Below are 68,768 nucleotides of genomic sequence, written 5' to 3' on the forward strand. Positions count from 1 at the left end.
CATTACTCCTCATCACAGCTAGTAATCCGCTCAGATACTGATTCCTGGCAGATACAATTTTGTCCAATTGCTGTCCTATTGCAGTCAGTGTAGTACAAGACAAAGGCTCATCCTCTGACTTACCTAAATACCTAAAGAAGAAAACAGATTGCCAAGGGATTCTTCTTCAAGCATTTATTGGTTTTCCTCCCCAAGCTGAGGTCGACTGTCTAAGGTACCTTATCAAAAACTATCCAATTTTATTTAAACTATTTTTTAAACAAACTAGTAAATGGGTATCGTGCATAGGATTAAAAAAAACTATATTTGTATAACTGCTTAATTATTAGCAAGTTCAAAAAACAATGGAAAAATTATAAAAGGTTGAAAGATCTAAACTGGGTTATGTCAGAAAATGAAAGCTTAGTTATGATGTGTGTTTTGCCTACTCCTAGCAGAGAAGAATCATACCTCCATCTCGTTATCACAATGCTGTTGTCCAGCCAGCAAGAAAGTATCATTTATTGCCTTGTGGTGTATCAACAAGGACTCATTTTACTGGCTGATTTTATCTGGTGCTGTCAGAAGACATGCTACAGCTCTCATTGGAGAAGTACACATCTCCCACTGGTGGAAATCATGAAGGAGCATACATGAAGCAGGCACTGTTTTTAAATTTGGTTTTGGATTTTGGCGAACAAGACTTACAGCACCAGAAACCTTAGTTCAATCCGGACTCTGGGTGCTGCCTGTATGGAATTTGTACATTCTCCATGTGAACGTGTGGGTTTTCTACAGGTGCACTAGTTTTCTCCCACATTCCAAAGATGTGTAGGTTTGTTGATTAATTTGTTTCTGTCAATTGTCCTTAGTGTGTAGGGAACTAGTGTACGGGGATCGCTGGTCAGAGAGGACTCGATAGGTCAAAGTCATTCATTCACTGTTGTGCAAGCCAGTTGCCAGATCGTGTAAATGGCTGTAAAGCTGTATCTCTAAAAAAGATGTAAATGAGGAGAGATATCCACTAACTGCAGTGGTCCAGGATGTCCTCCATATAGGGGATTAATTTGCAGTGGAAAGAATTGTGAGGTGAACATCAAGATTGTAGCAGCAGGAAACTGGTTGCAGTGCGGCAAAATAAGTTTAAAAGACCTAACACGTGTAGTTAAGGTCAATTGCATCTCTACCTCAGCTCCCAATATCTGTTCTACCAGTTTGCACACTGTGCCATGGAATGCTGACTTTTTACTGATGTAAACACAATCTCCATCATCCATTACTGTTCCCTAACATTCATATATATCCACCTCATATTTTTTCCTGTCCTTTAGAATTTTCATGACAATATTCTAAGCTTCATACTCACATCTCACAACATGGTTAAAGGGCTTTTGCTCATGAATCATTAACATGTAGTATCAGCGGGAATACGATGTCTTATTTAGCAGATCCAGTGTCAATCATAATTGTACAATGAATGATCTCACCAATGAAATCTCCTGTCTGTGTACCAGATGAAATGTCTTTTAAATGTTGTTGATGGAGTAAATCAAGAACCAGAGACTGTAAGTTTAAGGTGAGTTGGGCAAGATTTAATACTAACTTGAGGGGCAACTTTTTCACCCAGAGGGTGATGTGTATATGGGATGAGCTGTCAGAGGAGGCAGTTGAAGCAGGTACTATAACAATACTTAGAAGACACTCGGACGGGTTTACAGATTGGCAAGATTTAGAAGGCTATTTGGTAAACATGTGAAAATGGGACTAGCTCAGATGGGACCATATAACCATATAACAATTTCAGCACGGAAACAGGCCATCTCGGCCCTACAAGTCCGTGCCAAACAATTATTTTCCCTTAGTCCCACCTGCCTGCACTCATACCATAACCCTCCATTCCCTTCTCATCCATATGCCTATCCAATTTATTTTTAAATGATACCATCGAACCTGCCTCCACCACTTCCACTGGAAGCTCATTCCACACCGCTACCACTCTCTGAGTAAAGAAGTTCCCCTTCAAGTTACCCCTGAACTTCTGTCCCTTAATTCTGAAGTCATGTCCTCTTGTTTGAATCTTCCCTATTCTCAAAGGGAAAAGCTTGTCCACATCAACTCTGTCTATCCCTCTCATCATTTTAAAGACCTCTATCAAGTCCCCCCTTAACCTTCTGCGCTCCAGAGAATAAAGACCTAACTTATTCAACCTTTCTCTGTAACTTAATTGTTGAAACCCAGGCAACATTCTAGTAAATCTCCTCTGTACTCTCTCTATTTTGTTGACATCCTTCCTATAATTGGGCGACCAAAATTGTACATCATACTCCAGATTTGGTCTCACCAATGCCTTGTACAATTTTAACATTACATCCCAGCTTCTATACTCAATGCTCTGATTTATAAAGGCTAGCATACCAAAAGCTTTCTTTACCACCCTATATATATGAGATTCCACCTTCAAGGAACTATGCATGGTTATTCCCAGATCCCTCTGTTCAACTGTATTCTTCAATTCCCTACCATTTACCATGTACGTCCTATTTTGATTTGTCCTGCCAAGGTCTAGCACCTCACATTTATCAGCATTAAACTCCATCTGCCATCTTTCAGCCCATTCTTCCAAATGGCCTAAATCACTCTGTAGACTTTGGAAATCCTCTTCATTATCCACAGTACCCCCTATCTTGGTATCATCTGCATACTTACTAATCCAATTTACCACACCTTCGTCCAGATCATTGATGCACATGACAAACAACAAAGGACCCAACACAAATCCCTGAGGCACCCCACTAGTCACCTGCCTCCAACCCGACAAACAGCCATCCACCATTACCCTATTTCTACACTAACTTCCCTCAATGTCCTAGGGAATATCCTGTCAGGACCTGGAGACGTATCCACTTTTATATTTTTCAAAAGAGTCAGTACTTCTTTTGCTTTGAAACTCATAGTATCCATAGCTACTCTACTAGTTTCCCTTACCTCACATAATTCAATATCCTTCTCCTTGGTGAATACCGAAGAAAATAAATTGTTCAATATCTCCCCCATCTCTTTTGGCTCTGCAGATAGCTGTCCACTCTGTCTCTCCAATGGACCAATTTTATCCCTCGTTATCCTTTTGCTATTAATATAGCTGTAGAAACCCTTTGGATTTACTTTTACTTTACTTGCCAAAGCAACCTCATATCTTCTTTTAGCTTTTCTAATTTCTTTCTTAAAATTCTTTTTACATTCCTTATACTCATCAAGCACCTCATTTACTTCATGCTACCTATAATTATTGTAGATCTCCCTCTTTTTCCGAACAAGATGTCCAATTTCCCTTGAAAACCAGGGCTCTTTCCAAGTTTTACTGTTTCCTTTCAACCGAACAGGAACATAAAGATTCTGTACTCTTAAAATTTCCCCTTTAAATGTCCTCCATTTCTCTTCTACATCCTTCCCATAAAACAAAATGTCCCAATTCACTCCTTTTAAATCATTTCGCATCTCATCAAAGTTAGCCTTTCTCCAATCAAAAATCTCAACCCTAGGTCCAGTTCTAACCCTCTCCATAATTATATTGAAACTAATGGTATTGTGATCACTGGACCGGATACATCTTGGTTGGCATGAACACGTTCGGTTTCCATGCTTTATTACTCTATGACTCTAGGCAAGTCAAAGAAAACTGCAAATCCAAGTGGCCACATATTCTGACAGGCCTGATTGGTACCAAAGTTGACATGGTAGACGGTTGTGGAAGGCAAGCTGGCCTTGTAACAAATTACAAGATTATCCAGCTGCCTGGTAGAATATTGGAAGGATCCAAAACAATTACAACATGTGGTGGTGGGAAGGCGTGTTTGAAAAATGTTGTACTGCTATGTTAAGCTTTGAGCAAAGTTTGTGAACTTCACTTATCAATGTTTTACAATTTTTGCTCTTCAGCCTCTTTACATAATATCACACCAGGAAGGATGAGCAATCCCGAGCCTCAGAAGAACCCCGCTCCCAGTGTGGTTGTCGCAAAAATGATGCCCCCACCTCCTGGCCCCAAAAACATCGTCTTCAAGAAGACGACCCGTGATAACGCGGTGCGTGACATCCCTTACCTTCCGAGGGTTTTACTTGTTTTTATCTCTTCCTCACAGATGTCATAAGACATTGTCGCATCAATGTCCTGGTTGTGTGGAAGATTTGGGTTGGCTGAAATTAGAGAATAGGTCTATCCGTGAAAGATAAATAGCAGTGTCGGGCCAGTGAATGTGGGGCGTAACTGATAGGGTTGTACCCTCATAGCTCCGGCCACCCAGGTCCAATCTTGACCTCTGGCACGCTGAGTTTGAAGTTTGCTTCTTCTTCCTGTGATCGCATGAGTTTTTCCCATGTTCTCTATTTCTCACTAATATTCTGAGCACATGCAGGTTGGTAGGTTAATTGGTGTTTATGAATTGCCACTATTATGGAAGTGGGTGGTAGAATCATGTTGTGAGTCTTGAGTTCAAAATCTCATGATTATTTAATAGGAGAATATTAAACAACCTCATTTGCTGCACTGAGACTCATTGACAACTATAGGGAGCTACAGTAGGTTAAAGCAATCTGTGTACCTTAACCAACACTGACCCAACAGATTACCCGGTTGTTTTGCTTTGATCAAAGTGGTTGCCAAAATTCTCTACATTACAATGAAGATTATAATACTGAAAAGGAACATACTTCATTATAGTACAGCATTTTGGTTATTCAAGGCACCATATAAGCATAATAAAAACAGGAAATGCTAGAAACACTCAGATACCAGCTGGTAGAGGTGCTGCCTCACAGCGCCGCAAACCCAGGTTTGATCCTGAACTCTGGCGCTGTCCGTGTGGTATTTGCTACGTTCTCCTTGTGGCCATGTGGGTTTCAGTGGTCCAATTGTGCTTATTGTCACATGAGCACTTCACAGAAATAATTTTTGGGCAGCATGGTGGCGCAAGTTTGATCTACACTATCACTGCAATTCCCTCTGTTTGTTTCACCCCTCTCCCTCTCTTGAACTTTCCACATGTTTCCAGGTCTGATGCAAACCGCTTGACCAGAAATGTCAACTCTGTCTAGTTCTCAGGGTTACTGGCCAACCTCTGTATATCGCCAGCCTTTGATTTTTTTACATGTAGTTACGGCTGGGAGATATAATTGGCAGTGCCCATCTCCATCATTCAGCATCATACTTCTGTTTTTACAGATTGCAGTCTACTTGGGCAAGAGAGACTTTGTGGATCACGTCAGCCATACAGACCCAGTAGGTACAGTATGTATGCTCTGTGAGGGATAACAGAGGAGGATTCTATTCTCTGGCTCTTTTACTGCAAGAGGGAGAATGTTTCCAGCTGTTTAGCAACCATTAAACTGGAGCAATCATGCTAACAAATTGTAGTCCCACATAAAATTTCTTTACATTTGATCAATTGCTTTACATTTAATCAATACCTGATATTAGCATGCACACTTACACTGATTTTTCCAAAGTTAGCTTTTATTTTGGGATAGGACATAAATGGCTAGAGTAACTCAATTGGCCAGACAACATTAAAGGTGACATTCCGGGTTGGGACCCATCTTCAGACTAATTAATGGGAATTGGGATATTGAATTCCGATAAAGTACCGAGGAACAGACAGCTCCGGAAAGCATAAACTGCCTTGCTGGAGGCTGTGTGGATTTAAAACCCTTTAGATTGATCGCTATGACCTGGAAATTTCTTCATTCAGTACAAGTGGAGGTAATTTGATTGTGATCACTGAACAGGATTAGGGACTTTATATACTGGCAACACACCTCTGAATCCTGAATCTGAGTCCTTCTGAGAATGCTACATCTCTGCAAGGATGTGCAAGGTTCTCGCATTTCTCATATTTCCTCATGACATAAAAAAAAGCCTTTCAGCCCATTGAGTCAATGCTGGTTCTCAGAGCAATCCCATTGCCTCGCATATTCCCCTGTAACATTTTTGCTGTTCTATGCCCATCAACTCCCCTCTGTCAATTCCCCTGACATCCACCTGTAACGGGGGGCTCAGTTGCAGTAATAATTAACCCAACAACCAGCAGGTCTTTGGGATGTGGGTGGAAGCCGGAGCACCCAGAGTTGCACACGCAGTCACAGGGAGAACATGCAATCTCTACAGATTGAACCTGTTTCATCTGCTGCCTCCTGCCCACCTGTTTAGCACAAGCACTGTTGCCAAATAGTGTAAGATGCTCATTCCATCATCCCTTTAGTGATACTCTAAACCACCCAGAGAGTTGTGAATCTGTGGAATTCTCTGCCACAGAAGGCGGTGGAGGCCAATTCACTGGATGTTTTCAAGAGAGAGTTAGATTTAGCTCTTAGGACTAAGGGAATCAAGTGATATGGGGAAAAAGCCAGAACGGGTTACTGATTTTGGATGATCAGCCATGATCATATTGAATGGCGGTGCTGGCTCAAAGGGCCAAATGACCTACTCCTGCACCTATTTTCTGTGTTTCTATGAAGGCCTTCAAACATTAGGAGTCTTGAAGACTTGTGGAAAGTAACAAGATACCAAGCCTATTTTGGGATTAATTATAGGGACCAATCTTAACTGGTTCATGCCACTGCCTTGGGGTTTGAGGCACTATTCTTTCTTGGTAGGATCCTTCTTTCATTTATAATTACTGATTCCAATGCCCATACCTAGCTATTGCCCTTGAGTCTCGTAATCATCTCCTTGAACCCTATCGAGCATCTTCTCACACTCCCTAATCACCCCCGAAAAAACAGTTTTTCGATTCCCTGCTGCAAGATCCTTTGTGCTGAATAAGTAAATAATTAGAGATAGAACTTTTAACAGAGCACCCTTTACTGAAGGCAGTGTATCTCAGCAGAACCTTTAGATTGTTCAGGAGGTCGGCATGTCCACGCAGCAGCTCAGGCCTGGTGGATGGCAGGATTGACATTGATTGCAGTCCAACCTACCCAGAGCTAATACAAAGCTGGATGAACCCCACAGTGTCCTGAAGCTAGATGATGGGAAATCCAGGGCCTCTAATAATGTTGGATGAACACTATAATTTCCTGGGGTTTAGTTGATGGGAGATTTGGGGTTGATGTTGCTGCTGAATAAACTACACAGTGTTCCTGCAATGGACCATTAACGTTCTCGGCTGTTACAGGGGATGAATGATACCACAGTATCCATGAACTTCTTAATTAGAAGCACAGTGATGGACATATCATGCAAGGCAGCCAGAGCTGATTTCAATGACTGATTTTATCTGATTACATTTCAGACGGTGTGCTTGTATTGGACACAGGCTACATAAAGGATAGAAAAGGTGAGAAATCCAGCACAGTTATTAAACGTTACACATAAGCAAACTGCCTACTTACTTTCTGGTACAGTGCCTTAAGAAGTTTGTTCTGCCTAGAGGTGAGATGAATCGGTTTTATTTAGTACAGACATTCTCAGCCTCCCAAACACAGCCTCACACATGGTCTAGCTTACACACATGCAGTTTGACATGCAGTGCATACAGTGGCCTACTTACAGTATTACAATGCATCGTTGCAAATCTAGCCACAGGTGCACAATCTTCCACACTCAGCACCACACACACTCAGCTAGCACATTCAGTCTCTTTCAGCCCCAGCACCAACTCCACATTCACTCAGCCTCATACCTTTAGCCCTACCCCTATTGTCACCTACATCCTGAGGATGAAAATAAGAACTGAAATCATTAACTCAGTGCACAGGAGACCACAGATGTATTGACTTGATATGTTGAGTCACCAAGCCCACCAAAGAAACCCTGATTTGTTTTGAATTCAGATCTGGTCACGTGCAAAGCCAAGCAGGTGATCGAGCCCAAGTTTCTTGAGCAGAAGTTCCAGAATAGAAACTCCCAATGATTATTTGTGATCTTCATTTCAGTTTTTTGCAGACTGCTCTCATCATTCCGTTACGGACGGGAGGACATTGATGTTTGTGGGTTGACGTTCAGAAGGGATCTGTATATGGCCACAATCCAAGTATATCCACCCCCTTCAGGCCAAAAGCCTAAACCACTGACCAAGTTGCAAGAACGTTTAGCAATAAAATTTGGAGACAATGCTTATCCTTTCTGCTTTCAGGTATCTCTCTCTCTCTATCTCTCTCTTGGTGTTATGGAGTAATTCATGTACTTGTCACCAGGATGAGCTAAGGAATCATTCAACCATTTTCATACCTTGTTTCAACCAGGCACCGTTGCTTTTCAGCATTGCACCAATCTTTAGTTGGCTGCCTCTGAATGCAATTTAAACCTGTGGTCCATTTAAAATAGAAGTGTTATTAGAGCCTAATCACTCTTGCCTGCCTGTGATATTGCTAAGCTGGCTTGAAAGTGAAGGGTACAAAAATGTAATTCATTTTGGTAAGACAATACAGGCAAAATATCTAATTCCTGCCAGTGAATGCCTTACTACAAAGCTCCTTCATTTCATGATGACTCCTCAGGAGGCACTTTTCTGGTGTTCATTTAAGTGGAAATCAATTGGACACTGTGAAAAATTAGAGTTATTATTATATCAAAGGCAATTTATGGGTAGCAAAGCAGAGGATTTAATATGCCCTTATCACATCTTGAAACGCAACTAACTAGTTTGGTGGGGCACAATGATAAACTTATTTGAGTGCAGATCTTATTTGATATGGGTTTAAATCCAACCACAGGAGCGGGGAAATTTAAAATCATGTTATTAAATGAGTTTGGAATAAGAAAAATATTATTGTCAGTCATAATAACCACAAAGTCACTGAATTCCTATTTTAACCGATCCAATTGTCTTCAGGGAAAGGAATCTGCCATCCTCACCCAATCTAGCCTATATGTGACTCTGGGCTGCACAAGGCTAAATCTTATGGGTGTCAGCATTCGCCATTCCCTTGACCTCCATCCCAATTCTTCTAGATCTTGTTGTAACCTTAGACAATTTTCTTCACTCTCCATTACACCAAGAATGTTGGTATCATCTGCAAACTTGCTAATCATGCCACCTACATTCTCTTGCAAAGCATTAGTATATATGATAAACATCAAAGGACCCAGCATTGAAGCCTGTGTTGAAAACCATGGAAATAACGAGTCTTCTCAATGTATTAACATTCCTTTTTTCACCCTTGACAGTTCCCAGACTATCTACCCTGCTCTATAACCTTGCAACTGGGTCCCAAGGAAGTCGACAAGGTGAGATATTTTACGTGTTGTTATAGGAATCAGGTCTTCAATTGCTGCAGACATTGCACTTGTTTCCATCTTTTTAATGAATAATTCCATTAGTTATAATGGTAACGCTGAATACTGCTGGAAAGCCTTGTAAAGATATAATGCAGGAATGGAGGCCATAAGGCACTGGATGCTGGCCAAGGGCAGCACATTGTGTATTGTATTCAAATAGAACACAATGCACCATCTGTCCATATGGTTTCAGCTGGAAAACACTATGGATCATGATGACCTTTTGGCAGCAACATAACCTGTCATTGCAGTAGGACTTGGAGTTAATTCTGCTTCAATGCTAACAGGTGCCCCCCACAGTGGAAGAACTAAGGGGCAAAATCAGATCTGGACTTCTCCTAAGCTGCTTGATGGGAAGGCTTTTTGTCAGGGCATTCGCGATAGACTTCTGGTCATCCATCAGCAGTCTCTCATTTTAGGGCTTGGTCATGAATTATTCCAGTGGGTGTTTCCAGAGTGTGCTGACCTTTCTTCCGTTATGTGTACGATTGAGGAAAGATTTTCTGCTTTCTCCGTAGTGTTGCGGCGTGGACTTCCAGATCAGTGCGTTCTGTGCAAAATCTTCCCGCTTTGACGCAAAAATCCCCAAAAGGTACATTTAGCTTCGTCCAAACGCGGAAAATGATCGACATTGCTTTCTTTCTCTGCAGAGCAATAAACACAACACGTACAAAAATACAGGAAGTAACAGTTCTCAGGGTTTGATTAGCAAGCCAAGCTGGTTCACAGTGCTGGCAGTGGATCAGTGTTGAGCATTAGTTCTGTTAATGCAGACACAGCTAATCCCTTGTCCTTTTAAAAATGGATTTGCTTATGCAGGCACTCTCTGGATCCAAACAATTGAATCATATGCAGGTGGCAAAATATTTTGGCTTTCAATACACATTGATGTAAGATTATTATGTACTTTTAGCATGTTAAATTTCTCAGCATTGTTTTGTGAATGAGACAGTTAAAAATTGTTGATGCGCAGAAATCTTTTGTGGGCAAAACAATTGTGTGGTATAAGTTGGATAATGTAGGTACGGGCAGAACGTGTAGGGCTCGTGTCTTTTGGCTTGATTTCATAGGCACATTGTGAAATAGTTGACCAAATTCAGATCAAAGAGTGAATCTCTGTTGGCCTGAAAGGACGAATTTTTCACAATTAGATTTGTTTTTATTTATCTAGGGAAGTGTCAGTCACTGAACAAGGTCAACATTTATTGTCCATTCCCCTTTGAAAAAGTGATGGAAAATCACCTTCTGGACTGTTGCATTGCCTTCATGATGGTACTCCCATCACATGATGTTCTGTAGGCTGCATCTTCATCAACCAAACTAGATAATTCCACTGTCTTTCCTATTGTCACCTATCCATGTTCTCCAGAGATGCTGCCTGACCCGCTGAGTTACTCCAGCATTTTGTGCCTTGCTTGGTTTGGTGTAAAGCAGCATCATCAGATCATTATTATTAGATAATCTGGTTATTATCTGGTTAGTCAGTTCATGGATTATTTGTGGGATCTTGCTGCAGGCAACTTGGAAAACACATATATGTGCATAAAAACATCTTGAAAAGTAAGAATTTTAGTTTAGTTTAGTTTAGTGTAGAGATATAGCGCAGAAGTAGGCCGCGGTTGGAGCGTCTATCCCAGGCAAGGGATCGACCCCAATGGTGTCCACGCCCTGCGATGGAGCTCAAAGTCAGTCTCCAGCTCCATGATGTTAGGCCGCTGAGATACAACTTGGAAAAAAATCGCTTCTCCGGCAAGGTAAGAGATTGAAAAAAAGTTTCCCAGACCCCATCCCTCACACCCCCACATAAAACTAACCAGAGGACATTAACACAAACTTTTAAAACACACAAAAAATAACAAAATAAAAATGAAAGGACAGACAGACTGTTGGCGAGGCTGCCATCATGGTGCCACCTGGTGGTAAGATGGCTGCTTTATCCTGGATGGTGTTGAGGTGTTTGAGTAGTGTCATGTGGTAATTAATGACAGAGTTTATGAGGAGCAGATTATAGCGTTCCTAAGTTTTCTTGGAGAGTGTGTCAAAGATTTTCTATGACCAAAGGAAGGCCACACAGATCAAAGATAATGCAAGCATCGGGATTTGTTCTATTACAAATAAATGTTCTACTCTATTTGGTGATAGAAACAAAAATGATACAAAATGACACATGAAGCACAAAGTTAAACTTTTTATCCAAATGTTCAATATATTCACTCATACATACATACATACATAGTGGATTGACATGTACACTCAATGCTTTTTTTAAAAAATATAATGCAAATAATGGTTGTCTAGTTTCAACACCATTGAACTACCAACATTCCTCCACTTGCAATTGGTTGTTCTGGATGGTCCATTTACTGAATCATTTTTTCTCCCAGGAGTTCCGTGTCCATGGTTATCCGTAAGGTGCAGTTTGCTCCTGATAAACCGATTTTCCAGCCAGTGGCGAAAACATGCAGACTGTTCCTCATGTCAGACAAATGTCTTCAGCTGGAAGCATCACTCAACAAAGAGGTGAGAGTTTGGTCAGTCATAAATCATCCTGGCAATGCGAGAGAGGAGGCTGAGATCAGAGTTGCCAAACAGGCTTTGCCAACTTTTTAACAGGTTCTTTCTTCCTGCTCAGGTGGAGGTAAAACATTTGCTATAATAGCAGGAAACCTCCCAGTGTTCTGCCCACCACTGGATAAAAGTATACTCAGGAAAGAAAGAATAGCTATTTGGATTTAATAGCTCCCCTGAGTTGAAACAAAGTCGCCCTTTTGATTTTGAAACATCAAGAATTGAAATACCATTCTAAAATCCTAGCATTCAATTCGAGAAGTATAATGCGGATAAATGTGAGGTTATCCACTTTGGTGGCAAAAACAGGAAACAGGATTATCTGAATGGTGGCCGATTAGGAAAGGGGGAGATGCAACGAGACCTGGGTGTCATGGTACACCAGTCATTAAAAGTAGGCATGCAGGTGCAGCAGGCAGTGAAGAAGGCGAATGGTATGTTAGCATTCATAGCAAAAGGATTTGAGTATAGGAGCAGGGAGGTTCTACTGCAGTTGTACAGGGTCTTGGTGAGACCACACCTGGAGTATTACGTACAGTTTTGGTCTCCTAATCTGAGGAAAGACATTCTTGCCATAGAGGGAGTACAGAGAAGGTTCACCAGACTGATTCTTGGGATGTCAGGACTTTCATATGAAGAAAGACTGGATAAACTCGGTTTGTACTCACTAGAATTTAGAAGATTGAGGAGGACCGTGTAGAAACTTACAAAATTCTTAAGGGGTTGGACAGGCTAGATGCAGGAAGATTGTTCCCGATGTTGGCGAAGTCCAGAACAATGGGTCACAGTTTAAGGATAAGGGGGAAATCTTTTAGGACCGAGATGAGGAAAACATTTTTCACACAGAGAGTGGTGAATCTGTGGAATTCTCTGCCACAGAAGGTAGTTGAGGCCAGTTCGTTGGCTATATGTAAGAGGGAGTTAGATGTGGCCCTTGTGGCTAAAGGGATCAGGGCGTATGGAGAGAAGACAGGTACAGGATACTGAGTTGGATGATCAGCCATGATCATATTGAATGGCGGTGCAGGCTCGAAGGGCCGAATGGCCTACTCCTGCACCTATTTTCTATGTTTCTATGTTTCTAAGAAGAGAATAGCATTTATTTCCAATGAAATTCGCATCACAAGGTTCAAACCTGGAGATCCTGGATTTTCTGCAGATGCTCCTGTTTTCTCCCACTTCCCCAAAATACAGCATTGTTCGACCTGGAGTGTTTCCTGGAATGTACGTGAGTGGCAGAATTTAGGGGAGAGTTTTATGCAAAATGGGGCGAATAAAATGGGCACAAAATGCTGGAGTAACTCAGCGGCTCAGGCATCATCTCTGGAGAAAATGGATGGGTGATGTTTTGGATTGGGACACTTCTTCAGACTAAATAAATAAACAGAGAGTAAAATGGGTTGGAGTAGGTTCGGTATAATTATGGAAAGTATTTGAAATGCTGATTTGAAATGCACTTTTTGATAGATTTATTACCATGGTGAACCAGTTGAAGTGAGTGTTGAGGTGATCAACCATTCCAACAAGACAGTGAAGAAGGTCAAAGTAACAGGTATGGTGACAAATTCAGACTTTGGAACCCAGATTTATATCAAAGCAAACTCTGTTTGTAAATTAAAAAAATGCAAAATGCTTCCGGTGTATTGGAATTTGAATCCAAAAGGGATTAGATAAAGACACATTACAATGGGATCACTGGCCTAGGCTGGCTTCCAACTAACTCTGTGGTCCTGAGTCCCACAGGGCATTGCTATGTGGTAGGAGACTTAGGCAAAATGTAGAAACAAAGAACTGCGGCTGCTGGTTAGTACCAAAGGTGCTGGAGTTTCTTAGCGGGTCAGGGAGCATCTCTGGAGGAAAATGCTGGGTGACGTTTCTGGTCGGTACCGGTTCTCACATTTAACTACATCTGCCATGCATCTGTCCACTCACCCAACCTGCCCAAGTCACCCTGCATTCGCATAGCATCCTCCTCACAGTTTTCACACTGCCACTCAGCTTTGTGCCATCTGCAAATTTGCTAATGTTACTTTGAATCCCTTCATCTAAATCATTGATGTATGTTGTAATTAGCTGAGGTCCCAGCACCGAGCCTTGCGGTACCCCACTAGTCACTGCCTGCCATTCTGAAAGGGACCTGTTAATCCCTACTCTTTATTTCCTATCTGCCAACCAATTCTCTATCCATGTCAGCACTCTACCCCCAATACCCCCAATTAACGGGACGGAGGTGGAACGTGTTTCTAGCTTCAGGTTCCTGGGAGTCAACATCTCCGATGACCTCTCTTGGACCCACAATACCTCTACTCTGATCAAGAAGGCTCATCAGCGTCTCTTCTTCCTGAGGAGACTGAAGAAGGTCCATCTGTCTCCTCAGATCCTGGTGAACTTCTACCGCTGCACCATCGAGAGCATCCTTACCAACTGCATCACAGTATGGTATGGCAACTGCTCTGTCTCCGACCGGAAGGCATTGCAGAGGGTGGTGAAAATTGCCCAACGCATCACCGGTTCCACGCTCCCCTCCATTGAGTCTGTCCAAAGCAAGCGCTGTCTGCGGAGGGCGCTCAGCATCGCCAAGGACTGCTCTCACCCCAACCATGGACTGTTTACCCTCCTACCATCCGGGAGGCGCTATAGGTCTCTCCGTTGCCGAACCAGCAGGTCGAGGAACAGCTTCTTTCCGGCGGCTGTCACTCTACTCAACAACGTACCTCGGTGACTGCCAATCACCACACCCCCCCCCCCGGACACTTATTATTTTTTTTAATTCAAATCGTTTGCTATGTCGCTCTTCAAGGGAGATGCTAAATGCATTTCGTTGTCTCTGTACTGTACACTGACAATGACAATTAAAATTGAATCTGAATCTGAATCTGAATCTGATACCATGTGCCTTAGTTTTGCCCACTAATCTCCTACGTGGGACCTTATCAAATGCTTTCTGAAAGTCCAGGTACACTAAATCCACTGGCTCTCCCTTGTCCATTTTCCTAGTTACATCCACAAACAATTGCAGAAGATTAGTCAAGAGTGATTTCTCCGTCGTAAATCCATGCTGACTCGGACCGATCCTGTTACTGCTATCAAAATATGCCACTATTTCATAATTTATAAATGACTCCAGCATCTTCCCCACCACTGATGTGTCAGGCTAACTGGTCTATAATTCCCTGTTTTCTCTCTCCCTCCATTCTCAAAAAGTGGGATAACATTAGCTACCCTCCAATCCACATTAACTGATCCTGTATCTATAGAATGTGGGAAAATGATCACCAATGCGTCCACAATTTCTAGAGCCACTTCTTTAAGTACCCTGGGATGCAGACCATCAGGCCCTGGGGATTTATCAGCTTTCAGTCGCATCAGTCTACCCAACACCATTTCCTGCCTAATGTGGATTTCCTTCAGTTCCTCCCTCACCCCAGATCCTCTGGCCACTAATATATCAGGAAGATTGTTTGTGTCCTCATTAGTGAAGACGGATCCAAAGTACCTGTTCAACTCATCTGCCATTTCCTTGTTCTCCATAATAAATTCACCTTTTTCAGTCTTCAAGGGTCCAACTTTGGACTTAACAATTTTTTTCCTTTTCGTAAACCTAAAGAAGCTTTTACTATCCTTCTTTCTATTCATGGCTAGCTTATCTTCGGACCTCATCTTTTCTCCCGGTATTGCCTTTTTAGTTACCTTCTGTTGCTCTTTAAACATTACCCAATCCTCTGGCTACCCGCTCATCTTTGCTACGTTGTACTTCTTCTCTTTTATTTTTATACTGTCCCTGACGTCCCTTGTCAGCCACGGTCGCCCCTTACTCCCCTTAGAATCTTTTTTCCTCTTTGGAATGAACTGATCCTGCACCTTCTGTATTATTCCCAGAAATATCTGCAATTGTCGACCCACTGTCATCCCTGCTAGGGTATCTTTCCAGTCAACTTTGGCCAGCTCCTCGCTCATGGCAGATTCAGCAGGTTCTACATGCAGGTTCAGCAGGCAGTGAAGAAAGCAAATGGCATGTTGGCTGTCATAGCAAGTAGATTTGAGTTTAGGAGCAAGGATTGCAGTTGTACAGAGCCCTGGTGAGACCACACCTAGAGTATTGTGTGCAATTTTGGTCTAATTTGAGGAAGGACATTATTGCTATTGAGGGAGTGCAGCGTAGATTCACCTGGTTAATTCCCAGGATGGTGGGACGGAAATATGATGAAAGAATGGATCAACTGGGCTTGTATTTGCCGTAATTTAGAGGGATGAGAGAGGATCTTATAGAAACATATACAACTCTTAAGGGATTGGACAGACTAGATGCAGGAAACATGGTCCCTATGTTGGGGGGATCCAGAACCAGAGGTCACAGTTTATGAATAAGGGGTAGGCCATTTAGAACTGAGATTTTAAAAAAAATCAATCAGAGTGTTGTGAATTTGTGGTGTTTGCCACAAAAGGCAGTGGAGGCCAATTCACTGGATGCTTTGAAGAGAGAGTTAGATATAACTCTTGGGGCTAACGGAATCAAGAGTTATGGGGAGAAAACAGGAACGGGGTACTGATTTTGGATGATCATCCATGATCATATTGAATGGCGGTGCTGGCTCGAAGGGGCGCATGGCCTCCACCTGCACCTATTTTCTATGTTTCTGTGTCAATGAAAGTTTTCCTGCTGTTCCAGCACTTTGCTCGTGTCTTTCTGCACCTAATTGTTATGTTTGGAAGTTCAAGGCTGCAGCTATATTGGTGACACAAAAATGCATTAAAAGGCATTTTCTTCTTTGGCAGTCCTATGGAATCAAGGATGACTTTTTCTAGTTCATGCTCGTGTTTTGTGTGTTTTGAGATGGCCAATGGAACAACTGTGGGATCTTCCACAGATGGGGCAGATGAGAGCCACTGTGGTAGGACAGATGGATAGTTTGTGACGTACTGAACTCTTCCCACTATGAAGCTTCTGTGCGCTCCTGATGGATGGACCCCAGCTTTTAAATATTCATCCCAAAGCTGCTTCCCATGTTACGTGGCCATAGGTCAGCGATTCCCAGGCATCTGTGAGAATGTTGTAATTATTCAAGATTGCTTTGAGAACATCCATTAATGTTTTACTCTTTCTATCCAGTAGTGATGTTGAGAATGTGTGGACCTCTTTGTGGAAATGTTACAAATTAATTACAAGAACAAATGAACACCAATGCTTTCCATATTCATCAGTAACTAACTACACTTGTGACTTCAGTAGCCTCAGACAACTTTGTAGAGTCATGGAGTCATCGAGTCATAGAAGTGAAACAGTGTGGAAACAGGCCCTTCAGCCCAACTTGCCCACACTGGCCAACATATCCCAGCTACACCAGTCCCACCTGAATGCACTTGGTCCATATCCCTCCAAACCTGTCCTATCCATGCACCTGTCCAACTGTTTCTTAAATGTTGGGATAGTCCCAGCCTCAACTACCTCATCTGGCAGCTTGTTCCATACACCCACCACCCTTTGTGCAAATTTCCCTTCTTTTGGGAAGAGACTGTACCTCTACCCAATCTATTCCTCTTATGATTTTGTACACCTCTATAAGATCACCCCTCATCCTCCTGCACTCCAAGGAATAGAGACCCAGCCTACTCAACCTCCCCCTATATCTCACACCCTCTAGTCCTGGCAACATCCTCGTAAATCTTTTCTGAACCCTTTCAAGCTTGACAACATATTTCCTATAACATGATGCCCAGAACTGAACACAATATTCTAAATGCATTGTCACCAACGTCTTATACAACTGCAACATGACCTCCCAACGTCTATACTCTATATTCTGACTGATGAAGGCCAAAGTGCCAAAAGTCTTTTTGACCACTTTATCTACCTGCGACTCGACCTTCAAGGAACCATGCACCTGCACTCCTCAATCGCCTCTGCTCTACAACACTCCCCAGAGGCCTACCATTCACTGTGTAGGTCCTGCCCTTGTTCGACGTCCAAAAATGCAACATCTCACACCTCTCTGGATTAAATTCCATCAACCATTCCTCAGCCCACCTGGCCAATCGATCCAGATTCTGCTGCAAACTTTCACAACCACCTTGTAATGATGTGAATCTGTGATTGTTTGTCTGTCGTTGTTCATCCATAAAGTGAACCACGTCTGCCTTTGACCACGATGAAGACTAACTGCATTGTCTATGTCCCCAGCTGATCAGATTTCGACCATGTTCCTGTATTCACATGACACATACAGCCACAGAGTGGCCGAGCAGGAGGTGATGTAAGTGATCGTCTTTCCGGTCGGTTCAGTTTTTAGTACAGCTACCTGACGTAGCAGGCAGTCCGATGCAAAGTTGTGGCTTCATCCCCTTTCTTTAACGTTGATAACTGATAAAGAATTTTCAAGGTCCAGACCAGAACTTCTTCACTTCCAAAAAAGAAAAATTCACATGCTGGAGAGTGAAGTGGTTCGATATCCATCCATGTCATAGGCTTTTGGTCTGGGTATATTTCCTTGACATTTTATTAACCAATCCTTTGCAAAATTTTAGTTGGTCTGTTCATATTTCATAGCCAGTATGTGGCAAATTTAGGTTCAAATATCTTTCTGAATTGTATTTTTTTGCACTTTAAATTGCAATGAGCTTTAGATGTTTCAAAAATCGCGACAGAAGCCACTCAGTTTAAGTGTTACTTGGAGTATTGACATGCAGAGCTTGCAGGAAACATTTGCAATGTTTATTATTTGTTTGCTATTTTAATGGGTTGGCACTGTGCATGTTGGTTGCAGGGCTGCAGGCGATGTCTGCTGGGATATGCACCCTTGGATAATGGTTTGCTCTTCTTTGCATTTCACTCGTATTGATATGTGCATTCTTGTTTAGTGAACAAATCAATCCAGGTTCTACTCTGAAGAAGGTCTACTCACTCTATCCCATAGTTGCCAACAACCGTGAGAAGCATGGCTTGGCGTTGGATGGAAAAATCAGAGATAAGGACACAAATTTAGCTTCTACTACCATGTAAGATGTGCAGGCTTTACAAGAGAAGTGGTTACTTCATGGCCAATGGCTTAATATTTTCAAAGATTAATTTCTTTATAAATAAAATTGTCTTGTGTTTAGTTTTAATTTAGTTTAGAGATACAGTGCGGAAACAGACTCTTCGGCCCACCAAGTCCACACCAACCAACATTCCCTGCACATTAACACTATCCTACACATACTAGGGATAATTTACATTGATACCAGGCCAATTCACCTACAACCCTGTATGTTTTTGGAGAGTGGGAGGAAACCGAAGATCTCGGTTCTGCCACCTGCCACCACAGAAACCCATGCCACCCCCAGAAATCTATGGATTTCACCTTTGAATAAAATTAAGGATTAATGTTCGACGACCTTCCAGGGCAGAGAATTACAACAATTTTCTATTCTCCGAGTGAAGAAATTTCTCCTCATCTCAATCCTGAATGGTCTGCCCCTGTAGACCATGATCCCTGACTCTTCCACCAAGGCAAACATCCTCCTGGCATTCACCTTGATGAGCCTTGTAAGAATTTTGTGAGCTTCAGTGAGATTGCCTCTCAATTCCAGAGAATACAGACCTGGTACATTCAATATTTCCTCAAAGACAAACCTGCCACCACAGAAATCAGTCTACTCAGTCTTCATAGCACTCTCCCTATGGAAATTTTCCTTTTACTCTGTGAGGATACCAAAAGTGTCTAGAAGTGTTCGGCTTTTCAAGTTGATAACAGCCAAAACACTACTGTGAAATGTCCATGCTTGATACAGGTATTCTGCCTTCTATATCTCTGGTAGAAGTCCAAGATTTGCTTGGTATTTCTATTGTTTGTTGATTTGATATTAATATTTTTTTAATTATTGTGCTGTTTGTACCAAAATGTATGAAAAGCTTTGTTTGTGTGCTATTCAGTCAAATCGTGCCATACATGAATACAGTCAAACCACACACAAGTACAACATGTGGTGCAAAGAGAAAATTACCAAAGTGTAGAATATATTGTAACAGTATTATAGTGTTTTGGTTACAGAGAAAGTGCAGGGTCTGCAATGAGATGGGCTGGAAGATTGGGGCTACACTTTAGCTTATGGTGGGAGGACCTTTCAGTAACCTGTTAACAGTGGGGAAGAAGCTGTTCCTGAATTTGGTTGTATGTACTTTCAAGCATTTTATCTTCTGCTCAATGGGAGAGGGATTGAACGAGCTACTTTGCCGAGGCACCATGAAGTGTAGATCGCGTCAATTATGGAGGCTGGTTTGTATGATGGACTGGGCTACATCCACAACCATCTGTAATTTGGGACAAGGTCCTCTCTGCAATTCAGGCTAACAAGTGGTACTCAGTATAAATAGATCTGTACAGCTGTAATATTCCTGTACATACGTAATCTTTTTTCTACAGATATTGCTGTGATATTCATGTTTAAGAGGAGTGGTGGGGAAAATCTAATTTAAAGTGTGTGAGCTTGTGATTGTGCCAGGGGCGTGTGATGCGAGATGTATTTTCAGTTGCCTGTGAAATGAAATCTTACAGCATTCTAGTACGCAGGCTAAACCCAGAGTGATGATGGCCAACTCTGATATCCCTCACCTTTTAAGGCTCTCTGATTCAGTAACTTTTTTACACAAAGGATGGTGGGTGTATGGAACAATCTGCCGGAGGAGGTAGTTGAGGCAGATACTATCGCAATGTTTAAGGAAAAATTTAGACAGGTACATGGATAGGATAGGTTTAGAATGAAATGGGTCAAATGCTGGCAGGATGGACTAGTGTAGATGGCACATGTTGGTCGGTGTGGGTAGGTTGAGCCAACGGCCCTGTTTCCATGCTGTATGACTCTATAACTATGACTTACTTAAATTGATGATTTATTTGTGTTTTCTACTGTCATGTCTTATGGGATAATGGCATTGCCTTACAGTAATTCAAAGCTCAAAGTGTAGACTAGATACGGCCTTGATCAGGGACATGCCCATGCATCAACTGTCACAATGCCTATTTCACTGGAAGTAGATGCTTTGACCTGCCATGGCTCATTCTTTGATAACCTCATAGAACAGTATAGCACAAGAACAGGCCCTTTGCCTGACAATGTCTGTGCCAAACATGATGCCAAGATAAACCAATCTCACTTGCCTGTACATGATCCCATATTCCTCCATTCCATGCATATCCATGTGCCTGTTTAAAAGCTTCAGTCATATCTGTCTCCACCAACACATCTGGCAGCGTTCCAGGTACTCATCACTATTTGTGAAAACAACTTGCCCCGCGTATCTCCTTTAAACTTTGCCTCTTGTTACAAACACTCGGTTATTCTTCACAGGTTCTGACAACTGGTTGGAAAATCAGTACTATCAGATCCTTTTTCCTTCCCCTTGTCCTTTCCCTGTTGCTGTAGTTACATTCTAATTATGGTTATCGACCTGAAACTTTAACCCACTCTCCTTCAATCACTTCAGTTTTTCCAATATGTTATATTTTCACTTATGATAGTCGTTTCCCACGTAAATAAATGTCTGGTTTTAATATCTCCATTCCTCTAATCAGCTAACACAGTCATTTTCTGTTTCCAGCATAAAGGAAGGAATACATCGGGTTTGGGGAATTCTTGTCTCCTATAAAGTTCAAGTGCAGTTGTTTGTTTCTGGGTAAGTGTTACACACCAGTTGTGATTTCCTCTCTTGATCTAACTGCCATAAGGTTTTCAGATAAGGGGAGGATGAAGGGGGGGGTGTTGGTTTCATAGTGTTAAGTCTAGCCTTCCCATTCAGTGGTGAAGGTCCGGAGGTTGGAACAGCTGAAGCCAAAGTCCAAAGCGGGGAAATACTTTAATAAGAAATTCTCTTCCAGTGCCTTGGTGGGTGAGTGCTCTACCTTGGGTGAAACTGAGCCATGCAGACTCTTATATTTTGATGACCTTCAGTAAAAGAAAATTTCTCCCCAGTTGTAGAATAGGTAACCATCAGACAAACTGTCTGCAAATTCAGTGCCCAGGGTGCAACCAGGAGAGTGTGCCTTGCTCTTCAAGTCATTGGTTTGGCTGATGGCCAGCACTGTACTGTTACAGGAAAGCACAGATCCAGCCCTTAGGTTGCAGGAAGAATGCCAAACACAAGTTTGCATTGCGGGAAGAACGCCAAACACGTTTGCCCAGGAAAAATAGTAAGAAGTGGTGATCTCAGTTAGATCTAGCACGGCTTTGGCTCCTATTTCTGCTTTGCATTGATTTCTTCCTAACTGAAGGTCCCATTACAAAGGAGAGGCAGTATCAGAGTACACTTAGCTTGAATTTGATCTTCATCCTCAGGGTAGTGTGTTGGTAGAGACATGTGTGACTACCTGATGGAAGATGCACTAACATTATTTTACAGCAGTCATTCAGTAATGTCACAATCACTATTACTATTTATATTTACCTTTTTTTAACTTTCAGATTGCTGGGAGTTGTTTTGTTCAGGTAATAACATATTAAATAATTGAAGTTTGAGATAGATTGTCTACTTCACTGTAGACAATGAGTCTGGTCATGCTGCAGTTTTTTGAAGGTCACATTCATAAGTCTGATTTTCATCTGTTGCTTGGGCATAAAATAAGAATGGTGACTATCATAGAAACCATTAAATCCCAATTTAATTGTTGGAAAATCTGCCAGTCCTGTTACTATAGTGACTGGTAACATTAAAAACAATCCTCAATACCTCAAACCCACATAGACTAGAGTCATGTTCCTGTGTTCAATTCATTAACAAGGAATTTGATTGGATTTACATAAATACATACACAATTCAGATGAAAAAACTGAATTGTGATGCTTTTCTTAGCCGATTAGAATGTTGCTGTCTCCTGCGTTATCTAACTCATGAAGAAAGATTAGCAGTTTAGTGAATATTATCACTGTATACGCCAGAGATAATCCTCCCCTCAGGGGGAGATTTAGAACAAGTGGCACATCATTGCAGCAATGTAAAGCAACACCAGCATCTTCCCAGGGTCACAATGACACGGTGGTAGAACAATCCTGAACCAGGATTAAACCTGGGTCTCCGCTGCTGCAGTGAGGCAGTAGCTGTACCAGCCGCTATTCTTGTATACCCCTCACACCCACTCAGCCATTCCCCCATTCCCCAGCCCGCATTTCCCATTCCCATAGCCCCCATTTCCCAACAACTCGTCATTAACCCATTTCTCCAGCCCCTGGCTCTTGAATCCTGGACCTCAACCTCTATTCCCCTATGTCCCCATTACCCTGTTACACCAGCATCTATTCCCCAGCCCCATTCTGCCATTCCACTGACGCCCAGCATCTGGCCCGCATTCAACCAGACCCCCTGGAGCTGCTTATTCTCCTGACCCTGTTCCTGAACATTTAACTTTCACCAATTAAAATGATTCCCTTTGATCCTATTTTCCTTGTTATGAAGTTAACACTTATTCTTCTCAGCATTTTGTGCTTTTTTCAAGTCTGGATGTGGATCACAGTATCTACTTCAGAGATTGGAGAAGCTAGGTTAAAGGTTTAAGGGAGGCGATAGATAATTTTTTTGAAGATCAGAGAATTGAGGGCAAGAGGTGGAGTTAATCACATTGAAGTCTAAAGTCGGAAGAAGGGTCTTGGCCTGGAACATCACTCATTCCTTCTCTCCAGAGTTGCTGCCTGTCCCACTGAGTTGTTTTGTGTCTAATCAGATTGAACATGGGAGTGGCTTGAAGACCCAGGTGCCCACACCGGCTCCTACTTCTATCTGATCTTTTCTTGACCTGGTGTAGATTCTCAAACATTTCTGGGACATTTGTGATCTGTTTACTTTGTTTTTCCTTTACAGTGATGCCGCTGTGGAGTTGCCTTTCTTGCTCATGAATCCCCCAATAGAGGTCGCAGCTGGTGAGCACCAAATATATCCTGAATTAACATAAAGACCAGCTGACTGAATGACACAGGGGTCCTGATAGATTTATGTTTTATCTAATAAGTGAGAATAAAAAGTGGTTAGGATCGAGAGCAAAGTGATACAATACAGTACTTCATAATAAGTTCATGTGATAGGAGCAGAATTACATCATTTGGCCCATCAAGTCTACTCTACCATTCAATCATGGCTGATCTATCTCTCCTTTCTAATCCAATTCTCCTGCCTTCTCCTCATAACCCCTGGCACCATACTAATTTAAAATCTTTCTACCTCTGCCTTAAAAATATCCATTGACTTGGTTTCCATGGCCTTCTGTGGCAAAGAATTCCACAGAGTCACCACCCTCTGACTAAAGAAATTCCTCCTCATCTTCTTCCTAAAGGAATGTCTTTCAATTCGGCTATGACTTCTGGTCCTAGACTCTCCCACTAGTGGAAACATGCTCAGTAAAGAATGGATAGGAGTTCAGACCACATTACGAGTGAATCATTTAAATGTGCAAAGAAGATGGAGTTTGGGCCATTGAAAATCGCTGCAATTGAACTTCTGCAAAATAATTTAGTCTATGGAATTGAATTGGAGAGAGGTAAACTATTACAAATCAGCATTGTGAAATTAAATTTCCGGCCAATTAAAATTTATTTTAATTCTGGTCTTGTCCTAGGTTATGATGTAAGAATACAAGGAATGGAAGTAGGAGAAGGACTACTGGCTGCTTGCACCAGTTCCACCATTCACTGTGAGCATCACAGCTGATTCCTCAGCACCACTTTCCTGTATTCACCCCATATCCTATGATCACATGAATATTCAAAGTCTATCAATTCCTGCCCTGAACATATCCAGCAGCTGAGCTTCCCTATGCGAGTAGTGATTTCCAAAGATTCCCCACTGGGAGACACCATTCCTGTATTTACCCTGTCAAGATCCCTTATGACTGTCAAGAGTCAAGAGTGTTTTATTGTCATATGTCCTGGACGGGGCAATGAAATTCTTACTTGCTGCAGCACAACAGAATATGTGAATATGCAAACATTGTACATAATGGAGGGAAAAAAAAGAAAAAGTTCAATAAATATCAAATATAGTGCAAATAACAAATAATAATATAGTCCGGCACCAGTCATAGTCGCAGCAGGTAGATGGAAATTTTCAAATTTTTGAAAATCCAGCAGTGACCAGAAAAAGGTGCAACTCTTTGGGCGACTACTCACGACCAAACAAGTATCACCCCGCGACATGTCATCTGTTTGGTCGTGAGAAGTCGCCCAAAGAGTCGTACCTTTTTCTGGTCGCCGCTGAATTTTCAACATTTTGAAAATTTTCGGCCACCTGCTGCGACTATGACGGGTGCCAGCAAGTTGCCGAAAAAATTGAGTAAGTGGGACTGGCCCTTAAAAGGATAGCAAATTTGGGGAAGCAGAGAGAAAATATGTCTATCGCTTGACGCAGACTCGGTGGGCCAAGTCAAGAGCAGACCATCCTAATATAGACATTACCTTTCAAGTCTTTCAAGAGTGAAGTGAGGTTGGAAAACACTTCCAAAAGGTGGGAGAAGTTTAGAACTCACTCCTAAAAAATTGATTAACCTTAATCAATTGTTATTTTAAATCCGTGATTGGTGGGTTTTCGTTAACAAAATGCATCAGGAACATTGGGAAAAGGCAGTGTTGGTCAAAGATCAGCCATGATCTCATAGAATGGACGAACAGCATTTATGGGCCACATTCAACAGAATGGATGCAGAAAGAGATTCCAGTCAATCGGTTTGAATGTATTTCACCTTTTGGAATTCGGTAGAACACAAACAATGAGAAGCTTTTGAAGTCCTGTACAATGGAAGTGAATAGGAAAATAGGTAGATCATTGTTATTCTGTGCAAATGAAATGATTTAGAGAGCTAGGATTCCACAATGGAGTTGAGTGAGATGGAGTTTAGCCTATTGAATTTTTTATGATTATTGTGAGACAAAATAATAGAATTCTATATAAACATATCGTAAAAGATTTAGGACCATTAGAATTCAAAAAGGGGCAAATAAGATGGGATTCTTGTATTTTAAAATTGTGGTCTGATTATTTGTGCAAGGAATTGTTAGTTATCATATTACTTTGTTCTGTGGGAATGTGTAAGATGAAAGGTGTGGAGATTTAAATGCCATTTCTGTGGTTGGGCAGCTAACAGATCTGTAACAATGATCTATTCAACATTTTCCTTGATCACCATTCTCTTTGTCCCGCTTTCACACCTTTACCTTCCTTATCTATGTATCTCCCTCTCCCCTGACGTCAGTCTGAAGAAGGGTCTTGACCCGAAATGTCACCCATTCCTTCTGCCCAGAGATGGACTTTACCTTCACATGGCGCCAAGCTAGGGTTTTCCATGTATATCTTAATAGTTTAATTGAATTTTAATAATGAATCATACGCCTTTCCATATTTTCTTTCCTTCTGCTTCCTGGCATCTGCAACTCAGAAAACATGTAAGTACCCATGTTTATACTTTGCATTGTTAGTTAATGAGCAATCTTGAAATGTAACACTTTTGCTGTGTTTATTTTATTCCAGACACAGAATTCAAAAATTAAAAATGCACATAAAACAATGACATTCTTTTCTAAAAAGACACAACGGAAGAACAAAGAACTTACATTAGACTTGGATAGGACTATGCTTTGTATTACCTCTTAAATAAAATTAATTGCAGTTGGTGTCCTATAAACAGTGCTGGTCATGGCACTATATAAAGAGACTAATGGCCCTGGAGAAGCTGTGAAAGCACTTTAGTTTAGTTTAGTCCAATTTGCCCTGGACCTCACTTTGACAACGGAGGAGGCCCAGGACAGAAAGGTCAGTGTGGGAATTGGAGGGGGCCTCCTCCATTGTCAGAGTGAGGCCCTGAATGAGGCCCAGCGCAAATTGGAGGAAAAGCACTTTCACTCCCCATCCCATTCCCACACTGACCGTTCTGTCCTGGGCCTCCTCCAATGTCAGTGAGGCCCAGCACTAATTGGATGAACAACACCTCATATTTTGCTCGGGGCAGCTTACACTCCAGCAGTATGAACATTGACTTCTCAAACTTCAAGTAACCCTTGCTTTCCCTCTCTCTCCATCCCTCCCCCTTCCTAGTTCTCTGGTCAGTCCTCCATCTACTGTTTCCATCTACTGTTTCCATCTACATTTTATCTCTGTTTGCTTTGTTGTCACCTTCTCCTAGCTAACAATGATCTATTCTACATTTTCCTTGATCAGCATTCCCTTTTCCATGCTTTCACACCTTCACCTTCCTTATTTATGTATCTCCCACTCCCCTGACATCAGTCTGAAGAATGGTCTCGACCCGAAATGTCACCCATTCCTTCTGTCCAGAGATGTTGCCTGTCCCGCTGAGTTACTCCAGCTTTCTGTGTCCATCTTCGGTTTAAACCAAGATCTGCAGTTCCTTCATATACATATGATGCTCAAAGTGCTTGTTAGGGTTGATGTCGCTGTTTGCACGAGTGAAAACATTTCTAATGAGGGGACATGGTTTCAAGGTCAAGGTACAGTCATTGAAAGGTGAGTTGTGTAGGAACTTCTCACATAGGTTGGTGAATCTCTGGAATTCTCTATCCCAGAGGGCTGTGGAGGTGGAGGTGGGTTTTAACAAGGAACTAGCGCAATTATATAAAGATCAGTGCAGGGCAATGGAGAACTGGCAAAGAAGAGGAGATGAAGCCTGGGAAGATCAGTCATGAATGGTGAAGCAAGTAAGGAGCCAAGTGGTCCACCCTTTCTCCCAGTTCCTTACGTTCAAACATATTGCACTCTGCTGAAGAAGCCTTATCTGGGATGTTATCTGTTCTTTGCACTGCACCAGTGCAGACATTACAAAGAAACAGGTAAATACAGGCCCATTATTGGGGTAGTTGGGGTAGAAGATTGTGGATTAGAAAATGGAGGTCAGGTCAAGGGTCAGCCAGTAAAAAGCAGATAGGCAAGAGGCACAAGCTTGGAAGGTGGGTGAAAGCGCAAAGTTACCAGGAAATTAAAAAAAAAAGTTACATAAAGGGAGCATACCTGAGTGGAATACCCAAATGGGCTCAGAACCTCATAATGGAAGTTCACCTTAAGTAGCGTTAACAGGTTGAGATTTAATTAATGCATCATGAGTCTGTTTCTGGCGGGGTGACTAACAAGCTACATGCTCATTGAGAATCCCAGAGTGGCATCGTGGCATGCTGTGTGGCGTTGAAACCCACCGTATTGCCCAAGGTTCCCTGTGGATTTAGTGGCAGACACAATGGGGAACCTAGAATATGATTTATTTAATCTGCTTGGATAGCATGCAGAGCAAAGGCTTTCACTGTACCTCTGTACATGTGACAATAATATCCATAAACCTAAAAACCTGAAGAAGGGTTTCGGCCCGAAACGTTGCCTATTTCCTTCGCTCCATAGATGCTGCTGCACCCGCTGAGTTTCTCCAGCTTTTCTGTGTAACCTAAAAACCCTGTTCCACATGAATTTATACTCTAAAGCCCCAAATTTATTAATAATTGATTATTTGCCCAAAATGGATTATGTGATACCAGAACGTGTGGCACTGCACATATTTTGGCCACCAGAAGCTTCTGACAAACAGTTTATCAGACCTTTACCTGTCATTTTGGCAGCAAATCTTTGCCCATTTTACTCTAAGTCCCCACATTCATCATGACCCCGAAATGTCACCCATCCTTTTTCTCCAAATATGCTGCTTGTCCCACTGAGTTACTCCAGCACTTTGTGTTTAGTATGGATTATATCATGTTCATCATCAGTAGTTATGCTGCTGTTTATGACACGACCAATGAATTTCCATTACATTCCTCATACTAACGTGATTAAACTTATTTTGTATTTTTCTCCTGCATTGTCCTCAGTGCTAATGATGATGACATTGAATTTGAAGACTTTGATCATGGTGGCCCAATGGCAGTAACTGAAGATCTCAAGGATGAGAAGGAATTAAACTCTTGATGTGATTTTCAACCCCCACTAGAATCCAGCTATTTGTGTGTTGATGTAAGAAATGCATGCAAATTATCTCAATATTTAATGTAATTGCTTTAGTTCTTATGTTTTTAATAAGCTTGTAGGTTATCTCAGCACTCTTGGGAGAAATTGGGCAGCTTAAGACTTTATTACTTGGAGTGTAGAAGACTGAAGGGTGATCTTGTAGAGGCTTTTAAAATCATGAAAGGCACATATACGGTGAATGCTCAGTCTTTTATCCATTTGGGAATCACAAACTAGAGGGTAGAGGTTTAAGGTGAGCGGGGAAAGATTTAATTGGAACCTGAGTTGTAATTTTTAACAAAGGGTGGTATGAATATGGAAACAAATTGCTGGAGCAATTGATTGTGGTAGGTATGATAACATTTAAAAGAATTTGGACAGGTACATTAATGGAAAAAGGTCTAGTATGGATCAAATCTTTATATCACTGGTTTTGGACCTGCTCTGATTATTGATTCCTAACTATTAGATGTCCACAATGTACTGACTGGAATGTGCATTAAATGTTGAATATAACATTGCTATTCGATTGTTTTAATAAAATAAGATAGATTACAATCTAATTAAGAACTATGGATTTTTAAAAATTATTTGTGACAATGAAAGGCTGCAAATTTAAATGAAAACCCACAGAAATTGGCATCTTATAAAATAAATGCTTTATATGTGTACATACAGGTTGTCACTAGGTACAAACATCTGACTTGTTGGTGAGATTATATCTATCTAACTATTATTATATAAAACTCTGTGGCTGCCGCCTGCCATCCGGCTGCCTTTCTGCCTTTTGATTTGTTCCATCATGTGATGTCACAATGCCCAATACTCGCAGATGTCCAATCGGAATGCCCAATGCTCGCAGATGTCCAATCGGAATGGATCCATTTACATGTACGGCTGCCGGCTGCCTTTCTTCCTTTGATTCCTGGCAATGCCCAATCCAGACGCACAATCGCCGAGATCTTTTCCATTTCGGTAGAGATTTCACTTTTCTTTCTAAGTATCCGCTCCTCATTACATTTCGTCGTGTTTAAGTACACGTTTTTAATCAAATGCTCCTTCTACCCCCACCCCCCAATATTTCAAAAATAAACTGGCTTCTCACCCATAGAAGCAGCCATTTCGGTAGACATTTCACTTTTCATTCCAACTATCCACTCCTCATTAGATTTCGTTATGTTTATGTCCACATTTTTCATTAAATCCTTCTCCCCCCCACTCACTTATTTTGTCGCCTCCTGCTGGCCAGCGACCATAACGGCTGCTGGTGCCCGCATCTCGCCTCAAAGACGCTATTTAAAACCAGCCGCACTGCTCATTCCTGAGCCGCTTGAGTTGGAGGACCACATCTCCCGTGGGGGCTATGGGTAGGGAACGGCTGCGTTGGGGGAGCAGACCCAATGGGTCTGCCCTTGGTCTAGTTATATATTAAAACTCTGTGGCTGCTGCCATCCGACCGTCCGGCTGCCTTTCTGCTTTTTGATTCGTTTCCATCGTGTGATGTCACAATGCCCAATGCTCGCAGATGTCCAATCGTGATAGGTCCATTTACATATGCCTTTGCACCAGCCCCAGCCCCTGAACTTTCCATCGTGTGATGTCACAATGCCCAATGCAGAAAGACATTCTTGCCATAAAGGGAGTACAGAGAAGGTTAACCAGACTGATTCCTGGGATGTCAGGACTTTCATATGAATAAAGACTGGATAGACTCGGTTTGTACTCGCTAGAATTTAGAAGATTGGGGGGTGATCTTATAGAATCTTATGTTTCTATGTTTCCCTCTCCTAACCCCTCTCCCTCTCCCACCCATCCCTCTCTCCCCCACCCCCATCACGCTCTACCCCACCCCCATCACTCTCTACCCCCCCCCCCTTACCCCTCTGTCCCTCTTCCACCACTCCCCCTACCCCTCCCTCCCCACTCTTCCACTTCTCTCCCCCCTTCCCCCTCCAATCACCCTCCCCACTCTTTTCTCCCCCCCCCCCATCTCCCCCCCTCCCTCCCCCATCCCTCCCCTCCCACACATCTCTCTCCCCATCCCCCCTCTCACCCCCTACCCCGCTCTCCTTTCCTTCCCAAATCTGTCCCGTTTCCTCCTCCTCCTCGCCCCCCTCTTCTCACCCCCACTCCCCCCACCTGTGTGTTTCGGGGGTGGCTCCTGTGCGTGTGATGCCTCCGCCCCCCCTGCCCCCCCCCCCCCCCCCCCCCCCCCCGCAAACGCCGTTGGGGAAACAGACCCAACGGGTCTTCACTTGGTCTAGTATATATATAAATGAGAACCCGTAATAATAAATTCAAAAATTCAACATCCGTACTTATGCGCTTTCCCACAAATGACAAAACAAATTTCTTCTCCCTCCACTTTCGGTAATTTGTCATTTATATTCTTCTGATGTGCTTTTGATGCCACTCGTTACAATACTGACGGTATATTTATCAGTATATTGAGTGATTTAATGTATTTTTCGACTTATAGACAAAATCAAACTTATGAATGTCCATAACAGAAACATGTTCGTTACCTGACGACACTCTGTGTATGCATGCACAGGCCACTTTGAGTTAAACCAAGGAAGTGATGTTGAACTGCTGAACCTACCGCTTTGATTTTTTTCTGTAGTTGTGAGCATCCTGTGGTATAAAAGGATATCCTGCCATGGATAGGATACATATAGGATTTATAGAGTTATACCTGTGATGAGATGACACAAGCCTGAAATATACAGAAGGCTGAGCAGACATTAATTCAGTTCAGAACCAGATACTGAGAGGATTATGTAAACCTCCGCATGTTTATAAATATTCTGTGAGGCCTGCAGTTGACGTTACTGAATGAGGGCACACTGGTGCAGCTGTAAAATTACTGTCTTACACTGCAAGAAACCCAGGTTCGACCCTGACTACGGTATGGAATTTGTACATTCTCCCAGTGACCATGTGGGTTTTCTCTGGGTGCTCCCGTTCACTCCAACACTCCAAAAATGTACAGGCTTAAGGTTAATTGGCTTTGATAGCATTGTAAAATTATCCCACATCTGTTCGATATTGTTAGTGTAGGGGATCGCTGGTCCGCAGACTCGGTGGGCTGAAGGGCCTGTTTCCGTGCTGTATCTCTAAACTAAAGTGCTTTCACCGCTTCTCCAGGGCCATAACCTCCACTGATTGCAAATAGGATTAGTGTAGATAGGTCATTGATAGCTACCATGGACATTATATGCTAAAAGCACTGTTTCTGTGCTGTATGACTATGACTTGAGGCAGACAATATCATTAAGTTAGCCAGCACCATACTCCCAAAACAGACAAACTCTTCTGAGCTGTCAAGGGAAGAGATTACTAGGTGGATTAACGAAGAGATTCCAGAATATGCTCAAAACTTTCCTGCAGAAATGTAATCACCCCAACTCCTCCCTCATCCTCCTTCACCCCCACTGACTCCTGGGTCATGACCACTCCAAGTAGAATAGGAACATTTGGACAGCATTGAGCATTTCAAGCACTCAGAGGCCCTGTGTAAATGGCAGAAGCAACACACGACACCGGTAGCATTACTGCCTTACAGCGCCAGATTCCCGTTTCGATCCTGAGTACGGGTGCTGTCCGTACAGAGTTTGTTCGTTCTCCATGTGACCGCGTGGGTTTTCTCCAGGAGCTCTGGTTTCCTCCCACCCGCCAAAGATATAGTGATAGTGTTTGGGGATCGCTGGTCGGCATGGACTCAGTAGGCTGAAGGGACTGTTTCCATGCTGTACGTAGAAACTAAACTAAAGTCAAAGATACCCAGCTGCTTTTGCCCCATCAGCCACCTCCATCCTAACTATGGAAACACTATAGTTCCCCTTTTAATAATTTTAGAGGCTCAGAACTCAGAAAACAGAGAGCAGAAGGAAATAATTCTTAATCCTGACAAGCTTCCTAAGAACAATAAGGAAGCACACGTTTCAGTCCTCCTGTTGTAAGTGTTGGTGCACTTTTCCCAGATTGGCAATCATGAAGTAATTTGCATTATTCAGAAAATTTACATGTTAAAAGATTACAAAAAGAGTGAACAATTATCTTGAATGCATTTTATTTTAGACTACTTGTTGCAAATATGAAATAATGCCTCTACCATACTATTCATCCCATTCATAAATCAGAATGGTTAATATATGCCCCATTCACAACAATGCCCAAAGACACCCAAGAATTAGTTGGAGAAATAGTATCATAGTTTCTTCAAGAGGATGTCATATTTCTGAGCGTTATTCTCTCTGAAGGAAGGGCAGGCTGGAATCTGAGTGTCCGGGTAATTTATCTAATGCATAACCGACATCCCAGCGCAAGCTGGTGGAAAGAACATTGTATGTACTGCATGTATGGTTTATATCTGTTGCACTATGTATCTTTGATTGAGTTACAAAATGGAACATATTCTAAGACGTCAAGTGGCTTTAGGAAGCAAATACAGAACTCAAATGATATTATTGGCTGAGTTAATGGTTTGCAAATAATTCACTGAATCTCAAAATATATTTCAGATTTTGACATGGACACATTCTATTTTTTTTTTAAATGCGCTTCATTACTTTGTGGGAGTGCTTTTACTCCATTATATCATCATTTGTTTCACTGTGGCTGATTTCATGGCCTGTGCACTTTGCCTTTTATATCTACTACTATACCTGATAGGACAGGTTTGGAGGGAAATGGAACAAGCGCAGGCAAATGGGACTAGTGTAGCTGGGACATTGTTGGCTGGTGTGGGCGTGTTGGGCTGAAGGGCCTGTTTCCACACAGTATCACTTTAACTCCACTATCCATTTCTCTGAAAGTGTTTTGATCCCAGTATAATCAATGCTAATTTATCTAGTGATAATTCACAGTTCAAAACCATGAAATAACAATAAAGTTCTATCACCACCAATCCAGGTCAATGAACTCCCTTACAAAAGGTTTAATCAATCTTTCTGTGCACTGTCTTCCCATAAACATTTTCTTTCCATACACAATCTATACAACACTGAAACTGAAGTAGGGTTTCATAGGATATAATCTTCCCATGATCTAGCTGCCCCACAATCTGAACTTTTCTCACTCCTTCCCGGGTCTGCGGAAGAAATCAGAATCCTACCCACTAACAGGTAAACAATTCTCAGTCATATTATATTGAGCTACAAGCAACAGTCTACATGGCTCTTCAGGGTGTGGTCGATGTCACTCATCATCCTCCACGTCCACTGTCCCCTGAGGTGACAGTCCTCCAGCTTCTTCAATGGCAATGTCATCATCTTCTGGATTTCTGAAGGTAAAATCAGCAGAGTTTAATATTACGTTCACAGCCTAACGCCACACGTCCAACAAACAACATGTAGCCTATCCCAATTATCCAACAAATTCTATTCCATGCTGGAATAATCATGATGAGGGGTCAGTCAATGTTTATTTATGAGTTTATTACAACTGTAATAAATACCGGGATCATTTTACTTGTCCAGCCGAGTAACTTTTCAATCAATACCTTGCTGTCAGAAGTAATTTGCTCCAGTACATTCTTGCTAACAGCTTACCAGCATTGGCAAATACATATTAAAAATGAGAAATATAAATACGTGCCCCACAGCTTTCCATTGCTATAACATATCAGGCTGAAAGCAAACTTCCTCAAACCATGTTTTTTTAATATAGCCTGTCAAAAAAAGATATTAAAAAAATTAAAATAAATATTCTTACTTGTTACATTCTGTGGAAAGGAATTCCATGGTGAGTGATCCAGAGGCAAAATGCAAAGAAAAATAAAATTAGCCCAGTTATCACTTCAAATGTGAGTAATTCACATGTATATACAGAAATGTATAGATAGAGATAAATAGAAAGATGGCAAACATAAATTTACAAAATCACACAGATAAGCATATTTCATGTACAGAACCAAAGGCACTCTTATGAACACAGACACTCAGATGCACAAGTGTATAGATACAAAGCAAATAATGTTATTTATATAGTATCTTTAATTATCAAAATGTTGCAGGAATCAGTTGAGGAGATATTAGAGCAAGTGGCCAAATGACTGACAGTTTATTAAAGCTGTATGATGAATGAAATATAAGGTTGCAAGACAAGAAGCTTTAGGAATTCCAAAGGGCTTTCACTGGACAAGGTAGTGTTACCATCGGGAGAAGATTAGATCTGGAGATAGCTCTAATAATTTGTGTTGAACTAATAATGTCCATGGATAAAGCAGTTTGTGTAATTTTAAAGGCTTGCTGATTCAATTCCTGACATTAGCAAAGTCAAAATAATGCTTTCCCCTAACTTGGGTCTTGGATTCTTTCTGACAATTCCTTCCTGAAAATAATTACTACAGCTAGGACCTGAACTAAATGTTCCCCAGCTTGTCCACCCAGCCAAGGGTGACAGATTTAACCATCCATCACTAATAACTCTACCTTTATTAACTAAAACCTAAACACTGGAATTGCGTTCCTAGAACTGTCTCTCTCAATTTTTCTTTCTTCCCTTCAGATAATTCATAGTATCTACCTCTTTGATCACTCTTTCCCAGAGTTGATCCTGTATCTATTCTATAAATGCCTCCATCATGGACATCCAATCGCACCTTTATGAGCAATCAGAACATTCAACTCCACCAGGTATCAATTCTTGTCTATGTTTTTATTAGTTATCCCCTCGCACACCTTCCTTTCCATTCTTCAGACAACCTTTAAATGTTGAGGCATCCGACAAGGACCTCCTTTTAATACTTTTGCATAGCAGTCTAACCTCCCAGTCCGAAGAAGGGTCTTGACCCGAAAGATCACCCACTCCTTCTCTCCAGAGATGCTGCCTGTCCCACGGAGTTGCTCCAGCATTTTGTGTCGCAGTCGGGAGAGACTAGACGGGAGCTCCGATGAACGCAGAGGCTCGACCAGCCCCGACGCGGGGTTTGATCGTCCGGCGTGGGGGTCTGACATCCCCCCGATTCAGGAGCTGGATGGCCCCAATGCGGATTGCTCAAAACGCTGCCGACTATGGGAGTCAAAATCATCCAGTCAATGGAGGGCTTGACGCTCCAGACCGTAGGAGAGCAAAGGGAAGAGATTGGACTATTTTTCACCTTCCATCACAGTGAGGAATGTGGAGGATTCCCTGTGCTGGATGTTTATGTTAAAACGTATTTTGTGTGTTCTGTTGCTTTTTATTTGTATGACTGACTTGGCAAATGAAATTCCTTGTATGTTGCAAAACATACTTGGCTAATAAAGTAATATTGTGATTGCGATTGATGGGTATTTGATGGTTAGTATGGTTAGGGTGTTTCTGTGTTTTAAGACTATGACCAAATGAAGCCTTTAAACTGCTGACTATTGTCTTGGGGTTTATAGGCACCTTAGAGCCAGATTTATTGATCTGTTAAATAGGCCCAGTCATTACAATTCTTAGGCCCCCTTTGGTCATGGCTGACCATGGGTGTCTCCAGGGTTGGAGGTCGCCAGTGAGTGACTTTGTTTAACGTGGGGAGACTGGTGCACAGACAGCCACCACACAGTCCTTGACTGATCTGGGTCAGGATCCAGTGGCATGGAGTCCAAGACGACCGGAGACCCTTTCCTGCTGCAGCCTTCATCCGCCTTCCCAGTCGTTGTGACGCTCCACTATGGTCAGCCATCATCCTCTGCCTGTCCCACCGTTGAGGCCTTGGTCATTGCAACAGGGTGGAAGAATGCCCTGTTTCGACGAATGCAATCAACCCAGCATGCACAATCAAATGAGATCAAATAGAACAAGTTGTCCTACAACTTTAGACTGTGCACGCCATACGCAAGAAGAAGAAGGTCATTACAACAACAGACGGATAATCCCCACGGAAAGTTTCAAGGTTAATTCACATACATTTCTGATTCAATCCCAGCGGTTCAAGAGTAAATTTTCAAGCAATTCCATCATTGTGTTTAGGACTAGACTCAGATGATTGTGTTAGGCTTTGGGGAAAAGAGGTGGCTGTGGGTATTGAGGTGTCAAACCAGATAGCAAACGAAGTTGTTGGCAGCAGGTAAGTGTTGCTTCCCCACTCCTAAAGCTCACCGCAGCTCTTTACTATCACCAAACTCGAGGGATATTAGGCTAATGCAGCACAGTATTTATTGAGTGGGGGGGCGGTATCATGAGGCCGTCACTCGTGCTACATTTGTGGCGCTATTCCCTGTGAAAGTTCTCGCCAAATATGAAGTTGCACACCATGGTTACAAATCACAAATACATCAGCCTAAAGAAGATTCCACAATAATCTTATTCATAATTGATACCCACCAGGTTTGGCATGCATGAGCAGAAAGGGTATTTCCACAGTGGCATCACTGCAAACAAAGAAAAGGCATCAGCAGTTGAGACTTAAACATTTCATGGTGTAAGAATGCTGCCATTGAGTCAGCAGTACACTGCATCAAATCCAAACAGATTTCCTGATCTCTAGTTATTAAAAGTAAAAATTTGCATAGATATGAAACCTTTCATTCCCTTTAAGGGAATGCCTGCTGCCATTTTTTAAAACAGAGCTCTAACAATGGGAATGAAATAGAAGACCAAATTATCTGCATTTGTGATGGAGAGAAGGAAAATCTGTTGGCCAGGACATTGAGTAATCTCCCTGATCTACAGATAATGTCTTGGGATTTTTGGTGCTTACATGGAAGTGCAGCATTCTTTCTGCCAACCAAATTTCTATTCTCGAGGGTAAATGTTTAGATTCACTGCCTGGATAGCACAGATGACAATGGGGGTGAAAATCAGGCATGTCCAGCAAGTGATGCATAATCCTGGGAGATTAAAGTGCAAATTACTCTGTGTGTTGAATGGAGTTTTAACCCATAGTCTTTTGATTCAGAGAAAAGAAAGCATTCACTGCCTCACATGGCTTGGTCATTTACTATACAAGGCATCTGATGATGATGCATGCAATGTATTATGTAATACACCTTGGAGACTGAACAACACATAATACAATTGGTGCATACCTTATACATTCTGCCCATTTTCTGTTCTTTCTCAGCTGCATCGTGCTAACTCACAGCACACAATTTGTCAGATACTTTAAATGGTAAGCCTGCAGACTTTGGGACTGTTTTATGTGCAGTATAAGAGAGGATACTCGTTCTGCATTTATCACCGATTCAGAAAGATGTTAAAAGCTTAGCGACAGGCTTTAATTAAGGAAGGATACTAGCAATTTCATATAACATTACTCACCTGGAAGAAATGTCACCCAACATGCTGCAAGAGTGAACAGATGAAATGTCAAGGTTAATATCATGCATGATTGATGAATGTATTGCAATTCCTTCCAGACAGCTTACATTTAAATATCTTCCCAGAAAGAATATGTAGTATACACTGGGTAGCGACACACCACAATCATCTGAGTCTAACTGTATCTAATTAATATACAGCAAGTTACCAGCAACTACAATGACCAGCTAATACGCTATCAGTGATGTTGATTGAAGTCTTGTTAAATCTTGATACTTTTATATCCACCTGAAAGGGCCGACAGAGCCCTTTAACATCATCCTGCATTACACTGTGAACCAAAGTGGAGCTTAAAGCCACGAGTTTCTGACCCAGATTTAACAGTGCAACCATCAAGTCAAGCCTGACTGTAATGAAGCAGAGACCATAATTTAAATAGATTTATGCTTCAACTTTAAGGTTCCGGGACTGCCTGCAGGAGAGATTCAGACTACCCGTGTTTCAGATGTTATGCTTAGATGAATACCGAGAATCCCTGGCTTAGAAAGTCAATCATACAGCTCATATACGACTAAATGGTGATATAAAAATTGATCACTAAAGTTAGCATTTTCAAACATGCAAGGTGCAGATTAGGAGATTGAACTGGGTGATTCCATGTGCATGATGCTTCATTGCATTGGCAGCTAATTCATTGCATTGGCATCAACATCATCGATGTCAATTTGCATGCAAGGCATGCCTGATGTTGCTGCTGCAATACTTGAGTGTCCATGGGCAAGTGAACATGACAGTGTGCCTTAACAGCAGGAGGACAGGCCAGCTACATGCCATTGAAAGGGATAGTGAGCATTTTGGGGAAGTGTGAGTTTCAGACCCCACACTAGACAGGGATAGATTATTTTCCAATGTACCTCACAACTGATTCTGCAGGAAGGGGCTAAATCATGTAATGGTCATGTTACCCAATTCCTAACTGCCAGAAAGTGTGAGTGAGAATTGGAAGTCTAAGTGTTCAGTTCTATGACCACACCAACCTTCCTATCATTAGGTGAACCACATTCACCTTATAATAATATAATAATAATAATCTTATTTATATAGCACATTTTTAGTCAACTTGCATTGACCCCAAAGTGCTTCACATAATTACATTACATTTACACACAGGCAAAGGTGGGTGAAGTGTCTTGCCCCAAGGACACAACGACAGTATGCACTCCAAGCAGGATTCGAACCGGCTACCTTCCGGTCGCCAGCCAAACACTTAGCCCATTGCGCCATCTGTCGTCACTTGTAGTGGTGGTTCTAAAGAAAATACGACTCCCCCACTGTCTCAGAGGAAATGTGGGAGTTATTCAGCTAGTCCACTGAACAGTGCCTGTACATCATTTTTTTGAGAGTTAGATGTGTGAATTTGTTACTAGTTAAACCCAATTTGTGCACCACTCACCCTGGGATCAGCAAACTGACTTTCATGGAGTAAGACACCAACATCCCTTGAACTTCTCGATCACTTCCTTCCTTTAAGCTGCAATGAAGGAATGAATGGCATTACACTGCACAGACCAAGTCATAGAGGTCCTCAAACATATTTGATCACGTAATTGCCTCCAGTCTCCCCTTTCTGCTCCAGTCTATTTAAAACAAGCTCCCTATCACCTCTCTTTAAATCAAAGCTGAGACAACAACCTTGCTGCTCAACACCCGGCTTGAGATCTAACTATTCCTTTGTTTTATTTTTGTTTAATTCGCAAGAAGAAGAAGATAAAATTTTGGTCATTCAATCAAGAATCTACACCCAGACTTCCAACCTAGGGAAACTGCTCGTTCAGGCTTGTAGTACTGATAGAAACAAAATGCTGGAGTAACTCAGCATGTCAGGCAGCATCTCTGTAGAAATAGTTGATGTTTCGGGTCGAGACTCTTCTTCAGACTGAGAGTCCTTCCCTTGCTTCACTAGTTTTAGCATGTTATTAATGAACTCTCAGGTGCCTACGACTCCCACACTCAGCACACATCTCTGAACCAGAGATATACACCTGCAAGATCCATGACTTTATTCTGTAGATGTACGCCCTTCCTTCCTTGTTGTTGATCTTCCTAGAACAAGACTCACCTTGGTTCCCATGCACATCTACCTCACCCTTACATCAGGCCAACATATGGCAGTTATTTACTTCCATTTTTCTTGATTTCATTGCCTTCTGTAGCACATTTCCATCTGCTATCCAAAAGGACTGATACTAAAAATTTTCTCAGTTCAGGCAAGTCTAAAACTGAAAAAGTGAATAATAGCAGTGAAAATGAATTTAATCCCCCAAGCATTAGAAAGATTTATTAATAATTTGGATACAGTTCCAAATAATTAATGAAAAGCCAAGGTGATACAGACACACATCGCGATGAACAGGAAGGTTAGCACTGTAATTAAGACGGCTAGCACAGTGTACGGTAAGTTCTTTAACTTAAGAGGGGGGAGGGGAGAAGGGGGGAGAAGGGAGGGGAGAGGGAGGGGAGAGGGAGGGGGAGGGAGGGAGAGGGGAGGGGAGGGGGGGAGAGGGAGGGGGAGGGGAGAGGGAGGGGGAGGGAGAAGGAGTGGAGACAACTGTTACGAAGCCAGACAACATTTAATAAGCCAGAGATACACAGCTGTGAAACTCGGTGGACATTTAACATTACTGGTCGGTTATCCTTGTTTCTGAAAACTACTGATTACGTTTTTTTTCCCCAATGAGCCAATGAAATTCACCGGTCAGCACCGGCTACAGCCTATGAGAACCTAAGGGAACCTTTGACCTCCTGGCAACCCACTAGGACCTCCTTGCGACCCACCTACGGCTCGAGAATTCTCGCTACTCTCCGTGGCGACTTCATTCTAGTCGCCGCTCATTTTTTAGCATGTTGAAAAATTCTCGGCGACCATAATGAGGCCGCGACTAGTTCCTAGAACGTGGCAACTCTTCATGACCATGAAGGCAACTCCCCGGCAACCACCCGCAAATATGTGCCGACCGCAAAGTCTCCTGCAGTCGCCTAAAAAGTCGCCTAAGTGGGACAGGCCCATTAGAATAATGAATGATTCCTAGATTTTTCAATATCCTAACCCTTCTTTGTGACCAGCACAGTGGATCTTTCATCAGCCTTTCACCACTGAACTTGACCCTTCACCCAGTGACCTATACTGTGGACCTTGACCTTTCAACTGGTCACCTGCGGACCCAGTGCCTTCAATGGTGAGAATTCTGGCTCTTTGCTTACTGCTTTGTTGCTTTGCCTTGCTGCGTGTTAACTCATTTCACTTGGTGCTATTTAAACATTCAATTTAAAAACTATCACCTTCAGTTTTAGAGAAGGAGTAGTTGTTTGAAATTAATTGTTCAAGTTGTAGTTAGGCACTCCAAATAACAACATTTTAATTGGATAAGATAGATATAGATATGCCATTTATTGTCACTATACATGTACAGTGAAACTGAAAGCTGCTCGTACTCAGTGCATACATACAATAGCACCGAGTCCGGGAGCCGTGAGCCGCTGCAACCGTGCACGCCGCCATATCGTAGCGCATTTTTGAATCTCTCCCTGCACTGGAGACCCGACCTCTTCTCGTCGGGTCTCAGGTGTCGTTGAGGCCGCAACGAGGAGCGGCCTCCAACGGGAAGAAGCTGGGGACTCTGGTGCTGACTCACCGTTGCCGTCGCGGAGCTGGCCGAGACCGGAGTGGGTGGAGCGGTGGAGGAGCGCTGCCGCTGCTGCTGCTGCTGCTGCTGCCGATGCCGCTGCTGCTGCTGAGTCGGGGGCTGCTACTGCGGGTCTGCGGACGGCTCGGACGACCCCGCGCGGCTCCCTGGAGGGAGACCGCTTTTCGGGCTCCTGCAACGGCGAATTCTCCCGCCCGAGTTGCGGGGTCGAAGAGCTCCTGGAGCGGGGCCTAACACCATTGCCCCGCGCGGCTGGAACGGCCGCGGGACTTTGCGAGCGCACACCGGGGGCTCCAACACCAAGACCCGGTGTGCGACCTCGCACCACCCGGCGTGGCTTCAATGGCCGCGGGACAATCGCCATCGCCAGCCGGGGGCTTTGACTTTGACTCTGACATCGGGGGGGGGAGAGTGCAGTGGAGAGATAAGTTTTTTTGGCCTTCCATCACAGTTATGTGATGGATGTTTATGTTAAATGTAATTATGTTGTGTCTGGGGTCTATTTGTGTGTAATGTATGGCTGCAGAAACGGCATTTCGTTTGGACCCCCAGGGGTCCAAATGACAATTAAATTGACTCTTGACTCTTGACTCTAGGTTCTTCCATAAGAACAATTTTTTTTAATGCCACAGATTGTGCATTCCAAAACTTTGCAGTGGTTGAATTCTGTGGCTGGTACTGCACCATCATGCTACGCAGTGGTCTCCATCCGCAGTACAACATCAAGAATCTGGTCCCTACCAATAGCTTGCATTCATGATTCATTCTACTCCAATTCCATCAACTCCCTTCAAATCTCATGTATTGCAGATTCATAGCACTAAAAATAAAATCAGATTTTTATCATTATTATATCATTATTTTATCATTATTTGATGAAAACTCTTCTGAATAAGGTAAGTTCATTGATCCAAAGAAACTTACAAAATTCTTAAGGGGTTGGACAGGCTAGATGCAGGAAGATTGTTCCCGATGTTGGGGAAGTCCAGAACAAGGGGTCACAGTTTAAGGATAAGGGGGAAATCTTTTAGGACCGAGATGAGAAAAACATTTTTCACACATTTGGAATTCTCTGCCACAGAAGGTAGTTGAGGCCAGTTCATTGGTTATATTTAAGAGAGAGTTAGATGTGGCCCTTGTGGCTAAAAGGATCAGGGGGTATGGAGAGAAGGCAGGTACAGGATACTGAGTTGGATGATCAGCCATGATCATATTGCAGGCTCGAAGGGCCGAATGGCCTACTACTGCACCTATTTTCTATGTTTCTATGGTAAAACTCTCCCTCTCTCTCGCTAGCATCACCTCTCCTTAAGGCTTCTTCCATGTTCAGCAAGAAGGCAACAACAGGAGCATCAAAGCTAAGCCCAATTCTCCATGCACTTTGAGAAAATGAGAGGAGGAGGAAGAAAGATTGAGGGGAAAATATAAGGTGGGAGAGGAAAGAAGATAACCTTGTGAACAAGAGAGACTGGAGAGCAAGAGTAAGATACAGATGAATTGGAGGAGGAAGGGAAAGAAACATTTTACAGCAAGATTTATTGGCTTGTGATCTGGAGTTGTAATCCCAGCTGAATTTATTATCTGCCAATCCCTGGAGCATTTTTGGTGGCACACTGGTGTAAATGGTAGAGTTGCTTCCTCATAGCTCCAATGGCACAAATTTAATCCTAACCCCTGGCACTGTCTGTGTGGAGCTTGAGTGTACTCACTGAGACTATGTGGGTTTCTCCTGGATGCCTCAGTTACCTCTCAGATCCCAGAGATTGTAGGTTAACACTCCACTGTAAATTAACCTCACTGTATACTGTCGGTGAATGTGTAAATCAAGGGATAGTTGATGGGAATGTGAAGAGTCCCCTGTATCTCAGTCTGAAGAAGGGTCTTGACCCAATACGTCACCCATTCCTTCTCTCCAGAGAAGCTGCCTGTCCAGCTGAGTTACTCCAGCATTTTTGTGTCTATCCTCGATGTAAATCAGCATCTGCAGTTCATTCCTACACAATCCTTTCACTCACTCAGCCTTCAAAATGAAGTACTGTGTGTACGTGTGCGTTCACCAGATGGAAATCCAACTGACTTATGAAACATTTAAACTGATTGAATAGGCAAGACCTAAATACGAGACACACGATTTAATCTGGAATCCTAGATTGGCAATAGGGTGTTAACAGCTCTTTAAATCCTCTTCCCTTTATATTAATCCCCATTTTGCCCTTTTCTGACAGTCTGTCTGTTTCTTTTATATTTGCACATTTCCCTTAAGTCTCATTTCCCTTCAAACCCCATTCCATTTCTTTCTCTTTGCCCAACCTCCCCTCCTCACCCATCCTTGTTCATCCTTGCACCTCGCAGTCTCCCCGGCATGCACTCCTCTATACGACGTCATCATCCAAGTAAAGTCCAAATTCCTTACATGGTGGAAGAAGCCAGGTTGCTGTCCTCCAGTTTGGTTTTCCCATCCAGCGCGATTCCATGTTTGCCTCGGTTGTTGGCCATTGTGGGCAAAAGCACATAGGTCTTTGAGAATGTGGAGCCTGCGGCAATCTGATCACTGCGTATTTAAAACAAAAACTAATATTTAGATGCACAATCGTATTTGATGGAAGCATATTTCCTCTCATTAAAACACATTCAATCATCACATTCCTGAATCCCATCTAACTCCAGACAGCAAGAGGTTTTACACTAAAAATGGTGTTATTCCATCAAGGGATGTAATAAATGTATCACATTTCTTATGTAACTTATTTCTATCGGTCCTACATCTACAAGAACTTTTGAGGTCTGGACAAAGAAACCTCACAAAGTACCCGTGTAACGTAGGGGGCCTTGCAGTATCTCTGGAAGACAAGGATAGGCGACGCTTCATGTGAAGAAAATACACTCTATCGTACCAGAAAGAACATTTGGGGAAATTGATGGGAATGTGGGGGAAAACAATTGGATTAGTGAAAATGGGCGTTTGAAGGTTAATATAGACTGGCTGTGCCTGAGGGCCTGTTTGCTGAAGGACATGATGTATGATTGAATCTATTTAAAAGTGAAAGTGATGAGACGTAGAGATATTACATTTTTATAAAAAATAACAGAGAACCAACGCAACTTGGATTATAAGGATCCTAAATTATCAAAGACAGTCATACAGACGTCAGGATGTTTTATAGCTTTTTTTTAAACCTTGGTAGTCCAATGGGATTATTGAATTTATACAACAATGTACTTACTTTGCATCCTCCTCAGCAACCACCTCTGTGTATTTATCATTCGAGTACAGCACCACAGTGGTTGTTTGTTCAACTGAAAATGAAAAAAAAAGTATTTCGATCATGCGATATTTATAGGTGAAAAAATTCTGATTTTCTGAGACAAAGTATCAACATTTCCACCATGACAAATTATGAAATATGGTTAATAAAATGTGAAGAACCAAGACAATTTAGAAGGCAACATTATTAAAAAACTTTCAGAATGACAAATAAATATACTTTCGACTCTCGAACTAGGGATCATTGTTTAAAATTCACGGTTATTCATTTATGACATCTATGGGATGTTTTATTTTCTCTGAGGTTTAGAATCTTTGCCATGGTTCCTCAAAGAGCAGGTGTAGATTCTTGATAAGGTTAAGAGGGGAAAATATTATTAATAGATAGAAATGTGATGTTTGGGTTACAGTCAATCCGAGGTGGTGCAGACATATAAATACCTTGGAGTGCACCTTGATAACAAACTGGACTGGTCTGTCAACTCTGACTCCCTCTACAAAAAAGGCCAGAGCAGACTATTTTTCCTCAGAAGGCTCAAATCCTCCAATGTGTGTAATGACATGCTGCACATGTTTTACAACACTGTGGTTACAAGTGTTATTTTCTACGCTGTTGTCTGCTGGGGCAACAGCATTAGTGCAAAAAACAACAAGAAGCTGGTCAACTGGTTAAACAAGCTAGCTCAGTGCTGGAGGGGAGAGTAGACTCTGGGATGGATGTGCTTGAGAGGCGTATGAGGCACTAGGTGCAGGTCATCCTGAAAAACCCCGGGCATCCTCTCCATGTAATTCTGGAGAGTCAAAAGAGCACTCGGAACAGCAACCGGCTCCTCTCCCTGCCCTGTAGAACGGAGCGGTTCAGGAGATCCTTCACCCCTGCAGCCATTAGATTTTATAATTCGGACCGCTAGGCTGTAGGGGGATGCATTCTTGCAATTTTTAATTTTTAAATAGTTAATTAGTGGTCTTTTGAAGTATTTATTGCTCTCAGGTAGTGTCCACAGTGTATTCTATGTATTTTCTGTCTGCGTTCGTTTTGAATCTGTGGGTTTGTTGGTTGGGGGCTTCTGGACATCTGAATTTCCCTGAGGGGATCAATAAAGTATTTATTATTATTATTATTAAATGGTGAATAGGCTGACAGACCTACTCCTGCTCTTAATCCATCTGCTTGTTCATGCCTCGTCTATCAGAGAGTTGGAGTGACATTGACACTCACTCATGCAGCTTTGTTTACCCAGAAACCAAGGCAGGCACTTACTCAGAAACCCACAAGGCAATCACTGGCTGCTGAGACAGAAGCATGAGCTTTATAGGATTAAATCTTGATCAACTTTTCTGTACAAAAACTTCAAAGCCGTCCAATGGGTAGAAGGCGTGGGGAAAATAGATCAGCCACGATTAAATGGCGGTGTAGTCTCGATGGGCCGAATGTCCTCATTCTGCTCCTTTGCCATATGGTCTTGCAACCACCATTTTGTCTCCTTCTCACCTCAAGCCTTTGCCGCTTATTCCACTCACCTGACAATCACCCCCTCCCCTCCCCCCACCTGTATCCACCTATCACCCACTAAACTTTCTTCCTTCCCCACCTCTATTTTCCAGCTCTCTTCGCCCAACTCCAATTCGACACAAAACATTATCTGTCCATTCCTGACACAGACTGATTCCTGGGATGTCAGGACTGTCTTATGAAGAAAGACTGGATAGACTTGGTTTATACTCTCTAGAGTTTAGGAGATTGAGAGGGGATCTTATAGAAACTTACAAAATTCTTAAGGGGTTGGACAGGCTAGATGCAGGAAGATTGTTTCCGATGTTGGGGAAGTCCAGGACAAGGGGTCACAGCTTGAGGATAAGGGGGAAATCCTTTAAAACCGAGATGAGGAGAACTTTTTTCACACAGAGAGTGGTGAATCTCTGGAGCTCTCTGCCACAGAGGGTAGTTGAGGCCAGTTCATTGGCTATATTTAAGAGGGAGTTAGATGTGGCCCTTGTGGCCAAGGGGATCAGAGGGTATGGAGAAAAGGCAGGTACGGGATACTGTGTTGGATGATCAGCCATGATCATATTAAATGGCGGTGCAGGCTCGAAGGGCCGAATGGCCTACTCCTGCACCTAATTTCTATGTTTCTATGTTTCCCTCCACAAATGCTGCCTGGCCTGTGGAGTTCCTCCAGCACCTTGTGTTTTGCTCAACATTCTGGCATCTGCAGTTTCCTGTGTCACCAGGTGTACTCATACCTGTAACTTTGATGCTCTTCACATGTTTGCTGGAGTTATTTGTCACTTGAACATTGATGCTGATGGGATCCCCATGGTAATATATCTGAGGAGTGAAAATAATCATCAGCTTAAATATTGTCCTTTTCTGGCTCGACTAAAACCAGTCACTCTTTCTGGTGCCTCATTCATTTGCCAAAGTTCATTCACAAAATGACTGAGAAAAATTCAGCATGGAAACAGGCCCTTTCTCCCACCGAGTCCGCGTTAACCATTGATCACTCATTCACTCTAGTTCTATGTTATCACACTCTCACATCCAGCCCCACACATTAGGAGCAATTTATGGAGGCCAATTAGCCTAAAAAAAATTCACGTCTTTGGGATGAGGCAGAAAATTGTAGCACCCGGAGGAAACCCACACGGTCACAGGAAGAATGTACACACTCAACGCAGTCAGCACCTGAGGTCAGGATCAAAACCAGGTCTCTGGCAAGATGTAGAAGCAGCTGTGATAGTGGAATCTTTTTATAAAAGTTCAGATTTGGGCATTGTTGGCAATGACAGCATTTATCGCCTATCATTCAGAGATATTGATTGGTAGATTAGCCTTCAGCATTCAAGGAGTGAAGTATTTACTTGGGGCTTCTATTGTGCGGCCCTCACCTCTTTATTCAGGGATGCCATCAGCTGAAGAGGCTGGTCGGACATAAGGAAATGCTTGCTGATGTGAGCACTTGGCAGTGGGCCGGCGTGATCTGGAGCATACTGCACTTTACGGATAGCCATGCGCACAGAACTTCTAGATAAGGAAATAAGACATTTATCAGTCAGAAACCAGCTAAAGTAAATAAAAAATAAAATATGATCATGGAAGTTGATTTCAGTAATATGTCACAGAAAGAAATGTTTCACCTTTTCATGCCTGCCAGACATAGAATGTAGAAAAGTACAGAGGAACAAGCCCTTCGGCTCCTGATTTCTGTGTTGAACGTGATACTATAAAGGGCCTGTCCCACTTACGTGTCCTTGTCACGCAAATTACGTGACCTCGTGGTCGCGTTGAGGCACACGGGCATCATATATGGCCACGCGGGGCCGGTCCCACTTAGAAGCGCGGAGGGGTATGTAGTTGTGCGCGACACCGCGCGGGGCTCAGAAATGTTTGTTGTGAACAAAATCTTCGCGCGCCAATGGCCTGTCGCGGAACTGACGGCCAAAGTGGGACAGGCCCAAGACCCTGGCGCGACACAATGTCTCACCTTCAACAGCAGCAGGCAACCGATCGCCGAACTCATGAAAATTGAAGATAGACACAAAATGCAGGAGTAACTCAGCATGACCGGCAGCATCTCTGGAGAGAATCAATGGGTGACGGGTCAAGACTCTTCTTTTCAGACTGAAGAAGAGTTTCGACACAAAACGTCACACAATGCTTCTCTCCAGAGATGCTGCCTGACCCGCTGAGTTACTCCAGCTTTGTGTCCATCTTCAAATGATGTCAAGCGCTCCAGATGGCTGAGCGTACGCATGAAATCGCGCCCGACCTTCGCGGGACCATCGCGGCTCAACGCGACCACGAGGTCGCGTAATTTGCGTGCCAAGGACACATAAGCAGGACAGGCCCTTACATTTTCCTGCTGTACATGATCACAATCTTTCCATTCCCTGTCTATCCATGTGTCGATCAACAAACCTCTTAAATGTTACTATTGTGTATCTGCTTCCACCACCACTCCTGATAGCATGTCCAGCTGAGGTAGCTGTGTAAAAAAAAACTTGCCCCAAGCATCTCCTTTAAACTTTGCTCCTTCAAGATATAATAACACTTGCCCGATTCTTAACTCCCTAAAGGGACTTCCCGATTAGAAATAATAACTGAATCACAAATTCTTCCTGCATTCAAATCGGGTTTTTTTTAAACCTCACAATTTAGATACACAGCAAAACTATCTTTATTCTTCTCACTAGCCACTCACAGGGCAGATAAAGGTTAGATGTAAAAATGTAAAAATTCTTATACAGCACAATATCATTATTTAACATGGATATCGCTGGTAAAGCCAGTATTATTGTACATTCCAAATTATCTTCAATAAGCTGGTGCAGGGTTGACATTTTCATGTCAGCCACCTTTATCCTTCATAGCTGCAGTGATTAAGGGTTTTAAGAGGTATTTGGAGGTACTGTTGTGGTGCTAGACAAGTAACTGCAAAGTGCTTTGTAGATGGTACATACTGCAGCTACCATGCATGGCGGGAGGAGAGAATTAATGTTTAAGGTGATGAATGGGTACTAATGAAGTGGCCATCTTTGGATAATGTTAAACTTTTTGAGTGTGTTGGAGCTGCATTCATCCAGACAAATGGACATCTATCATCACGTTTCAGATTTGTGCCATGTAGAGAGTGGAAAAGCTTTGGGTTATTCACCCACTATTGGGTACCCAGCCTCTAACTTGTTCTTGCACCCACATATCTGTGTGTTTGGTCTAGTTGTGCCTCTGTTTAGTAGTGACCCCCAAGGAGTTAGATGATGAATTATGAAATGATAAATTAACTAAAACTAACTAAACTAGCAAGTAGTTTGCACCAATGATTCATTAATGACCCATTGACAATTCACAAATCTTTGCGTCCTTGTTTCACTCATCTAATTTCAGCCGGTAATTATCAAACTTTTAATTATACCGAGGCAATCAAATATGTGTGTGCACCGAACCCGACAGGTAGAGGTGTGTCATGTGTCTCCTACTACAGAACATTAGTTTAGTTTAGTTTATTGTCACGTACCTTTTATGGATCTTTTCCTCGAGATTGTTCACGCAGAACGCTATTATCTCAAAATTGACGGAACAATACTGCAGAGAAATCAGAAACATCAGAAGTTGTAGTTATCCAGCAGGGGAGGGGAGGTAATAAAGAGATCAGGTCTAGGCTGTTAGTTCATGAACACTGTCAGGTTACAAATCAACGGAAGAATATTCATTGTAAGTTATCAGTCCATTGGGCACGGACCATTTCCAATTCATGTATTCACTGGAGTGGACCCATGCTAGGTTACAGGACCATGAATGATGATTCATTATGAATGAATGGTCTGTGGAGCATTGACACATTATAGATTATAATCATGTGCACTAATTAATGGATAACTTGTTCTAAATTGCAGATTCAGGGTCTCATTCTAGATTATAAATTCATGCACTAAATTTCTCATTTTCAAGTACTTGCTCACTATCTTTCAGTCACATAGAATGAGCTTGTGACATTTTTTCAGGTGGAATATGCCAGATTCCAACAACTCCAAGTCAGACTGCCTCACCGCTCACTTAGATTTCTTGCCAATTATATTGAATCAGCGGGCAGTCATTAATACTACTGTTCAAAAATAAAGATTCACCGCTTTAAGGCAGAGGCAAAACTATTTATTTTCTCTCAAAATCACCATCTTTTGCAACTCTCTTCCTCAAAGATCTTGGAAGTAGTGCTTCTCAATACATGTTGGAAGGATTCTAGATAAGGGGGCTTAAAGTGAACATGGGTACCTTGGAATGCAGTTCAAATCAGCCACAATGGCAGAGCAGGTTCCAGAATTCAAGTGGCCAACACCAACTACTAACTTGTATATTCTATGAGATTACCCTTGACCATCCCTTTTCAAAGAAGAAAAGTCCTAATGCAAGACTCATCATTTAATTATCCTCATTCATGGTAAACTTATTTTCAACAGTTTCGAAGGACTTTCCTGGCTCGGTGTACCGTGAATTGCTTACTATACTTCGACTAAGTAATTAATATTTAACCTATCCACTTAAACTCATATTCTATGCCTTCAGAAATGCAAATAACCAATATGCTTTATAAGCCACATCATCAACCTCTTCTGTTTAAGAAGGAACTGCAGATGCTGGAACAATCAAAGGTAGACAAAAATGCTGGAGGAACTCAGCGGCTGAGGCAGCATCTGTGGAGCGAAGGAATGGGTGACGTTTCAGGCTGAGACCCTTCTTCAGACCCTTCATCAACCTCTTCTGTCACTTTGAAGCATTTCTTTGAGGGACACTCATGTTTCTTCTCATCCACACATTGAAAAATAGTGCCATTTGTACTAAACTGTATTTCAACACTGTCCTTCCATAACTGATATACTCCATACTTTTCAAATTTGAACTACAACTGATATATCGCATCCTATGTTATCATCTTGTTTCTCATTCTTAAGTGCAGCAAGGAAAATTTATCCTCACCAAAACACTGTAAAGTTTAGGATTTTCTTCAAATTTTGTATCCAAGCATCCAAGTTTATAAAATTGAAGAGTGTATGCCCCAACAGTTCACATCTGAGAAACATTGCACACCAGCCCACACCTGAATAGCACCATTGCTGCTATCCTCAGTTTCCTGTCTCTTCATTACTTCACATAAAGACTGCCAATTTTCCCTTAATTTATCTTCGGTCTTCTCAACAAGCCACCTTGTGGCTCTTCATTGAACTGCTTCACTCTGTTACCTTCAGCAGATTCAATTATTTTGTCCCTGATAAATGGCTTCTAATCTTTACTTCACCAGTGATGTTAACCTGACTGGCAGTTTTCTCCTGCTTTCCCCTTTCCTTCCTATTACCAGTGTTCATATTCTTAACTGTAACATTCCTGGCTACTGCATAATTTCTGTATTCATCAAGAATGTAAGGATGTTGATGGCTGCTGTCTCTACTAGTTTATTTCTCTCAGTCTATAGACCAAGTGATTTATTTACCTTAAATGCAATAATTTTCTTAACATGTCATCCCTAGTGGTACCTCGAACATGCTTCCCTTGCTTCTGTTGTGTGACATGTTCAGCGCTCTTTGTGACTCAAAGATTGGCATTCCCAATCTCACTCCGTGCTATTCGATATATTAGTTACCAGAATTATAGTACATCGGTTTGAATGCTACTCTGTAAATCATTCTGCATGTGGACCAGGTACATTTGGCCTATTCTACAAAACCAAAATACATTAAAAATGTAAATTAGCATTAAGGCAAATCTAGAAATTAAAATTTAAAACAGCATTCAAATTTGGACCAGCTTCAATTTCATTAGGCGATCTTCATTTGAGTGATTTTGGTGGCATTAATAAGGAGTGGTTTTAGACTGTTATAGAACATTCAGCCACTGTACCATTGAATCATGATTGTCATTAGAGACTGTACCTTGTCTGGCTCATTGGCACCAGGCTGAAGACAAACAGAGCAGGGCAGATAATTTGGGAACTGTTAAAAGAAATGACAAAAATACATATTACGGCAGGTCATAAATAACACGTAAAAATAAAAACACCTGGTTCTTGTTATGCAAGATTATTAACAACCTGAAAAGAGAAAGGCAAAGCTTCGTCTCCAATCTTCTTCATCAAGCGTTCCTGCAGCTTGGTTAGTGATTTCAATTCCTCGCCTGTTTGAGGGTACACCTGGACTGTAGACACATACAGGTCCCTATTAAAAGCCTGTCCGATCATCTCAAGGTCCTCTGGTCCATAATGGAAAGTACATTTCAGTCTGCAATAAACTGGGGAGGCAATAATAGTGAAGATTAGAGAGTTAGAGAATAATTTAAATTACACTGGATATACTGGGCAAGTCAGCTGGTTCCATAAAGGATCAAAGATACTGCTAATTGCTGGATCGTTCAGATGTGGGAATCTGATCAGAGGGAACTAACAATTCATTGTGATCTTTCCACAGATTTATTGGATGCTACTTAGGATTTATCCTGAATCCCTACTATTTAAGTTTGACGAAGTGCCTTTCGTGTGCAACTTTACTTCGTTTTATCTGGGCTTCAAACATACAGCACAACCCACTTCCGTCAAATTATATTATTTTGTCTGTGGATTATTATTATGGAGATGAGCTTTGAAGCAATTCCTGATAATCAAATTCATTGATCTTATATTGGTAAAAGACACAAAGTGGGTCTTTTGTCTATGGCTGGTTTATTCCTTCTTTCTTTAGGCACCATTTTCATTTTCCACTGCCAAGGAAGGTGGTAATCTGAGGAAATGGGTTTATAATTTAATACCCAGAACAATGGGAAGATGAGGTTTCTATGTTATTAGCGTTATGCACAGGACTGCACTGTCTGGTGGGATGATGGTATTTAATCCCGAAACAACTTTCAAAAAGTTAAATTCTTGATATGGAAATAAATTGTGGGAATAGAGTTGGGGACTAAATCTGATTGAATGCAGTGTTCAAACACAGGGCATTGCTTAGTTGTCTGCTTGGGTACACAATTAAACCCAGAGCAACTAGGTATCTCAGGGCAACTAGGTTTCAGTAATAAACATTGGCCTTCACACATAGGTCCTCATGTTCAGAAATGAATTTAAAAATAAATTACATTGAACAGATCAACATCTCCACAAAAACAGGAATGAAAAGAAGCTGTGTAAGTGAGTAAAATATTTGTCTCCTAACATCAGACGCAAGGGCTCCATGGTCTCATTTTTTAATGTTGTGCAAGAACTCTAACCAAATCTGGTCTCAAAATGTAATCTTGAGAGGTTTTTGTTAAAGACTTTGTACAATTGATAATGCCAGGAAATTTTAATACTGCCGATGGTAACGATCTCACCTTTTCGTTCCCTTACGTAACCGGTGTCCACCAACAGCACGCCATCTACAGAGGGAAGCAGAATATTTGGTTACTCCGAATCTTCGTTCAAACCATATTACCCATATTACCCAATAAATTGGATAGTTATATGGACGGGAAAGGTATGGAGGGTTATGGTCTGAACGCAGGTGTATGGGACTAGGGGAGAATACGTGTTCGGCACGGACTAGAAGGGTCGAGATGGCCTGTTTCCGTGCTGTAATTGTTATATATGTTATAACAAGTTATAATTGGCTCAGATTCTTGAGAGGGAGAGGGAGAGGGAGAGGGTCTCGACCTGAAGTTAGAGAAATCAATAATCATACCATTGGGCAGTAAGCTGCCCAAGTGAAATATGAGATGCTGTTCCTCCAATTTGCATTTAGCCTCACTCTGATAATGGAGGAGAAAGGTCTGTGTGGGAATGGGAAGTAGAATTCCATATTAACAGAGATGATAATGAAAGCTAAGGAAGAAAATAAATTACTGAGTTATTGTGGGAATAAATAAAGTTATTTTTCAGATTTACTGGGCAAGTAGTTGATTGTTAGTGATTCACACTTACCCACAGGGTCAATATGGCTGCCATGGTCCACAAAATCTCTTTTGCTCAAGTAGGCAGCAACCTATTAATGATCAGAAGTGGAATCATTGGCAGAAGAGGATGATAATTACACTTTATTCATCAATTAAATGGCCATAAACAACTTATGGATTAAAATAACAAAGGAAACATTGTTTAAGGTTGAAACAAAAATCCTGTAAGTTTAAACTGATAAGAACGTAGAGATAGGTCCAGTTTAAACATTAAACATATGAGAATAGAGACGGGGTTTGTATGGAGTTTGATCTGCTCGTAGTATGGAGATAGGACAAATGGTAAACAGTAATATGATGAGGCAATATAGACGCTCACCTGATGAGCTAAAGGAAAGAGGATTAGTGAAGAGGATGAAGTTGACTTTAGTCAGATGTGTGGTGATTATGCTGATGTACAATGACAGGCACAATATAGTGATTATACTGATTTAGAGGTGGAAACAGAAGTGATCTAGAGCTTACTCTGATAAGAATACAGCTGACAGTGTAGAGGTGTGCCGATCATAGTGGAGACACAAGGGTGGTGTGGAGTTCAAATTGACTGGCCAAGGACATGGGATCAACATGCTTAAATTAACCATCATAGAGAAATTGGGAAGAAGGTCAAGCTTAAATTGGAATGTACAAAGATAATTCCGAGCTAAATTTATCAGGATGTGGATATGAAGGTGATGCAGAGTTTCGAGACAGTTTCAAGGTAACCCTTTTTGTGCAGGAAATCAAGAATCTTATATTTACGAAGCCCTCTAGGATGGAGAATTTCAAAAGACATCTCAATTTATCTCTGGCTTCACTGATTGGTCATAGAACAAAAATAGACAAACCAATCAGCACCTAGAGCAGGAGAGTGTAGAACAGGTTGGGGGCTGGACACCATTCAGATCCAGGGGAAGGCCCATTCAGCATTTAAATTGATCAACAAATAAAGCCAACATTTATAAAGATAAGACAGGTTTATTTATACAATCTGTTTTATAATCTGATCAGACTAAAAAGTATAGTGTTTGAACTGAATGGACAAGTAGACTTTCAACTGATTGGATTACAGGGACAGGACCAGTAAAGAGTTAAATAACTGCAATGTAACAAACACAGCAGTATGAGTGCAACGGTAAAGGTGAGAGTTGCATTGGGGAGAAACAGGGTCTGATGGAGCCTCATACAAGCCTATAATCTACAATTTTCTGAAAAGATGGGGTAATCATGGAGAGTACACGGTATCTGTGTTAACAAGTAATTTACATCATAAACATACGAAGGCCAATTAAAATGCCTTATGAGTTTCCAATTATATATCGTAGATAGGATATAAAAGGGAGTACGATATATTCTGAATGCACTTGGCCTTCAGGAGTTTTGGCGATGCAACCTCAGGAGAGATATACACAGGTATTAGCCTTGAAGACGGTGTAGCATAGATTCATGCAAATGATTCTGAGATTTAACCCATTAGATTATGAGGATAATTTATACAAACTTGATTTGCATTCTCAGAGAATCATATAGAAATAGGACCTTTGGCCCAACATATTCACAGCAACCATTTTGTCCAGCGTTCCTGAATTTATTTGTCCACATTATGTCCATATCTTCTGTGCCTTGTCTATTTAAATATGCATCTAAATGTCGCTTAAATGTAATTATTGTTTCTGATTCCACTACATCCTCTGGCAGAAAGTTCCATAGTTTGACCACTGTTTAACAAAACCTTATTCTCAAATTCTCTTTAAAACTCTTTATTTTTAATTTAAACATATACCCTCTTGTTTTTGATACTCCTCACGGGGGAAAATGATTCTGACTATATAGCTAATCAATGCCTTATACGTTTTGTTTAATCACCCGCAGCCTCCTTCACTACAGAGGAAAAAAAACCGGCCTAGCTAATTTTTCGCCATAATTAAAATCCTCCTTCTTATAGTGTGGCAACCAGAATATCACACAATATTCCAAGTTCAATAAAACCAGCATTTAAAAAAGTTTAAGTATAATGTCCCAAATTTTATATTCTATGCCCCAATGTATTAAAGCATGCAACATGACCTATTTTAACCACCTTTCCACCAGTGTTGTCACTTTCAAGGATATATGGACTTGAACCCCAATGTCACTTTGTTCATCAACATTCCATAGTGTGCTAGTATTTAGTTTAGTTTATTATTGTCACATGTACAGTGAAGAGCTTTGGCTACACGCTATCCAGACAAAGAAAATACTATAGATGATTTGCTACGTGCCTTTCTTAAACCACCTTTCCACCAATGTTGTCACTTTCAAGGCACTTTCACTTGAACCCAAAGGTCACCCTGTTCATCAAGATTCCTTAGTGTGCTACAATTTATTGTATATGTCCTACTCGTACAATTTTCCATCTGATCCATACCTTGCTGTAGCTTTAGAAAACCTTCTTCGTCATCCACCACTTACTAATCATGCCTCCTACATTCACATGCCATTTTAAAGTGTTTGGGAATCAGGAAAAAAAAAATCAGGATAGAACTTTCAATGAATGGTAGGGCCCTGGAGTGTTGTAGAGCAGAGGGATCTAGGAGTACAAATACATACATCCCTGAAAGTGGCAGTAAAAAAGCTTTTAGCACATTGACCATAAGTCAGGGAATTGTGTATCGAAGTTGAGACATTATGTTACAGTTGTACAAGATGTTGGTGATGCTGCACTTGGAATATTTTTTGGTCACCCTGCTATAGGAAATACTCGGTAAAGTTCGAAAAGGTGCAGAAATTTACAAGGATGTTGCCAGCGCTAAAGGGCCTGAACCATAGGGAGAGGTTGGGCAGGCTAGAACTTTATATCTCAGAATGCAGGAGACTGAGGCGTGATCTTACAGAGGTGCATAAAATCATGAAGGAAATGGGGTGAATGCATCGAGTCCTTTTTCTCTGGGTAGAGGGATTCAAGAACTAGAGAGCATAGGTGAGAGGGATAAAAATATATAGGAACCTTGCAAACAAGGATCTCAACCCCAACCCCTGTGGTACTCCACTGGTCAGACTTCCAATCGGAAAAGGAACTTTCCACCACTACCCTCTGCCTCCCAACACTAAAACAGCTTTGGATCAAATGAGATAACTCACTTGGATTCCGCATACCTTAGCCGGCTGCAGCAGACAACTCTGTGATACATTGTCAAAAGCCTTACTGAAGTCCAGGCGGCCAACACATTCTGCCCTGACTTCTTCATTCCACCCAGTTATCTCCTCAGAAAAATCTATCAAATTAGTGCTGCAGGATTTACCCCGCACAACGTCATGAGAACTATCCCTGATCAGCCCGTGCTTTTCCAAATGTACATAAATCCCATTCCTTGGAATTTTCTCCAATAATTTACCTACCATGACATACGGCTTACTGGCCTGTAGTTACCTAGCTTATCCCTGCTGCCTTTCTTATATTAGCTATCCTCCAGTCTTCTCAAACCACACATACGGCTAACAAAAAAGTACATTTTTCCATAAGCGCCCCAGTTATCTCTTCCCTTGCTTCCCATAACAATCTGGAATAAATCTCACCCAGTCCTGAAGAGTTACTTATCCATCCCAGGACATCAAACATCTCCTCCTTCTTAATACATGACCTCACTGTGTTTCACATCCTTCTCCTTGGTGAACACAGATGAGACATAATCAGTTAGAGCCTTGCCCACATCCCATGGCTCCAAACACAAATTACCTCTTAGGTCCTTAAAGGGACACATTTGTACCCTGGCTACCAACTTGATCCTGATATACTTATAGAATGTCTTTATTTTGGGTCCTTATTAAATCAAACGCATGGTGCCAGAGCTGTCAACCTACTTGGATGCTGGTCCCAGAAGAGGATCTAATATCATCCACTACAACCACTGCAATCTTAAATCTCTATTATATTCTGCACTCTGGTATTTTTTCCTTTTGCACAACCTTTACTTGGCTTGACTGTACTCATGTATAATATGATTTGACTGGATAGCACGCAAACAAAGCTTTTCTCAGTATCTTGATAATGTGACTGTGACACACCAATACTGATCCCAATAAATCTATTTTGATTCTGCTCAATCATATTATTTTGTATGGCCCTTAATATCTTATTTGTCATTATAGATTTCAGCCTTTCCCTACTATCAGTTATCAGATTATGCAAAGGTTTTCTTCTCTCTATTAGATGTCAGCGTCACATTTGCTACGCTTCAATCTACACAAACCCATCCTAGAACCTACAACATTTTTGAAGCAGGTAACCAGAGTAACCAAGTCTATCTATAGCCACCATTCACTAAACTCAGAACATAGATCACCAGGTCCTTATCTTCCAGACTTATTATTTTCTGTAGTAGTATTTTTTCATCAATAGGTTTACTTCCTCAATAGTCAGATATACCTTTTAACAATGCCTTTCCAGGTAATCTTATTTCCTTATATTTAAAACCATCTTTAATTTCTCTAATAATCCATGTGTGTGGCTTTCCTGTCTTAGATTGAAAAAACACATTTCAGATTTTGAACCACATGATTTCCAAACTTATTACAAAATTCTATTATATTATAGATGCTCTTTCCTAAAGGGTCTCTTAGCAAGAACATTATTAATTACCACTATCTATTTTGTAATGTAATATGCGAGTAATCTGAGGCAAACATGGTAAGTGTAACATGTTTATATTGCCAGGAGTTGTCAATAATTCCATTGGCTGTCGTTATCATGCAAATTCTGCAAGGGTAGAAGGTGAACTAAGTGGACCATAACCGTTTTCATCTTCAATATATACACTCCCTGTAGCTTTTGCATTGCCCTGCAATCTAGACACTGATGCCCCATAGACAACCACACCCAACAGAGCCACATCTCACAGTGCCAAAGAGTGGCATTGTCTGTGACACACGTGCTCTTATTTCCTCCCACAACACAAAGCCATGGGTTGGTAGGTTAATTGGCCACCCTAAATTGCTCATGTGTAGGTGAGCAGTGGAGCGCAAGGTCAGCTGATAGGAATGTGGGTAGAATTTTAAATATGAGATTAGCGTAGATGGATGTAGGTGTAGACTGAAAGTTCTGTTTCTGTACTATATCTCAACAATATTTGGAGACCTTTACATATTTACTGGCCCATCCTATTTCTTTATACTTCTCTTTAACTTGTTTTTTTTTCTAACTTTTCAGTTCTGATGAAAAGTCATCAGCCCGAAAAGTTGACTGCTTTTTTCAGGTTGTCTTTTACTGCATTCTATATCAGACAGCAACTGAGGGGTGTGGGTCATTCTATTGTTATGGGGAGATTAGAGGAAATGTGGACAGAAACATTTGTGTCATTCCCGTTTGCTTCTGAATTGAAAAAACACATTTCAGATTTTGAACCACATGATTTCCAAACTTATTACAAAATTCTATTATATTATAGATGCTCTTTCCTAAAGGGTCTCTTAGCAAGAACATTATTAATTACCACTATCTATTTTGTAATGTAATATGCGAGTAATCTGAGGCAAACATGGTAAGTGTAACATGTTTATATTGCCAGGAGTTGTCAATAATTCCATTGGCTGTCGTTATCATGCAAATTCTGCAAGGGTAGAAGGTGAACTAAGTGGACCATAACCGTTTTCATCTTCAATATATACACTCCCTGTAGCTTTTGCATTGCCCTGCAATCTAGACACTGATGCCCCATAGACAACCACACCCAACAGAGCCACATCTCACAGTGCCAAAGAGTGGCATTGTCTGTGACACACGTGCTCTTATTTCCTCCCACAACACAAAGCCATGGGTTGGTAGGTTAATTGGCCACCCTAAATTGCTCATGTGTAGGTGAGCAGTGGAGCGCAAGGTCAGCTGATAGGAATGTGGGTAGAATTTTAAATATGAGATTAGCGTAGATGGATGTAGGTGTAGACTGAAAGTTCTGTTTCTGTACTATATCTCAACAATATTTGGAGACCTTTACATATTTACTGGCCCATCCTATTTCTTTATACTTCTCTTTAACTTGTTTTTTTTTCTAACTTTTCAGTTCTGATGAAAAGTCATCAGCCCGAAAAGTTGACTGCTTTTTTCAGGTTGTCTTTTACTGCATTCTATATCAGACAGCAACTGAGGGGTGTGGGTCATTCTATTGTTATGGGGAGATTAGAGGAAATGTGGACAGAAACATTTGTGTCATTCCCGTTTGCTTCTGATACAGAAAAGGGACAGGGACACAATAAAAATATAAGAAAGTACAAACCGATTTGTCACGAGACACTTTTTTATAGACAACATGCTTTTTGGAATTCTTGCCGTCAGCACTCATTCTTTCTACAATGGGTGGTATTTCGTTGCAGGATCTGGGATGCTGAGAAGACAAAAGACAAGAGAGTTGCTCGACTGGATGTATCAAAGCACTGTATCTTGTGAATAATAATTAAGTGCCCGGCTAGCTCAGTCGATAGAGTGCGAGGCTTATAATCACAAGGTCGTGAGTTCGAGCCCCACATTGGCCGAGAAATATTTGTGCGACACAATGGCATAGCGGTAGAGCCATCGCGCTTATAGAGCTAGCGACCCGGGTTCGATCCAGACTACAGGTGCTTGCCTGCACGTTCTCCCCATGACCTGCGTGGGTTTTCACCGAGATCTTAGTTTTTCACCCACAATCCAAAGATGAACAGGTTTGTCGTTTAATTGGCTTGGTATAAATGTAGATAAATTGCCCTTGCGTGTGTAGGGTAGTGTTAATGTGCAGGGAATGCTGGTTGGTGCAGACTCGGTGACCCAAAGGGCCTGATTCTGTGCTGTATCTCTGAACTAAACCCAAGTATTTCTGCGCTGCATCTCTAAACTAAACTACATTAAGTAATGATATAATTAATTCACAGGCGGCCACACATGAGGCAATGATTATCCTCAAAAAATATTTCAGAAACAAATGAGTCTTTGTATCCAGGTATACTTATTGTAGGCAGCTATGTACATATTTACATTTATTGATTAATCTTGGCATGTCATGTCACTATGAGTTATAAAAGAACAAACAACATCCTTTCACACTCTAGGATTGAATGATACAAGTGGATCAAAATCTGTCCTTTTACAATTTGGGAGTGGGTAACACATTCTGGGACTGGGTGATACAGTGAATCATATACATTCCGTATGGCTATTGATGATTGGCGTTGAAATATTAATTCAAAACATTTGTGTTAATTCAAAACAAGTGGAGTAACTAACATAAAGTTAACACACATAATTATGGTTGAAAAATGAGAAAGATATAGAAGTTAACATTTTGAGTGCATCTAAGAACAAAACGACTGGGTGTGTATGCTTTAGGAGGAGGCAGGCCACATTGAAGAAACAATAACTTTAGAATACAAATACAAAAAGGTTTTGCAAAAACGTAAAAATTATTGAATAGGCCCCAGCTCAAATTCTATCACCAATTTTAGGCACTTAAATTTAAAAGATGCGGAGATTTATTAGAAGGTCACCAGGGTTAGGAGCCTTCAGGTGCCAAACGACTGAAGAAAAGTTATTGCACTTGGAAGAGAATTAAAAATTGGTTAAATTGTATTATTCAAAACTTTGATGGGTTTTGAGAGAATGAATAATTGCAGTAGCAGTGTGGTCAATAATCAGAGGATGGATATTTATGGTGGGGAGAGAGATATAGTCCTTCAGCCCACCGAGGAAATAGGCTCTTCATCCCACCGAGTCCACACCAATTATCCATTTACCCAAAGTTCTTTGTTATCCTACTTTCTCATCCACTCTCTACAAACAAGAGGCATTTTACAGAGGCCAATTAACCTACAAACCTGCATATCTTTGGGATGTGAGAGCAAACTCGAGCAGCTGGAGGAAACCCACACAACCACAGGGAGAGTATGCACAGTGGTGCAGTTGGTAGAGCTGCTGCCTCTCAGCACCAGACACTCGGGTTCGATCCTGACCTCGGGTACTGTTTGTGATTACTGAATAAACTGGAGGCAACATGCAGAAGCAATTTTTGTGCATCTTATTGGGACATGGAATTCACTTTGCGAATGGGTGTCAGAATCAAATTCAGTAACTTTCAAGAAGGAATTAGATAAAAGTTTGAGAAGAATAGGTACGCAGAGCTATGGGATTAAGCAGAGAAATTAGACAAACTGGATGGTTATTTCAAAGAACTGCTGCATGGGTTTTTACTACACTGGATCAGGATATGACTGTGTGCATAATGGTGCTGAATCATAACTAGAATGTTATTAGTTAGTGAATAACATTCCTGCATTGGAACTGGACACTAACATTAATTTAGATAACAATATCACATTAGAACATGCAATCATTAGCAATCACAGTGCTAAATTAGAATTAGCAGCTAGTGGATGCGTGAGAAAGGTCTCTTGGACCTAGAATAACTGAACTAGATGATAGATATTGCTGTTACTGGCTGAATGTGGATGCTGCATTAGAAGCAACCGCTGTTACTAACAGAATAACAGCAGTAGTAATTGAATTCAAACACTGTTTTAGTTCCAAATTCACAATTGTTAACATCGTAGAAACACATAAATTGATATTACCAAGAGCAAAAGACAGGTCCAAAGGGACCTTTTCCAAAGACAATTTTCTTCACAATAATAATTATAAATGAGACAATTATGCAATGGGAACACCTTGTACCTGAATGAGCCACAGGACAGATATAGATAATTGCTATTCCACACCCTTCAGCGTTTGCTAGAATGCTCCCTCGGTTAGAACTTTTCTTAGCGTGTTCTCACTCCAAGTAGGAAGTCTTCCTCTCGGGATTGTGTCAGCCCAATGTTGGTACTTGCACGTGAAGAACTGGAATCATTTATAGACAGTCAATTTAATGAGTCCATCCTTAAGCTGTTGAAGGGAGGTTCCTATTTCTCATTTACATGATCAAGCTCAGAAATCCTGTGAATAAGCCTCTGCTGTCCAGCAGCCTGAACAGATTATGGGCTGTATTGTCAGCACAGCAGATTCGTATCAAGGTTAATAAATCTGGTAGTAAATCTTTTAATAACCACATATAATCTGTTGACACCTTCAACAGATACACGTCATGCATAATAGTGTATATATAGTACGAGGATATTATCCTTTTCCCTCCGGTCAAACCCACTCAATTAAATGTCTCTGGTTGGAAGTTACCAAACTGACCGGATTGTCAAAGAACAAAGTGCTGGAGGAACGAAGCAAGTCAGACAGCATCTGTGGAGAGAAATGGATAGACTACTGGCTAGTTGGGGGTCTCACAACTCTTGTTAACGGAGATGCTGGAGATCACAAATGCTGGTGTCTTGAGCAAAAAACGGTGTTGGAGAAACTCAGTAGATCAAAACTACGTTTTAAATAGGCCTGACCCAAAACAATATCTGTCCATTTTCATCCACAGATGGATTAATTAATTAATACTTTATTGTCACATGTGACAAGTCACAGGGACATTTTTTGCTTGAATACCCAAGGTATGCAAATAGTTGCCCATAAAGGGCGCTGCCAAAGTTAAGAGTATCCATGCCAGGTCCCCCTTTGTTCTCCCCCTCCCTCAGGGCAGCCTCCCCCATGCCGGGTCCTCCATTGTCCATTGTGCTTCCCCTTCCCCCGATGCTGGCTCCACCATTGTTCCTTCCCTGACCCACCAAGTTTCTCCAACACTGCTTTTCACTCAAGATTTCAGCATTTGTAATCTCGTGCATCTCCACTGAGCAGATACTGTATTCCTAGACTTAACATTCTTTTTTACCATGACTGTCACCAATTCAAGAGTTGTGAGACCCACAACTAGCCAGCGCTTCACTGGGTCAAAAGGGGAGCATTTAATAATTGCCGGAAATGCATATGTGTGAGCACTGGGCAACAATGCGCTTGGGTTTCATCCCCGGTTATCCCTGCGGCTAAAGGTCAGCCTATTCAGATGTCAATGAAATCTGACACTGTAGCAACGCGTCTATTCTGTCCATTCCAGTCTCAGTTTGTCAGGCTATTCCTTCCGAAGAGGAAGAGCTGACTATTGAGCCTGGATTGTAAGACTTGGTTGAAGGGCCAGGCAATTCGCTTGTGCGGCTTAATACTTATGTGGGATTAACGAGATATTCTTAGCTTCAACTGCTGTTGAGTTGAAAACAGACTATCTTTGTGCAGGAATTTGCTCTTTAAGATTGTGGGGAGATAGTTTTATAAAACTAGTATACGAGTACAATTATTTTTTGCTTATGGTGTTTATAAATGACTATCTTTACATATTGGTTGTCCTGCTGCAGGTAAGAATGTCCTTGTTCCATTTCAGGACGTACGACAATAAAACACTTGACTCTTGCCATGGAATGGTTATATTCTAACGGTACACGATCAGTATGTTAGAGTATAGAAACATAGAAAATAGGTGCAGGAGAAGGCCATTCGGCCCTTCGTGCCAGCACCGCCATTCATTGTGATCATGGCTGATCATCCCCTATCAATAACCTGTGCCTGCCTTCTCCCCATATCCCTTGACTCCACTAGCCCCTAGAGCTCTATCTAACTCTCTTAAATCCATCCAGTGACTTGGCCTCCACTGCCCCCTGTGGCAGGGAATTTCATAAAGTCACAACTCTCTGGGTGAAAAAGTTTTTTCTCACCTCAGTCTTAAATGACCTCCCCTTTATTCTAAGACTGTGGCCCCTGGTTCTGGACTCGCCCAACATTGGGAACATTTTTCCTGCATCTAGCTTGTCCAGTCCTTTTACAATTGTATATGTTTCTATAAAATCCCTTTCATCCTTCTAAACTCCAGTGAATACAAGCCTAGTCTTTTCAATCTTTCCTCATATGACAGTCCCGCCATCCCAGGGATCAATCTCGTGAACCTACGCTGCACTGCCTCAATCACAAGGATGTCCTTCCTCAAATTAGGAGACCAAAACTGCACACAATACTCTAGATGTCGTCTCACCAGAGCCCTATACAACTGCAGAAGAACCTATACTGAAATCCTCTTGTTATGAAGGCCAACATTCCATTAGCTTTCTTCACTGCCTGCTGTACCTGTAAGCCAACTTTCAGTGACCGGTGTACAAGGACACCCAGGTCTCGCTGCACCTCCCCCTAACCTAACCCCATTGATATAATAATGTGCCCCCTTGTTTTTGCCGCCAAAGTGGATAACCTCATCTGCCACGCATCTGCCCATTCACTCAACCTGTCCAGGTCACCCTGCAACCTGCTAACATCCTCTTCACAGTTTACACTGCCACCCAACTTTGTGTCATCCGCAAACCTGCTAGTGTTGCTCCTAATTCCCTCTTCCAAATCATTAATATATATGGTAAACAGTTGCGGCCCCAACACTCGCCACGGCCTGCCATTCTGAAAAGGACCCATTCACGCTTACTCTTTGCTTCCGGTCTGCCAACCAATTTTCTATCCATGTCAACACCCTACCCCCAATACAATGTGCTCTAATTTTAGTCACCAGTCTCCTGTACGGGACCTTATCAAAGGTTTTCTGAAAGTCTAGATGCACTACATCCACTGGCACCCCTTCATCCATTTTACTTGTCACATCCTCAAAAAATTCCAGAAGATTAGTCAAGCATGATATCCCTTTCATAAATCCATGTTGACTTAGACTAATCATTTTGCTGCTATTCAAATGCCCCATTATTACCTCTTTAATAATTGACTCCAGCGTCTTTCCCACCACCAAAGTCAGGCTAACTGGTCTGTAATTCCCCGTTTTCTCTCTCGCTCCTTTCTTGAAAAGTGGAATAACATTAGCTATCCTCCAATCCACGAACTGAACCTGAATCTATTGAACATTGGAAAATGATCACCAATGCGTCCACTATTTCTAGAGCCACCTCCCCGAGGACCCTGGGATGCAGACCAACAGGCCCAGGGGATTTATCATTCTTCAGTCCCATTAGCCTACCCAATACTATTTCTCGCCTAATGAACATTTCTTTCAGTTTCTCTACCCCCTTAGATCCTCTGTCCTCCAGTACACCTGGGAGATTGTTTGTGTCTTCCTTAGTGAAGATAGATCCGAAGTACCTATTCAACTCTTCTGCCATTTCCTAGTTGCTCATAATAATTTCACCCGTGTCTGCCTTCAAGGGACCCACATTTGACTTTGCTACTCTTTTTCCCTTAACATATCGAAAGAAGCTTTTACTGTCCTTCTTTATATTCCTGGCCATCTTCCCTTCGTACTTCATCTTTTCAGCCAGTTTTGTTTCCTTCTGTGCCTATCTTTGGTATAAAACAGTGCCTGCAGTTCCTTTCTACACGTTTTGAAATTAATTCCCAAATCTATTCTCAAATTTTTATAAAGCACTGCCATCACCAGGCTTAATAGCTGGAGTTGACCAGTCTTCTATTGAGTGACACGAATTGCATTGCCACTATATGGCACTGTTTTTCTTGAAGCAAAGATCAAACTAAAATGCTCAAAATAAACAGTTCATGTGGGCAAGAAACAGTTCATATCTCAGATTCAATAACACTTCATCAAAACCTGCTGAGTATTTCCACCATCTGCAGTGATTTTCAATTATTTGTTTTAGAGTACCTGGTTTAGCAAAAGCCTCAGTGAGGCCAATACCCATCACCTAACTGTATAACGTTCCATGCAGACTTCAGGAACTTAAAAGAGCTCCAGAAAGCATCTTACAGTTTTAAAAATCATAGCACTGTAAAAAGCCAGATAGCAGCTAACCTGAAAGAACCTGATACTAAACCTGGTGTTTTGCTGGGGGACTTTCCCTACTCTCCACACTTCTGGATGGCGTTAGTTGCGCATTAATATAAAATAGTGCAGGATTCGGACAACAAAGTACATTGATGCATCAGATGTTACTTTGAATCAAATTGAGTTTTTGAATGTCATAATTTATGGAGATGAATTTTGTAGCTACATGTCATTACAAGTGTTCAATAGGTAATAGCAATTTGCCACCACGCCCTACTTTGCCGTGAGGAAACCATTGATATCTCAGCAAAGACAAATGCAATGTGAAAGAAAGTGAGAAAGTGATAGATCAGCCATGATTTAATGACGGAGTAGACACGATGGGCCAAATGGCCCAATTCTGCTTCTATGACATATTAACTCATTTGTATTGCACAGCAGTTCAAACCATCAACACATTTATAACAATATAACAGACACAATCTGCAGGGGAAAACATTGAATGAAATTACAGTAGATATGTGGCAATTCAGAATTTGACACAGGTGCATTATTTAAAATTAAATTTTATTAAAAAAAAACATTTGTAATGATTTACAGAGGAAATTGGTGGGATTACATGGGATTTAGTCACGAGCGAGCTAAATCTCAGCCAAACAACTATGTTGTTATGCTGTGCTCTTCAGAGCAAAAATATAAAGTGCAAATAAGACTCTGGAGAGCACTCTTAAAGCATTGATACAAATGAGGTAATTGGAACATGCCACTTAACTAGATGCACACACACAGACCAAAGATCAGATCCTGGTATTGTTGCTCTCTATACAAGAACAGATATGCAACTTCATCTACAATCAGTGCAACATTTTATGAATAGTCGACCCCTGCATTACGGAGATGTGGGGGGGGATTGTATTTCTAGAAATCAGGCTTTCCGTAACACAAAGTTGCGTCATCTGCGTCGTATATCAAGAAACGCGCTGGAAAGGTGTTGATATATTTACTACTCCCTGCTTCCCCCCCCCTCATGAAATCTGTGAGAGTACATTTTATTCTGTATCTCAAATATTTTGATAGTGATTTGAGAATTCTGCAAGGATGAATTTTGGTTAACCTAATGCTCATAATGTGGGGGTCGTTTGCAGCATATTTGGTAGAACTATATTCTCCAAGTATGGTGTAGATCTGCAGACTCAGCTAAGACAGGAGACTGCTCTCTTCCCAATTCCAAATGGCTTGGGTTCAGAGCAATGAAAAGCAACAAATGAAACTCTTTCCACAGCAAATACAGATGCTCAATATCACAACATCGCATCTGCAGCTGTGAAGGAAGAGTATGAAGCCTTGAGCTCCAGAACGCAGTCTACCAGCCCCACTCTTAAATCACGCTGGGCTACTTTCAACAAGAGTGAATTTTGTTTGGAATGCAATGATGGGACTACCAAGTGGACTCCAAGATGCTTTGATATGACCAATTTTACACATGGGCAACACCCAAGGACTAAACACTCTTCAGCACTGCTGAAGTTAAACGATGAACAGTGATGAAAGGTTAGATATTCCTTGAGAACAATATATGGAGATACTGTTAATGGTTTTATTTTGATTCATCGCTTTACGTAGAAAGTCAAGGAACAGAGCAGTGGCTTAACTACTGGCCTT

At 41.7% G+C, this 68,768-nt stretch overlaps 2 protein-coding genes across 2 annotated transcripts; one reads left to right on the plus strand and one right to left on the minus strand.

The window, feature by feature from the left end:
- The first annotated feature begins 3,890 nt into the window (after window positions 1-3,890).
- LOC129703547 (beta-arrestin-1-like) lies at window positions 3,891-24,812 on the plus strand. Its single transcript, XM_055646115.1, has 12 exons — window positions 3,891-4,061; window positions 5,198-5,258; window positions 7,266-7,310; window positions 7,909-8,108; window positions 9,143-9,202; window positions 9,772-9,845; window positions 11,638-11,773; window positions 13,289-13,373; window positions 18,000-18,072; window positions 18,677-18,814; window positions 21,396-21,470; window positions 23,646-24,812. Exons 1-12 carry the CDS (start codon window positions 3,891-3,893, stop codon window positions 23,734-23,736), a joined length of 1,209 nt encoding a protein of 402 aa, XP_055502090.1. The 3' UTR covers window positions 23,737-24,812.
- A 9,162-nt stretch (window positions 24,813-33,974) lies between these two features.
- On the minus strand, window positions 33,975-62,429 carry LOC129703155 (S-arrestin-like). The gene is made up of 13 exons (XM_055645322.1): window positions 60,666-62,429; window positions 54,407-54,467; window positions 52,556-52,776; window positions 52,398-52,457; window positions 49,991-50,058; window positions 47,865-48,000; window positions 47,220-47,304; window positions 44,935-45,007; window positions 44,124-44,261; window positions 39,460-39,537; window positions 38,007-38,030; window positions 37,067-37,117; window positions 33,975-34,059 (listed from the first exon to the last, which is right to left on the minus strand). Exons 1-13 carry the CDS (start codon window positions 60,729-60,731, stop codon window positions 33,975-33,977), a joined length of 1,146 nt encoding a protein of 381 aa, XP_055501297.1. The 5' UTR covers window positions 60,732-62,429.
- Window positions 62,430-68,768: the final 6,339 nt, after the last annotated feature.

Source organism: Leucoraja erinacea, chromosome 14 (genome assembly GCF_028641065.1).
Source record: "Leucoraja erinacea ecotype New England chromosome 14, Leri_hhj_1, whole genome shotgun sequence".
Taxonomy (NCBI): Eukaryota; Metazoa; Chordata; class Chondrichthyes; order Rajiformes; family Rajidae; genus Leucoraja; species Leucoraja erinaceus.

Excerpts from the sequence above, each read along its gene's own strand:
- LOC129703547 (XM_055646115.1), top strand. The coding sequence starts at position 3,891 with ATGTTTTACAATTTTTGCTCTTCAGCCTCTTTACATAATATCACACCA. Across the intron at positions 8,109-9,142 it reads CTTATCCTTTCTGCTTTCAG|TTCCCAGACTATCTACCCTG; the intron begins GTATCTCTCTCT and ends CACCCTTGACAG. Across the intron at positions 18,815-21,395 it reads AATTTAGCTTCTACTACCAT|CATAAAGGAAGGAATACATC; the intron begins GTAAGATGTGCA and ends TTCTGTTTCCAG.
- LOC129703155 (XM_055645322.1), bottom strand. The coding sequence starts at position 60,731 with ATGAGTGCTGACGGCAAGAATTCCAAAAAGCATGTTGTCTATAAAAAA. Across the intron at positions 48,001-49,990 it reads GAGGAAAAGATCCATAAAAG|AAGTTCTGTGCGCATGGCTA; the intron begins GTACGTGACAAT and ends TTCCTTATCTAG. Across the intron at positions 38,031-39,459 it reads GTCAGTTTGCTGATCCCAGG|CATGTTGGGTGACATTTCTT; the intron begins GTGAGTGGTGCA and ends TCACTCTTGCAG.